The sequence below is a fragment of the Castanea sativa genome, chromosome 6 (assembly GCF_040712315.1).
Source record: "Castanea sativa cultivar Marrone di Chiusa Pesio chromosome 6, ASM4071231v1".
Classification (NCBI taxonomy): Eukaryota; Viridiplantae; Streptophyta; class Magnoliopsida; order Fagales; family Fagaceae; genus Castanea; species Castanea sativa.
In genome coordinates this window covers 35,362,037-35,427,556 of record NC_134018.1, presented here as the reverse complement: position 1 = coordinate 35,427,556, position 65,520 = coordinate 35,362,037, and the positions used below count along the sequence as shown (strand labels likewise).

Genomic DNA, 65,520 nt, shown 5'->3' with positions numbered 1-65,520 from the left:
TACTGCCTTTTGTCAGGAATGACAGACGTGAATTTTAAGTTTTAAAACAAAAATATGGAGGGTGATACAATTGGTGGTTTACATACCTTGGGGCACGGTAAGGAATGTGCTCTAATACTAAACAGAATTTCCCAGGGATATGAGATGAGTGATATCCACCAGTTCATGTTCAAAATATATCCCGACTCCCAATTGGTATGTCCCTAGTCAATAAGCATATGGCATAATTCTGATTTGTTAGTTTAGTAAAAAAAGCTAGTGATTGCATTTTGAGTTACAAAAATCCAAAATAAAGCATTCTTGGTTTATTCACATAAGAGACCATTTGCAATGCTGCCATGGCTTCAGTTAATTCAACCGAATGAGGAAGTAAAATATTTGATGGCTCAGGGCTGCTATAATATTTCCATCTGAGAGTCTCGGATCACCACTTCAAACCCAGCTAGTTAAGAATCCGAGCTGCATTCAAAGTTAGCAGCCAAATAGAAACCAATTCTGGCCGGGGAGGAGACCAACGTGAGGGAGCTTTGATATCTATGGGTAGCCTTAGTAACTTGCTTGTTAGTTGTGAATCTCAAGAAATTCCACCAACAGTGATATGACAGAGAAGAGGGCTACAAAGTAGTAGGCTGAACCATGATTAAGCTCAGACAGTAAGAATCAAAGCTCTTGTGGTTGTGGTAGAGCAGATGGGAATTAAGTTGGTTCGGACTCCCACACAAATTGGGCATAGGCCTGCGTGAATGCGGTCCAGCCCTTCGGATGAATAGAAATAGATAATTTAGCCACAATTTTACGACCATAAATGTCATAGAAAAACTTGGACCAAAGTACCTTTCAAAAAAAAACTTGGACCAAAGTACATGCTAGTAAAAATTTGTACTCAATGATTGACCTGCCAAAATTTATTTACTGTAATTGCTGTGTGCGTATATATACGTGAATTGATTTTGAATGATTTTTTCCAATTAGATTGTCTGACGATGGGACCGTTTTTTCAAAAAAGAAAAAGGAAAAAAAAAACATTATAGTACTTAATATTTGTGAGCTATACCTATACCAATCCTCTATATTATTTTTTCCTAAATCAATTGTGGTATGTCAAGTGTCTAGTCTAAATCTTCTAAAAAAAATGTTTAGTATAATTTCTTTTAATTTTTAATTTTAGTTAATTTATAAGAAAAGTAAAAAATAATACATGTCAAGTTACAATTGATAGAGTATAAAGTAAAATACAGAAAATGGTACAAAAAATTAATAGTCAAATTTAAACTTAGACATCTTTTATTGAAAATAGTAAGCGTAGAAGAAAGAGATTTGAACTTAGCTATATTTACTAAAAACACCAAAAATGTCATTTGAACTATAGGTTATCAACTAAAGGGAAATCTTTATTCGATAAACAAAAATACAATTGGGTTTGTCAAATAAAAGGGCATTAATAACTCTCCAGAGCTCCAGCATTCTAGGAGAGAGAGAGAGAGAGAGAGAGAGAACTGATGACCTGAGTAACCAACTTAAACAATAGAGAGTTTTTAGTGATTTTGTTTTACATTGCAAATGGAAGAGAAAGATTTCAACATAAACGTCTTTACTATAAATACAAAAAAAAAAAAAAAAAAATGGCATTTGCATTATAGATTATTGACTAAAGGAAAATATTTATTTGATAAATAGAAATACAATTGGGCGTGTCAAATAAAAGGGAATTAATGACCCTCCAAAGAAGTCTAAGGCCAAGTTTCCATTCAACCCCATACAAAAAACCCATTTAGCAAGAATATGTTACAATTCTGAGGGGCCTAACCCAAGTAACCTAACTCTGTGTGAAGGGATTCAAACAAAAAAGATATTGACCATCGGAGACCATCTCAAAGTTGTGGTCATAGAACAACTACATTCATAATGCATAGACCAATGCTCTTCTTTACTAATTTTTTTGCATCTCTCTCAATAATTCGATGATGATTCAAAAACAAACTCAATGATGATTTCTTTTCAACGCTTCTCTAACTGCTAAGTTAAGCGCAATAGCTTCTGCTGCCTCAGCTAAACTGCCATACTTGTATGCAGTTATATTTGCGTTTATTATTTTGCTTAAAAAGGTGAGTGAAAAATTTTCATACTTTGTGAGACATGACTAAACTAATTGACCCCAATGACTTGTTTCTTGGTTTATTAAGTTTGCCACTACAAAAGGGATGTTTTTGGTATTTAGCATGATTTTGCTAACAATTTCGTTAGTTGACAAGTTTTGCACACTATTTTGTTAAGTAGCATCTCAAATCTTAAAGCCTTGAATTCAAAGTGGTGGCAAAGCTGAGGTGATACAAGAAAAGATGATTCACGTGGTTGGGATGTTGTTTCAGATCAGAGGGTTGGGATGGGGGAACAAGAAAGCTGAAGCAGGAAGCAGTTTAAACCTCCAGCTATTGATTTGTTGTTGCTTTGGTGAATTTGTTTTGACAGGACATCAAATTTAATAGTGGGACACGTGAATGGGAGGTATGGACTTTTCTTCTTTTCTTAGCCTTTGAGAATTTTTTTCCTTTGTGGAACTCAAATCTTAGAGACTCAAGTTCTATATGCATTTTTAATCCACGTTAGCTTTGCCACCTCTTGGTAGAGACTTGAGTTCCTACATGGAACCCGATTTTCAAAGCTCAATATGCCATTTTACAAAATAGTTTCAAAAACCTGCCAACTAACAAAATTGTTAAGAAAATCACGTTGAATGGCAAAAAATCCCACTACTAAAGGATATTGCCTTTATTTCCTCTATTCTTGGTTTGGGTATAACTATAAACTACAAAGCCCTCTTAAGTCTAACAATGGCACCCATGGATGATGTATCCCTCCAAGAACAAATATTTTGCTCATCATTTCCCACGACAAAACATTTAACCCTTATGTAAGCGTTTTTCGTTTCTCTCTCTCCCTCTTATGTGTTTTGTTATTTGGCCGTAAGAACTTGGACAGAGAACTTCTTTGGTCTGAAACCTGCATCCATCCAATCTTTGCTATTAGTACAGTGTTAATCTCCTGGAACTTCCTAAGTCCAACCCCCCTACACTTCTTAGGGGTTGGCAAAAAGAGATCAAATCCTTTAACGCCAATTTTTTCCTTTTTTTTATTCTCACATTTTGGAAGACACCAAAATCTCCTCACTATTCATCTAATTCATTACATTACTATATTGGCAACTTAAAGGCGGACATGGTATAAGAGTGCTTGAGCCATTTATTTTAATATCTTATCAACGTTGCCCTACCAGCCCAAAGATAGACATTTGCTCCTCCACCCATAATTAGATGTTATCTTCTATTTTCTTGTGATAATTTGATATTTACATTGGGGGGAGGGTGGATGAACAATGATTGTTTTCCTTTGGAAGCACTAAGAGGTGCCAATTGATTACAAAGCTCTTGGCTCTGTCTTCTATTTTAAAAGGCTAAAATCTTTAGTTTTTCCTCTTGATAAAAACAAAGGAGATTCCAAGTATTTCGACTCTAGATTAGTCCTACAAATCAGATGCCAAAATTTGGAAAGCAAATTTACTGATCACTTTAGTAAGAAGCTGCTTGGAAATTTGATTAATTGAACTCTCATGAAACAAACCAAATTATGCTAGATTTACCATGACCCAGCCAGACCCTGCTATGCAAATGTGCAATGCTAATTGGACAAATTTAGTCGAGTTACCTGTCATACTGGTTCCACAGTGAAGCATCTTTGTATTTCCAAGGTCTATTCTATGAATTGTTAATGCTCTCTATTAAGTACAGATGATGTTCCGCTGTACCACAGTAACAGTAAATTCATTGAGACACTGGAATTTGCCAGGAAAAAAAATACTTCCAGGCTACAACCATTTGACATATCAAGGTTTTTTTTAACTTCTCCGAAAGCAAAAAGTTGAAATGTTCCCTAACGTCATGAGCAATAGGAAAAATTGTGAATGCTTGAATGATACGAATAATAATACACTGGTTTAACATATTTAGAACACATTGAGATTTATACAGAAGAAAAAGTTGATCCATATGACCACGTGCTCTTCTTTTTTTCCACCAAGGAAGTTGATCTATTTTGGTACAAACAAGATATTAGCTCTCTCTTCAAACACCGCTGGCATATTCATTTGAAAATAGTAACCTCTATCTCTAGATTTAGTTGTAGCAGCCTAAGTGAGATGCATGACCTTAAACTATTAAACAAGCTTAAGAGCGAGTGGTACATTCTGATTTTTGATGACAAAGGACCAAACTTTAAGCATTCAAGAAAGTATGACACAAGTATTAGATAGTCAATAATATTATGATTTTCCATGATAGGAGACTTCTGTTAAAAGGGTTTCAGCAGCACCAGAATGTCAAAGACTAGTATATGACAGATCATGCAGGTTTCAGGCATCTGGGATGAATAGTAAAGATATGTTTTTGTCCAGGATAAAGATAACGGCATTTGATGATCCCTTTCTCAAACTGAAAAATCTTTATGTCCTTGACTACTATGGTAAAGAAAGTAAACCTTCTTTGAATGGAGGAATCTTCTCTCACACTAGAATGGTGGTTACCAGGCACACATTGGTGTGGTGGTCAAGAGCAGATGGGAAGTCTGCTGCAGGTATATCTAATCATATTCCTTGCCTTGCCAAATTGACTATCAAAGACTGACCCTGATCCTTGCCATTGCGTCAACTCTTGGACAAGTAGGTTTTAATGGGTCAGTGATACTGGGGTTGGCTGCCAAAAAGCCTTCAGAATAAGCAATGATTCTCTTCTTTGTTAAACAATTCAAAAAATTTGACTGCTGTCCATTTTCGTTTTTATAATTTGTTGTCAAATACTGACAACCTAATAACATCACAGAAGCTTTTCAAATTTTCAATGGAAAATCTGAGTTTCTCAAAATCAATATTTCACTTTTCTGCATTGAGATACTGCAAAAGAATGCAGTGTAATCTGCTCAAAATCCAATTTTCATTAATCCTATCATTGAGAGAGTAAGATATACGCCAGCATGATCATCTGCATTTTTGTGCAAATTGGTAATCCTTAATACTGTTCCAATATTAATAAAAACTACTCAGATTTCATTCATTTGGAAATCCTTAATCCTGTTCCAAGTATCTGGACCAACATTTGCCTTCAAATGCATACCGAACCTTACAGATTGCCATCACTGTTTCATTTCCCTTCCTTGTCCATGGCTTGAAGGTCTCATCTTCTAGTCCCTAAGCCAACTGTCCTTCTCCTCTCCATATACATAAATCACAAATGAAAAGACTATATAATACACGAGCGCCAGCAAGCATTAGATGAATGTGTTGACTCTGTATTCTTTCAAACTCAATGGCTATCACCAACACATATTAACACCAAAAGAAGGTAACTTTCCCACATTCTTAACCATCATGCAATGTTTAGCAATCATGAGAAAATTACAATATTACAAACATTTGTAAGTACTGAGGTTCAAGTCACCAAGTATAATCTAATTGTTAACCAAATTCATGATGCAAATTATGTAAAGGAAACTCCCCCTAGATTGGTGGGATGCTCACAAGGACAATAACATCTAGCATTTGGGAAGAAGAACTACTTTGCCTATATAATAAGTATGCTGCTAGAGATAAGTTCAAATACATCCCTCTGAATCTAGGTATAAGTGCATAAATTCTAACAATAATGATCAATTAAAATATGATGGTCCTATCCAGATTCCAATTACTAGATTGCTTTGAATTGCTAAGGTACTTTTAGCTTGATTTTGGTATGCATTAACAGTAACACAGAAATTTCTGCCAGAAGATTGTTGCTATATGGCTTTGTCCTAATAGTCAATAGATCTTGAAGAACAAGACTAAAGTAAAAGACTAAAGTAAAAAACTAAAGTCATAACCCAGTAAGCACTAAGCAGTAACCACCACTTAACTTCTTTCTACAGTCCCGACAGTGTAAGAAGAAATATGGCAAGTACCAGATATCAGAATCAAACAACAAAATATTTTTTTGAGTTCCACAGTACATTCATCTTCACCTTCTCATTGCACATATCTTCATCTTCCAGAAGGCTTTCATGCAATTTATATTTCATCAAAACAACTTGACCAAAGAGGCATGTGACTCATGACAGTAAACTGTATTTTACCATAAAAACCATCCTGAATGAAGTTCAAGACCTTAGGAAATATAGAGACATATGATACATTCAGGTAAGCTAGTTTTCAGAATGAAACCTTGGGAACTCTCCCTAAATGCAGGTATTATTGTTTGGAAAATTTTAGTCAACCAGTAAAAGATGATAACAGATTCAAAAGGGAGAATAGAAATAAGTTCCAATGTCAACTTATTTGAAAGTTGAACTTTCAGAACAAGTATCATTCAAATGGTTCTGAGTCCTAACAAAAAGAGTATCAAATAACATGCTATTCATTTTCATTGACTTCAAAACATGTACCACCATTATCAAGCAAGAGAAAAGCTTAGCCCATTATTGCATAATAGATGAAGCAATACAACCCATTCACAGAAAAACAAAAGCTTGCTAAACCCATAACAAGAGTTATGGCTCACAACAATGAAGCTAAAATTTTCAGTACTAACAATCCACTCGGTCCTTACTTGCTTATTATTCAATTCATTCTTCCTCTGCATCTCCTTCTGCAAAACTCAAAGCCTGACAAACTGAAGGCTCCACCTCCTCATTATTGCAAAAGTACGACCTCCTTCCAATCAATTCAACCACTCTTTTCGCCGGCCCTGAGTCCCTTGGAGTCTCATTCACACACCGGAGTGTCCTAATCTTTGGAAGCACGCCACCCACCTTAGAAATTGACACTGCATTACCATCCTCCTCACCCTTGTACACCATTACCTCACTGGGAATCTCCCACCGCTTCTTCACCCGGCTCTCAGTCCCTTGATTCCCACGCGATTTTCCCACTGATGAAGCTCGCCTTTTGTCACACCTCTTCCCATCATCCTTATCATTCTCCGGTAGAGACCGCTTCCTACCATCACTCAATCTCAAATTCCCATTACTCTGATTAGCAATCTGATTATACCTGCTCGCCACAACCCGGCCTGGCTTCACTGGCTTCTTCACCGACTTTTCTCCATCTTTAAACAACTTCTTTGGCTGAATTGATGCAATAACCCCATCTTCTTTCTTCACAGCCCTTTTAGATGTCATTGTCGTGGCGGCTTGCTTAGGAGCCTGAATCTTTGACACAGTTTTGCGCGATTTCGGGCTAAGACTCAGACTTTTACCCCTTTCTTTTGTCACCTTCAACTCATCTATATTTTGAAGCTTCCAAAAGCACGATTTCCGGCGATTCTGTATCGACTGGACCGGCGTGATCTCCGGCTTCTGCCTGGCTCTGGCTCCGGCGAGTATTTCGGAAGGCCCTAAACTCATACCCCTTCTGATAATCTTCGATTTCATGCTTGAGGGTAAAGGTTCTTCAATCTTTTTCATCAAATCCAAATTCTTCACACTCTGTTTTGGCTCCATAAACTTCGCCTGCACAATCTTTCCACGCCTTTCAACCGTCTTCATCGCATTTCTCTCAGCCTTTTCCAGTCGAAGCGCTTCAAGTCTCAAAGATAACCGAGAAATCTCCTTCTGAATTTCCTCAATTTCCAAATCAATCTTTCTTTCATCGGAGACCCTATCATCTTTTTCTTCTCTTTTTTGATGCTCCTTCTTTGGTACCACTGGGGTTTCAAGAAGGCCCTCCTTCACAAGAACCTTGAATGGCTTCCCTTGTGAGTTTATGACAAGGCTATTCTGGCAAAGAGGCCTAATGGGTACCGAAGATTTCACAGGGGCAGGGGTTTTAACCACAAGAGGGCTAAGATTTTCTTTGCTGCAATCGGATTCAAACGATTCGGACAGATTGACAGAGTGAAGATTAGACCAAGAAGCTTTAAAGGCAGCAGAGCCTTCGGATTCTTCGTTGTCAAAGGCGGCATTGTTCCAAACCTGGAGATCTGGGGCGTTAATGGCATCTGGGTATTGAAGAATACTCATCGTTGAGTAAATGGTTTAAGCAATTCTTGAAGATCAGAGAAAATTGTTTGTTTGATTTTGTTTGTGAGGGTTTTTGGTTAGTGGATTTCTTGTATGATTCTTGTTGATGATCAGAGAGAGAGAGAGAGTTGTGAATCTGAAATGGGGAATTTTTTTTTGTATTTTGAGATTTTTGACCGTTGGGAGGAGAAATTAGACGTTGTTGGAAGTGGGATATTGGCCATTGGATGCTAAACGGCTCCTATAGACGCTCCGATTTGATTTTAAAAAAAAGGTTAATTTGCCAACATTTGTATTTGTTCGCATTTAATAAGTACAGTTTTTTTTTTTGGGTTGGGATAAATGGGGTCCATACGGAGCGCCTTAGATACGGTGCGTTTCATTCAAAAGACAAGTTCACAAGACGACATAGGTGTTGGATTCCTGGAGGTAGGTATCTACCTCTATACCTTTACCTTAAAAGGACAGAAAAGTATCTACCGCTACCAGTGTTGTTTATGCTTGGGATCCATGTCCACGTGCACACGATGAATTTATGATCCAATATTATTATTAATTTTTTTTAATAATTTGGTAGTTAAGGGCTTGATATTTGAAGAATATTAGAAAATGTCAAATACAATATTCTTAACCCTTATAATCCCATATTAATTAGGGCAATAATTGAAAATCTGGGAGATAAAGTGTTATTTCTTGAAATTTTGGTATAACAGGAATTTAAAAAAAAAAGGATTATAACAAGGTTTTTTTTTTTTTTAAAGAATCATTATGACAAGTTTAATTTCACTATACCTCAACTTTAAGGATAACAGTATAATTTATCCTAATAGTTAAATAAGATATCATGCTCATTCTGCTTTCATGACACTTGATATTTACACAAATAGTGATGTTGCCCTCACAAAGGTGCTAAGGTCACTTAATATAAACAATGACAATTTATATTTTAAATCATATAATTTATTAGTGATTTTGGAAAATTTTAAATTTAATCACACTATGTTCTAAATGCTCTTTACCATTTAAAAAAAAAATTATTGTTACCACTACATGTGCTCTCAGCATATATTAAATCCAAAAAAAATGTCATTTTACAAGAATGAAACAAAGTTTAATTTGTTATTATTATTTTTTTTTTGGTAGGAGTTTAATTTGTTAAGTTTGAGAACAACACAGCTAATTCATCCTTATGCATTTCAGGTACAATACCTGTTTAGATGATTTACTATGAAGAACAGAATACCATCATATAGTTTTTAGTGATGTAACAAGTTAGAAAAAACTTTCAAAATGTTTCTCTTAATTCATTAATTATATGAATGTAGAAAACACAATTTAGAAATTTATTTTAGCTAATAGGACATGATGAGGTGCAAGTTTCTGCTGCACTAGATGTATCAGCAAGTGATGCACAAAAAGATTATAGGACATGATTAATTGTTACAACGATAGTAGATACTCAATGGCAAAACTTTTTGTATATTGTAGTTTTAATATCTTAGACGTCTTTGTTTGACTTTTGGGACAGATATAATTTAATGGCTAAAAATAGCATAAAAATTGTCTAGAAGAGTGGAATAGAATCATACTTGAGTTAGATGGTGCTTTAACTAGTGACAAACTTGTTGAATTTTGACGTATGGTATTTTGGGTAGAGTATTCAAAGAATTAGAAAGAACTCAAGAACCGGCGAAAGAAAATGATTGTTAATCTGATCTACAGTTATAACATTGGAAATTATTTAATGTGAATCAAATATCCGATCATAACTTACGAAATTTAAATTAGACATTTCACATCATCATCCAAATTTGTTAACTTCAATCACAGAAAGTAGTTGAAAATCAGTAAAAGAGTTCACTCGATTCTCTTCTTAACCACTCTCCACAATCTTTATGGGAAACCCACCTTCCACTAGTCAAAGATTGAATCCAAAAACCAGAGAGTGAAAATCAACAATATATCAAACCCACACACCCACAAACACAAACAAACCCACAAGCTACCAACCATTCATCCATATACGGTAGACATACCCACACTCAACTGGGCATCATACTTATCATCAAACATATTGGGAAAAAATTTATCAAAATTCAAATCAATAAAATTTGGAGAAAATACAAATCAATATTGAGACTAATGCGTGAGTTTTTTTTGAGCTTTTAGCTATATATTTGTTGAAATATTAAAATAGATACTGTAGGGTCAATGGACCTAGGAATACGTGTGAGATTAGCCCAAGAGAATTTTTTGGGCTAAAGGCCAAATTCAAAGACACTGAAAATGTCAACTCACAAAACAATACTAATAAGTAAAGAGGTGATACCTGAACAAATATGTCCAAGAAGATAGTCCGAGGAAAATTATGTCATCGGCTATATAAAGCCGAGGTAGGAGAAGGGCTGGTTAACATCCACAGGCAATATTCTAGAATATCCTGTAGGTGAGGGTAAACATGGTAGATATAGAAGATAAGAAGAAGGGTGGTGGAAAATATTTAAGATAAAGCTGCTACCACCGCCATCGCATTGAATACTCTGCAACTGTTTCTCTGGCCGCGTTAATAGGGAAGTGATACCTGAGCATCAAAGTTTGGCCTGGTGTCTCCAAAGACTTCAAGGGAGGTGAATGAGACAAGTATCTAAATGAATAATCTAACCCTTACGTGGAAGAAAAAAGAGAGGGAAAAGGATGATATAAAAGGAAGAAGAGACCTTCGGGAGAGGGGATCGGGAGAAAGAGAGAGAAAACACTGTACACATTCATCATCTATAATTATAATCTACTTTTGGGAAAGATAATATAAATCGTCATCGGCTTGTGTCCGAGGATAAATTCTGCCATATAAATTGCTCTTTGTGTGTGACGTAGTGATTGAGCCCATCATCTTTGTTCTCTAAACATCACTAAAACCTAGATTTCAAGCCCACTCTCTACAAATTTCATTGTTTTAGGCTTTTTGGGCCTATTCCCTTCTCACTATTGGGTTTGGGCTTAAATTGTGAACTTACTGATACACTCTAATGTGAATGCTCTTACACCCCCTAAATTATAAGATTTAAAATGAAAAATTTCCTTTTGTTTTTGGTGTTTTAATCCTTCTTTGAGTTTTGTTAATTCCCAAAAGGTAAGGTTAATGGTTTATCATCAAACTCTTTATTTGTATAGTTTGAGTATTATTATTATTCTTTAATAAAAAAATTTCTTATTTTTAAATTATAATATTAATATGTTTAGTTACATTTTGTTAATTTTATTTTCTTAATATAAGGAGTGCAAAACTCACTTTAAAATTGTATTCTTTAATGCTTAAACATCTTTTTTGTTAAATACATTAGTCATAAACTTATTATATATTTATGTTATTTATTTGAATAATTATAAAATTATTTATGATGTCATTGGTTTGACCAGACGCCGATTACAACAAAGAATGATGAACCAATTTGTTTCTCAGTTATCTATCTGGTCCGATTTTCAAAACCTTATAAAAGAGAGAACTGAGGAAGGAAAAAAGAGCTAATGTTTGAAATAAAAAAGGAGAGTCTGAGCCCACCAAACCACATTTACTGAATCGCATTGTTTGTGCTGCATTTGTGTTCAAACTTCAAACTGCATTATCGAGAACAAGAAAAAGAAAATCCTAAACTTCCATCAACTACTAATATAGTTGATTAGAAAACAAAAAAACAAACCCGTTGAGAAGGATTCTACAACAGGAAACAAATTATAACTGTAACAAATCAATCATTGGGGAAATTACATTACTACAAAAGGCAAATTCTGCGCTTAAGAAGGCAGGAATCGACCCAACTACCTCAGGGCTCCGTAAAAAATAATACATTGAGGGGCATTGATCATGACCAAATTGACATTAGGACAATACAGCTGCGAAAAAGGAAAAAAGGAAAAAAAAAAAAAAAAATAGAAACAAAATAGCAAATCACCATAGATAATAACACTTATGGAGAAAAGAGGCACTGAATACACAGACAGACAACATGATCATAAAGGTAAAGAAAGAGTCCTTTGGCTTCCAAGACTACTTGGTTTTATCTCCCATGAAGTAACCTGAAGTGCTTCCTCCGGGCGAATAAAATTTAAAGATATCTCACGGATCATCAGGTCACCGCAAAATGGGCATTCACTGGCTATGGCATCATCCAACTGTGATCGGAGCTGGCCATCATTTGGACATAAATTAGTCAGTTTAGCTTAACTTTTGAGAAGCAATAGGCTTGTGTTCGAACACTAATATGAAGATGAGATTTTTAGCATTTTCTTGAAGAAACTAAAGTATTAAATTGCATCAGAATCAAAAGCAAAAAAAAAAAGTGAAAACAAACATTACTAAAAATTTGATTGGTAGATAGTGGTCAACAATAAAATGCTTGTTACTACGGAAGGAAACTACAAGTAAATTTAAATCAGATGCAATTCAGAGCAATGCATTCTCAAATGGTATCAAACTCCGTATGAACCAATAAAGTACAGGTCAAAAGGAATAGCACCATGGCCTCTGATTTCCATAAAAAGATACATGCTGCTAAAATGCAAATGAGGAACCACATGAAAGTACAGACCTTATCTACAGGGGTCACGCTGGTTATGGATTCCTCAGTTAGGCTACCATTTGAATCCTTCCTTGCTTCACCCCCAATTAAAGTAAGTTGCTTGTGCAGATCCAGTATATACTCTGCCTGCAAGGTTCAATCATTCAGGAGGGAAAAAAAGAAGAAAATAAGTTTGACTGGGCCAGAAGGATCTTGTTAATGGAACGTATCTTAAACCAAAAAAACATCCATTCGAAATGTATCAGCATAATCAAGCAGTCAAAGCATGTGCTTCCTTCAGTCTCAGAGTACCAAGCACATTAAGTTTCAATTATATACAATTTTGTGAGAAGCCAACAATGACAGAAGCTAGTGATGAAACAGAATTTAAGTAATTGAACATTTTTCTACCCATGATATTCTGTAACACTCAGAGTCAGACCCCAAATTATTGATTAAGCTTCCAAATTTTTTTTTCCTTTCCACCAATTTAAGGAAAACAGACAAATGAAGTGGTACAACCACATTCACATTCAGAGGGGCCATATGTCTCAACTATGTGCTTGTCAATGCAATCAAAATCTTTTTTTTTCCTCCCCCATAGTTTTAACAAAGCTTTTAATTATTATTATTATTATTATTTTGATAAGTAATAAAGCTTTTGATTATTATTCCTTCAGATGATTTTTGCAGTAGAACATGTTAAAAATCTGATCCCTCTAGTTAAAAATCTGAACATTACTAGTGATCTAAGAAATATATCATAGTTTTAGTCTAAACTTATCTCTGATACATCTCACAAATCTTTTGACACAGCCAGTGATAAACTAACCAGAAACAATGATAGCCATAAACTTATGCTAACGCTGAAATCCAATAAAGTAGTAGGATAGAAAGAAAACACCACAACTTACCTGAGCTTCATTGGTACAACGTGTCACGTGAGAAATCAGGCATTGTGCATGGAAGGCATGTCCACATGGAAAGACATAGAAAGGGGCCATTGGTCCGATGGATGTGTAACCCCGAGCCATCTGGTACTCTCTACCCACAGTTAAGATTTTACGCCTACAAACCTGATAATTCACAGATGCAGAAGTCACATTTCAGATATAGGCACAAAACTAACTAAAAACTCAAACAGTTCACAATGGCAGAGAGATGTGTCTTTCAACTTCAAAGCAAAAAAAAAAAGTAAATAAAAAAGTAATAAAGAAATGAAAGCATCAGAAAGATTGCAACAGAGTCACTCTCAACGCCTAGATCAGTATTCAATTGATGGGGGGAAAAGAAAAAGGGTTTTCTTTTGGGAGATGGTGGGGGAGGGGTGGCGGGGTCAAAGAGATTGCTCCATTATAGGTATTTAAATCAGAGATACCAGTTTTGGAACTCTAAGAAATTAGACAGAGCACTATCAAAGAAAACCATATGAAGCATGATAATTTGCTTCCACTCCAATCTAAGCGGTGCATATGTGAATTCACATTATCTTCAAACATGTACAAACTAACAACTGTAACATTATTCAATTAATTTTTGGCTTGTCCATGGCAACTAAAAATCAGGATGATTTATACCCCACATTCCTCTTCACGCTCAATAACAGCATATCTTTGAGCAAGTGCACTGATATCATTTCTGATGTTGTCTGCACCATGTGTTGCATCATTCATCTCCTGTTTCAGTAGTTCAATTTGCTTGTTGTAATCCTCTAGTGATGAGCAAATTGCCTCCTACATACATATAAAAGAAATTAAAGAACTAATGGCATCCAAAGACAAATTTAAAAGCAAGTAGAGTGATTAAAAAAAAGCGAGTAAGAGTATTCCAAAAGTTGGTTATATTAGACCTAGGATCATTTCGGCACCTGCTGTCTTCAACTTTTTATTAAAAAAATCTACTACTTTCAGAAAGAACATGTATCACAAAATATATTTTTTTTTCTTTTAAAGATAACAGAATCATATTGCACCCTTGAAATTTTGACATGAGGTTATAAAAATGAGATTTTAAAGGTATAAGGCACATAAGGAAAAACTTCTTTTCTGTTTTTGGCACATTGAAGAAATGCTACATAAGTTTCAAACTCCAGAAAGCTTACAGAAGTTTGGGTTTTCTGCAAAACCTTTAGGACCGAAGCGTTTGTTATAAAAATAAAAAATAAATAAGAGTGCCAGAGAACAGAAGTTATGTGGCAACAGAGGGATGCAGCTCAACTACCGTATGCAAGGCACAAGAAAGTCTTAAACCCATTAACCCTTAGGGAAATAGCAAGCTTATGGGTTTTTATACATTCATTATGTGGCATAAGATAAAATCCAGATGCAGAAGACCAATGGAAGGGAAAACTCTAAAATATTAGATATGGGGGTACGGCAAGCTCTTCCACATTGGAAACACCAGCAAATGGCCACCAAACTTGATCAGGCAATAAAGAAGAAAGAATCCATTATCAAAAGGAGGGAATTAGCCTGGGCTAATGTTAAACATCATCTGAGATTTGAGGATATAACTAAAAAGATTCTTCTAAAGGCAAATGAATTGTATTTAATCAGTATTTGAGGAGAAGAGAATTATTTGAAATGGAGTTGCTTTGTACAAAGAACAGTTGAATATTACTAACATGGAACTTAAGAATAATTAGTGAATATAGATTTAAATCAATTATGAAGCAAGAAAAGGAAAAAAAAAAAAAAAAAGAGTAGTCAATTTTTCAAAAGAAGAATTGTAGCCCAAGGTATAAATGGAATTGTTGTGATCACTGAAACTAGAACAAAATTGAAGGTGATAAATTCTCACTTTGAAGTCATCAATCAGAGCAAAGTCTGGAAAGAATGGTAATATATCCTCAATCTTTAGAAGGCCATCAGTTTCCTTCAGAAATGCTATAGCCTTCCGTATGTTCTCCCGTTTAGCCCCCTTTTCCTGTTCAATAACATGCTTGGCAACCATAAGCCAAAGCTTCTTCCTTAAGTCTTCATCATCTTCAACCTTGTCAGCTTCAGCCATTGCAAGCTCAGGATCAACCTAATGCACCAAAAGGAGAATTACATAAGATAAAATGCTGTCTAAAGTGAAAGCAAAGATAACCATTAGAAAGTTTAAAAACAAGTATGTTGCCTAAGAATCTGCATACGTTCCACACATAAGAAGACAGCACATGGTGGGGTATGGTTAGTTTCTAGACTTCTAGCCTCCAAATATGTGAGATTTCTAATTATTAGGATGCAACAACCACAACTTACCACCAAGGGCATGGAATAGTTGAACATTCAATTCAAGGGCATGAAATCATTGACCTTAAGTCTAGTTTATTGCATCTTTTGTTCGATGTTGCACTATGGGGTATCTTGTACTTCTTTAAGAAGCTCTACCATTTGAGCTTTTCTTCCATTAATAGAATTTTATTACTTATTAAAAAAAAGTTCAACACGTTTTGATGACAAAATTACCCAAAACCCCACAAGTAAAATGCCATACTTCCAATGGGGGTTTCCCCCCCCCCCCCCCCCCCAAATAGATAGACAATGCACCACAAAGGATGCCATTATCACTGAGTTATCACTTAAACCCCAATGGGGGGAAAACTATTGAAACAGATATGGAAAAACTAAACTACAAAGTATTCAAATTGAACAAGGCAGAATAACAAAATTGTTAGCATTAAGTTGCTACCTGTAGGGCAAGAGCAACTGCTTCTTCATGCATAGACATCATGCTGTATATATGAACACAGGCACGCATTCGCTTTTCCTTGAGGCATAGGCGCAAGGCATACTTGGGATCATAGAAGAAATCAGGGCCATTTTCCCTTCCTTTCCCAAACTTGCATTGTAGGAAACGCAAAAGTGCACTATCATCTTCCTGATAGGATATGAAAGAAAAAACAAAATTCAATTTCTATATGCAGTGTAATTTATACTGTACACAAATGCCAGAGTAAGTTAATAATAATAATAATAATAATAATAACAATAATAATTATAACTGCACAAATAATAATAATAATAACTGCATGAATTTTACCCAAAAGAAATTCAATTAGATCCCCAATATCTTAAACTAACAGAAGGACATACATGTGTTTCAGAAGCGACAAAAGAGTCAGCTTTAATTCACTGTAAAAACTGACCAACTTCCACTTTATTATATGATCGAAACAATTTACGAATGATAAAAAAAATCAAATATATTTCAGATACTATTTTGACATTGTGTTCATAAAAAAAGGGAGACATAGGAAGTTTTGATAAAAATGCTTGGACATATTGATAGATTTATAGCATGCATTGGCCAAACCATATTCCACCGACACCATGACACCATTAATTCAATACAGAGTGCATTAATTATAATATATGATAGAGCATGAAAAAAAGAATTACAGAGCAATTAACTTAAAAGCATATGGTACAAAAATTATTTCAAAACTCTAAAGTAAGGAAATCAACCTGCTTGGCATACAAGGAGAGAAGCAAGTTGTGAACTCCAGGATCCTCATTATGCAAACGATGAACACAGTATTCCAAATATTTGATGACTTCATGTGTTTCATTCCTGCGTGTGATATATAGTAGCGATAAAACATTAATACAAAGTTTATACTTAGATACAAAAAATAAAAATAAAAAATCTAGATGCATAACTAACCCCTAAACAGAAACAGAACTTTGAAAGGTCTTAGTAACTTCTAATGTTGGTTTTATCAATTTAAGTGTTGTATCTGACAATGACAAGATGTAATTTTCTCCATAATATGAATTTGTCGAGGCATAAGCGAAGTACTTTAACTACTCAAATCCAAATGTACTTGTAATTTCAAAGAAAAGGCACAAATATAACAGAAGATAACTGAGTATATCCTCGATCTCAGTTGGTGATCAGAGAATGCTCCACATCCAAAATTCATGAATCAAATAACCAAACAAAAGAATAAATTTTTATTTTATTTTATTTTATTTTGTTCCTGGAACATCATATAGGTGCCTTTAAGGCTTCAGAAGTAAATACCTTGTCCGAGCTCCATAGACATATATATAAATTTGGCAATTTTTTCTTTATTATTATTAATAATATCCTTACGTTATTTATAAAAGAAAAAGACATATATATAAATTCTACACCCCCCCCCAACCAAAGTATTCATGCCATGTCATCAGTACATTAATTTCAGTGCTAAATCAAACCAAAAAGTTTTTTTTTTTTTTTTAGGATAAAGACATAAGTTGCTTTTTATGAGCAAAACCTAAAAGCATGGTCTAGTTTTCAGTGCCTTCTTGTGTCGAACATACACTACTTGGAGAGTAAGCAGGCTACTTTGCTTGCATTTATACTTAGATCCATAATAAATGGTGAGTAGAAATATGTACAAATATAATCACATAGACCATCAGAGAGGCCTATCAAAACAATAGAAAGCTAAGGGGCTTGACATTGCAAGAATTATTAAATCCATTGGATTCAAGGGGGTGAAGCGTTGAAAATCTCGGCATTTAAAAAATGACCAATAGTACCATTTTTTACCACAAAAAAAAATGTACAAAATTTTCTAATCTATCAACTGATGATTTCTTCCATTGGCAAGTTACATATTCACCCAGTGGGTATTGAATCCATGACCTCACCTTAGGAGTGATCACAGATAGGTCAGGCTTGGGATAAGTGTCAACTTGCCAACCAACTTGATCACATCAGGTTTGAAGATAGCTCAACTGCTGCCAACTAGGAAGATGCGGGTTATAGACAGGTCAGGAAGGTTATGTTGACAACCATATTGGGGTTTTGCTGGTTCACCTTGTCAATGCCAGCAATTTTAGGTGGTGTCAAGGCCAACAAGCAATCTCTGTTGGATTTGGCAAAGACCTCAAATCTCTGTTGAACCTCATTATAGATCATATTGTGAGTGACACAGGCCTGGAAAGGTTGATCGCAAGGTGGGCAAAGGACAGAAAGGAGGCAAAGTGGGGACAAGAAAGAGAAACAGTGATGATCGGTGAGGTTTAATGGGTGAAGGTCATAGGGGTGTCGGTTTGGTTGGGTGCATCAGGTTCATAGGATGAGGCCCCAATGTCTAACAAAAAATGATCAGGTTTTGCATTCTAAAATCCAGTCTCTCTCAACTAATTGAGTCGGCAAAACTCTCTGATCTGGATTGGGTTAGTTTTCTCGGGTGTTTGATTAACCTTACCCTTCAGCCATTCTTATTGAAGAAGGAATTACCATTTGGCCAGAGCATTTAATGTATCAACTAATGAATCAAGTTAAGAGCCTCTACATAGATTTTATTTCACTTTCTCTTCCACCAGATGATGTTAAGTCTTTGATGTCTGTTAACTTGTACACTATTCGCACTGCTTCTTAGGTCTTTTCAACGCATTTCCTTTCTACCAAATTAAAAATTGAAAAAGGTGAAGAGCCAAATGAAATAAAAATTCATTACCACAACAAGCAATCATGCCAGATACAGGTGTCAGCTGCAACTGCTTTGAATCAATAATCTTGACCAAATTCAGAACTACGACGATTTCCAGGATTGCATGCAAGTTTAACCATGAACATTACAACATAATGCTACTATCACGAAAAAATTGTGATGAATATGAAAGGAATATATGGTTGATCAAAGATACAAGTAGGTGCACATTACTTTGCATGAGGTTCACTTGAATAACGCATCATTGCTGGAATCAGTTTCCGCGGGTTCAGGTTGTTTGTGGCCATCCATGACTCCACAGTTTCATATGCATCAAGCATGATGAGGTCTGGGGCGAACTTATACTGCAAAAAAGAGTTCAATGATTATGGAGGGCCCAGAGTGGGGAAAAAATCACACAACATGTAGATTTCAGTGTTGAAATTTTCTTATCCTACCTGAAGGTCTATGGGAACAGCAGGTTTTTGAAGTACTTCAAGTGCTTTCTTTGCTTCTCCTTGCTGAATACAAAACCAAGAGAGAGAGGAAAAAATGAAAACTATAAGTAGTGATGGAGACATAATTTTTCTTCAGTGGATGCAACTTTAAAAATCAATCCCAATTTTTTGGATATAATTTGAAATTTTAGTCCATAGTCCAGGATTTGCAAGAAGATAATTAAACTTAATTTCAACAAGATTTACTTGGCCATGGGAGCCCCGTGGGCACGCTGCCAGGGCCATAGCTATGTTCAAATGAGTTCTGGTTCAAATGACACCTCCTCCCCCTATAAGAAAGAGTGGAGGGTAAATTTATGGGTTTAACACCCACCGGATAATCAAATAACTATATCAGCTTTTAATTTTAGCCTCTACTCAACCATGGCCCTAGTTCCAACAGTACCTCCTATCCCATAAGAAAGCATGGGGGTAAGGTCATGGACTCAACACCCACTGGTTGAGTGTGAAAACTTACCAATTGAAAAAAAAAAAAAAAAAAAAAATCCACCACTCTTTATTCATTTTCTTTTGAGCCAAAGAGAAACTGCACAACTCACAAGTGCCTGGATTTTTAAAGCAAAAGCTAATATATGTGGGACCCTATAGCAGAGGCAACAAGCACAGGTATGGTATATTGAGTTTTATCTGTATCAATGCCCTCTCCTGATATGTCATGTTGAGAGTTGTCTGTCAGCCTCCTCAATATAATGGGGCTTCCTTACTAGAAATCAAAGAGTTGAGAAAGATCTTATTGGTTTGAGGAGAGTGCTAGTGTTTGTTCTCTACTAAAAACACCTTTTAAATCCCATTGGATAAAACACCAAGCTCAAAACATCTAATTTTATTCCATCTTTGGACTGATGCAGTAGAAGGCAAAGGAATCCTCTCTAAGAATCTTTAGAATTTGGTATGCAGTCCAGGGCTTATCTGCCAAAGGAGGATAAGTATTAGGTAATTCTTGGACTTGTACTACATATCCTCTCAATGCTGGTAGAATATCGCTGCTTATTAGTAGGGCTTCTGTGTAGAAAATTTCTCAGGGTTATGACCTTTTGCTATTAATAAAATTAGGGAGGGCAGAACAAACCTAAAAACCACATGGAGCTACAAAGGCTGGACTAAGTTTCCCAGAAAAAATCTCCAAGACCACCTAGCGTTTGCATTAGACAACTACGTGAGACCCAAAAAGATTTCAATGCTGAACCTTAGATAAAGTAAAGAATTACAAGGAATTGAAAGTACATCGACAAGGAAAAACATAGCATGACTATGAACGAGAAAATTAAAATCAGAAGCTACACTTAAGAAAGTGTGAGTCTAAATGTAACAATAACTATTTTACTTTTAAAAAAAGGGGATATAAGAGTTAATCTATAAGTAGTAGCAACAGGTGACAACAACATTCCACAAGAAACTCAAGGCTTCGAGAAAGCACCTGAATATAGTGGTGAACAACAATTTCATACTGCTCCTTTAGACTAGCAAAATATACTAGTTCTTCAACCCGACCATAACTGTAGCACATTCCAAAAGAAAAACAAAGCTTTTAGCATTCTTTAACTTGACTAGAAATTAATGAGAGATTTACATGCCTAAGAAATGAGTTTTGCCTTTTCAATATAAAGCATGGTGCTGCATCAATAGTCACAATAACAAAGAAATGAGATAAGTAAACTACAATAACACTTTTTGGGGTTAACAGTTAATACCATGCATTATAATAAGAAGCTAATTACAAACTACAAATTTCAAGCTAGCTAGGTAAGAACTTGGTCTCCATGATTATTAATCAACCAGATGTTGGGGCAATTGAGCAACTTCCCACCTTATACTTCACTAATTAATTTTGGGACTAATCAACCAAACATGAAATTTGACCTTGAGCCACCCCCCCCCCCCCCCCGCGGCTCCTGCCCAAAGAAAAAACCATTGGTTTTCCAGAATAGTTAAGGTATGGGGAAAAGGGTGTTGAGTTTATTTTACTCTGTAAAATATGATTCTAGGAAAGGGCATAAAAGGGCAGTAGATCAAGAAGGAGAAGGGTCATGTTTGTTGAATCATCATGTAGCTGAATATAATTTCTTGGAATGAGCAGGGATTAAATGAAGGAGAGAAGTGATTAAGGATCAGAGATTTACTGAGGAAATGGACAGAGAGGAGTATGCTTACAAGACACCAAAATCAAGTCAATTTCTAGAGAGCGTGTCCGAAGCAGACATGTTATGCTTACTGAGGGAATGGAAAGCAGATGTGGTATTCAGAATTGATGAAGCAGTGGGTGATTTTCTGTCTTGTAGATTTAAACATGTACGTGACAACTATTCTTGGATTTTCTACAGAATATATGTCCCCAACAAAGACTCAGACAGAATCATTTTTGGGAGGAACTAGCGGGTTGTATGATTGGTGGGGGGACCCATGGTGCATTAGAGGTGATTTCAACATAAACAAATTCCAGAGTAAAAGTATGGGAGCTATAAGGGGCCATTCTCCAACATGGGAGTTCTCTAATTTTATTTTAGACCAAGGGTTTGTAGATATTCCTCTAGAAGGGTGTGCTTTCATGTATTCTAATAACAATGATCCTCCATCCATGTCGAAAATTGGCAGATTTTTTTAATCACCAGAGTGGGAAGTGCGCTTTAGCAATTGAATCAAAGGCTACCATTCCCTTAGCTCTTGTAGGACCATTTCCCTATTCTTCTTATTAGCAATGGGATAAATAGTGGAGGAGGATCTTTTAAGTTCAAGAATATGTGGATGAAAGTTAAAGGTCTTGTAGCGAAAGTTCAAAATTGGTGGTGCAGCTACTAGTTTTCAGGATCACCAAGTTCTGTCTTGGCAAAAAATCTAAAGCCTTTGAAGAATGATTTGAGGATATGGAATAAGGTGAAGTTCAGTGCTGTAGGCAGAAAAGGAAGAATTAGTAGAGGAAGTTTGGATAATGGACAGCTTAGAGAAAGAGTGGATTCTGTCAGAAAATGAATTGAGTAAAAGGGAGATTTCAAAGGTAGAACTATGGAAGGTGATTCTTATGGAATAGATGAGTTGGCATAAAAAATCTTGAGCATTATAGCTTAAGGAGGGAGATCAAATTACTCAGTTTTTGCATAGATTGGCCAGTTCACACAGGCAACAATTTTATAGGATAACTTGGACAACTAAGGGATGTTGAATCTGTCACATAGAACCAAGACGAAATCCAGAACAAAATACTGCAATTTTATAGTAATCTATCTATACAGTAAGCCAGAAGACTGAAGCCCCAATTTGGATGGACTGTCTTTTAATTTAATTGATGCTAATACAACAGCCAAGTTAGAGAGATCATTTGAGGATGAAAAGGATTTTCAAGCATTGAAGAGTTTAAAGGCACCTGGACCATATGACTTCTCTGTAACCTTCTTTCAAACTTGATGGATTATAGTGAAGGACAACGTTATGGAGTTATTTCAAAACGTCCATGAGAAAGATATGTTTGAAAAAAGCTTAAAAGCAACATCCATTGCTCTGATTTAAATAATAATAATAATAAAATAAAACTTCTGTAAATGCCGAGAATTTTAGCCCTATTAGCCTTGTAGGTAGTGTATGCATAAATTCATTGCTAAGGTGCTCTCATACAGATTGGAAATTGTGAGGGGATTTTCTCTCTAATACTCAAATTGCATTTTTCAAGGAAGGCGGATTTAAGATTGTCTTAATTGTGAATGAATGTCTGGACAGTAAAATAAAGGAAGGGTTCCCAAGGGTGTAATGTAAATTAGACCTGGAAAAGGCCTATGACCATGTATATTTAGAATAATTTTTGCATAAGTTGCAAAGATATGGATTTGGGGAAAAGTAAAGAAGCTGGATAGCCTTTTGTATTTCCGTAGTTCGCTTCTCAATTCTGGTGAATGGTAGTCCTAGAGAATTTTTTGAAAGTAATAGAGGCCAATGGCAAGGGGATCTCCTATTGCCTATTGTTTTTTTGGTTTTGCTGTGGAAAATTTTAAACGGGCTGATTTCTAAGGCTGTATAACAGGGTTATCTATCAGGTTTTCCTGCAGATACGGCTAGCGATGCTCTTATGAAGATCTCTCAATTATTTATCAAGGATGATTATCTTATTTTCTGTGATGCAGCTTCAGTATTTAAGGCACACCCTTAGCTGTCTCAGGCTTAAGGTTAATATGAGCAAATCTGAGATAGCTCCTGCAGGTAAGGTAACGAATTTGGAAGAGCTAGCTGAAAATTCTTATGTGTAATGCATGCCATTTGCCATTGAAATTTTGGGTTTACCCTTGGGTGCTCACTTTAAATCCAAGGCTGTTTGAGATGGTATTTTAGTGTGAATGGAATGCAGATTGGCAAGCTGGAAGAATTTTTTTTTTTTTTTAAGATATATATAAAGGATGATTTATTTTAATAAAGTGTACGCTCTCTAGGCTCCCACTTATTTTGTCTTTGTTCCCTATGCCTGCAGGCCTAGCCAACAGAATGGGAAAAAAAATTCCAACAAGACTTTTTTATTGGGTGGTTGGGGCAGGAATTTTAGTTCTATTTAGTTTATAACTTTATTGGAACATAAGTTGCAAAGATATGGATATGGGGGAGGAGTAAGCCTATGGAAGAACATCAAAAATGGTTGGGCTACTTTTGTTAGGCTTATTCAAGGAGGTAGGGAACAACACTAAATTCTATTTTAGAATGATCTTTGGTCCTTGAAAAAAAATTAATCTTAAAACACTTTTTAATAGCAAGGGATAGGGGTGCTATGGTGGTAGATTTTTTGGATTGTTCTATAGGAGACATTCATTGGAAATCTCCTTTTTTGAGATTGGTCCAAGATTGGGAGCTTGAATCCATGATGTTATTTTTAGATGGGTTGTTTACTGCTATAACCTTCATGATGTTGGAAATAAACCGCTATGGTCTCTTTCAAAAGGTCACGGTTTCCATATCATGGACTACTGTAATGGGGATGACAGAGTTCTCTTGGTGAGGTATGTGGTGAGTCGCAGTTCATCCTTGTATGGCCTATTTGGGTGGACAGCTACTACGAATCAAATCTTAACATTAAACCTCCAAAGTCAAGGTATCATAATCACTAATTGGTGTTGTGTAAATCAGATGGAGTCCATAGATCGCCTATTCCTTCATTACTAGAACGCACAAGACTTATGTTTGTTTGGGGTGATGCCAAGATCTGAGATTAGCTTATTGGCTTGTTGGACTAGCCATTTTCGTAAGTATGGTAGGGTTGAAAGTTGGTAGGCTATTCCATTATGTTTGATGTGGACTATTTGGAGGCTAATGAATAAATAATATTTCTTACTTATCAAACAAAAAAAACTATTTGGGGGGAAGGGGGGGGGGGTGTTCGACCCATAATTTGCCATTTGACCTCAAGGTCAATGGTCTTACAGTGTAAATGAGTGGGGATAGGCTAATAACAACTTTTTTATTTTATAAGAAAGCACAGTCCCATTACCTTTTTGCCCTGCTTAGGTTACAAGCTCGCACTAACACTTCAACTTCTTCGACTAATTTTCTGGATTTTTATATCAGCTGAATTTTAAATGTTAATTGATTTTTTTCCCCTCTTGTTTCAGTTTTTCCTTCGTATGCTTCCCCTGTACTAGGGTTTGCGTCCCTTTTTGCACTTTTCTAATAGATTTATTTACAATACACCATCATAGAACATATGAGATTTAAGATACTGAAAACAAATGCAAATGTGACACCCTCACCTCCCCACCTCCCCCTTGGTGGTGGGCGCAGGGAGCAGAGAATAAGATTAGAAAGAATAGTTCAGACACATGTATTCAAGGGAGAAGCAATTTATAGCAGATTTACCTTTCCAGAAGATTCATTGTAGTTGCTTCATCTAATACATCCTTGCAATCACCAAGAAAAGCACGGAACTCTTTAATAACTGATTGGTACTCTGAACCATGATTAACCACAGCAGTGTCATCTTCCAAGAGCAGCCGATTTATCTACAAATAATTGATGAAATATAAATTTAATTTTAAAAATGGCAACATTATAATCCATGCTTTGCAATCACTGTAGTCAAGGGATGGATAATATATTTTCAAATGATACAATACATGTGATGTTGAAGATAACTAAAACTCCTAATCTTCTTTCACATGTCTCAAAAATGGTTTTCATGCATTTTTTTTAGTACGTGATGGTGATTTATTAAGGGAATATGCCCACATAATGGTGCAGTACAAACAAAGAAAGAAACCCTCTTAGGAGCCTTAACATACCAAATACTCTAATAAGGTAAAGAGATTGCATTGGTACAATTCAGTATAGAAAGAAGCAAAACCTTGTCCAAGTACAATTCAGTAGCCCAAGTGGAGATCATTGTTATTTGGCATTTATCATCCTTTGCAAGATTATCAAGCTTCCGGAGTAAGAAAGTTCTCAAGGCATCCTGCAAGTAAGCAAAGCAAAATATAAAATTGTAAATGTATGCTTCGCTATTCCAGTTAAAGGAAGTCTAGCTACACTCATGCATTCTCATATATATATATATATATATATATATATAAAACCAAAGCTTCTGAAACTCTCACAATTTTCCATGTCAGCACGATATTTAAATAAAATTATCATTTTATTTAAATAATTTTTTTTTTTTAGTTCATACTTAACCAAGAGTGAAACTCTATCTCTCTAATAAGTATAACTTAAACTCAAACTCGTCATTATTTTTGTTTAATCAAAACTTAATAAGGAATGAAACTCTATCTCTCTAACAAGTCCAACTTAAATTCAAACTCAAACACTAATAATCTATATAAAAACAAAAATTATGATAGGACTAAAAAAAAAAAGACTTAACATTGGAAAAAAGAGACTCACGTTATCAACGTGGGTTTGGTTTTTGGGTTAAAATTTCTACTAATTATTTTTTTATATTGTGCATGGCAGATAAATCATCTCTATTTTTTTGGAGAAAAATCAAAGATGCAATCTATGTTTTCCAACCTAGGGAACGATAAATTTTTATTTGGTATGTTATATATAAATTTGTTGAATTTGGTTTGGTTCTGAAGTAAAATTTGGGGATTCTATAAATTTTGAAGTTTTAAGTCTTGGAGTTTTTGGTATTTGCGTCTTAGTAAATTGATCTTAATTCTTCACCTTAAATGCTTTTTATTTAGATTCATGTGATTTTTTTGTTTTCTTATTAAAATATACATTTTTGGTTGATTAATTATTTGTTTGGATTTTTTTTTTTTTTTTTTTTCAGAATGTCTATTTATTCATTGTTGGATTTTTTTTTCAAAGTCATTAATTTTTCCGTGCAAGGCACGGGTTAGTGACTAGTAATTATAATTTTGAAAGGCTCATAGAAAAAAGTCATAAATTATATATCAGAAATTATAGTAATATACATCTACCATAATATTTTTTACAGCTTACATCTACATGGAAGTTAGGAGAATATCACATACCTAGCAGCAGTTATAAATCAAAAATTAAAATCTGCATTTTTCATGAGTTTTCACATATGTTCATAATGATTTGTCTTGCGGTAAAAAGAAATGTGCACTGGGTCAAGGATATTTGACCAACTGGAATTAACATGAAAGGCAACATAAAATCTATATTCCCTACTTCAACCCTAGTTCCAGCATTACATCTGCTAAAGCACAAACATAAAAACTCAAAAAAAAAAAAAAAAAAAAAGAAGGAACATATAAACTTGACATACAAGAACTACCAAAATTGTGTTACACTTGCGTCCAACATGATACATTGCATGCAGCAGAAAAAGCAGTTATACTGATTTTCCCTACATATTTATTGAGTCAAGAATGAAATAGTATTCCAACTACCTGTTCGCCTATGGTAATAAACTTTAGAGTGATCTCCTCAAATGACAACATATAGTTAATCTGCAAAACATTTCCTGTCAGTAAAAAGAGATAAAAAAAATAACACACAAGAAGAAAACACACACACATACACACATATACATAAACTAGAATAATGCTCTCAAGTTAAAAGAAAAAAGCATCATTAGTTAAATATTATTCATGATTTATGTGATTTCACCAACAAAGAATTGTCTGTAGATTCTCAGGTCTGTTAAAAGTTTCAATATAGTCACATTAACTGATCAGAGTTATATGAACTGCATCTAGTATGCTACCTCAGAAGACAGATAACTAGTGAGTCAGAGCCAGTTTGATAATGATACAAGTCAGTAACATAATTGCAATAAAGGCTCCAGAAGATACAAAGGACTATTGAAAGAGAAAGTGAAGAAAGATAGAGTGAACAATAGAGGTGTCTTCTTCTCCAACATAAGCTAGAAATAGTAATCAACAACAAAACCATGGAAACCTGGTTGGAAGGGGAGGACAGTGTTATGAATTAAGAATTAGAATGAGTTGCATGTATGTTAGACACCTTCAAATTCAGAAGACTCGCAACTGAAAATCAATATCTTTGAGAAAATAAATAAATCAATCAAAATTTACAATCCTTCAAAATGGGTGATGAGACCATACACAATTGAGGGAGGAATCAATTAACAAAAGCATGGAAAACTGGTAGGAAGGGGATGACAGTGTCAAGAATTAAGAATTAGAATGAGTTGCATGTGTGTTAGACATTTTCAAATTCAGAAGAATCACAACTGAAATCGATATCTTCGTGAAAAAATTTAAATAAATCAATTAGTATCCTTCAAATAGGGGATGAAGCTATGCACAATTGAGGGAGGAGTCACTTATGCATCTGCAGATCAGGTGGCTTTGCCTGGATGAGGCACAACGGCTTGCATTTTACTCAAGTATAATAGCAAAATGTTGTTGACAGAGGAAAAAAAAAACACTTTTGCATTATATAACTTATCCAAAAAAGAAATTTGATGTCTGAGAAATCAGGCAGTAGTAAGTCTTTAGGGTTTATAGACATAATTAAAATCTTTCTGAGCTCAAAAGGTGAAAGATGTTTGGTATGTTTCACTATTTCCTTTTTTTTCTTTTTTGGTTTTTTGTTTTTTTTTTTTTTTTTGTTTGGTAAGTAACAAATTTTGTTAAGACAAATGCTCCAAGCACACAGGAAGTACAGAGTAAAAACACTAAGTTCATTCATAAGGAATCAAGTAAAAATAACAAAATTTGAAACTTAAATAAAATGACAGAATAAGATCAAGTGATGGATAATTCACTTTTGCAAAGAAAGATGCTGCTCTGTGATAATCTTTGGAGGCAAATGCAGCTTCAGCCTGCACCACAAATCACTCTATTATACACTACTCAGATAACAAGATTTAGTTGATACGTATATGCTGTCCTTGAAAGATTAAAAAAAAATTGTGAGTAGAAATTACAAAAGAGGCATATAATCAGAACAATTAAGAGCTCAACTGCAATAAAATCAATTAGTCTGACCTGTACTAAGTATACTTGGTCTCTCTGGAGTGGGTCACGACAATTTGCCAAAGCTGCAGCATACTCATTCATGTCCAGATAAACCTTCCACATATCTCGGCCTTCATCATTGACAGACACCTGGCATGGTATTCTTAAATTAAGCAGTATGGGAGAAAGGTATTTTCTACTGTGACATGGACCAAAAATAGAATAGATGAAGTCATCAGAAGATACAAACTTGATAAACAGAGTTTTGGTCATATGCATAGAACAATCCAGCAGTGGCATCACTACATAATCCAATGATACCCCTGGAAACTGATTCTGATGTTAGGTCAAACTGAAGTTCCTCAATGATGTTCTCGCTAATTCTATTCACAACCTATAAAAAAAACATTCAAAGGACTTAGAAAAGAAGTTATAGGGCTGAAAAACGGAATAAATGTATTATATTATATGTAGGAAACTTCAGGTAGAAGACTGACGAAACCTAATTATAAAGATAATGCAAGATTACTGTACCTCATATTAATTAATAGCAGTAGTCCAAAACATAATACTTATTACCAGCATTGATATTGGAGCATTCATAAGGTTGACAAGAAAAGGGCACATTCATAAGTATAGGTTACGAGTGTCAACTAGTTAAGTGAATACACACCTTGACCTTATTCCCAATAAGAAGCAAGAAATGAAATTCAGACACTGCCATAGAACTCGGTTTAACTGCTTCAGCACCTTCGGACAATTTTGAATAGTCCAATAAAGCCTTGTTCTCCACAAAATTTTCATCTCCACTTGGAGAGCTGCCCAAGAGTTTTCCAAACAAAAACTAATAAATACATAATTAAACAAAGCAAATTGCATAGTTGAACTACAGCTGATACAAATCAATAAACAATCCACTCCTTATATCAGGGAAGTGCAATGAGCACATTCCAAAAGGCAAACCACATAGTACCCGCTAAAGTAAGAAATCCAATAGTGTAAATGAATGGTTCCAATTTGACATGAAAGCAAGAAAATCAATAAAATTAAACTTTACCCATGATGTGCTCCAAAATTTAGGCCACCATGATAGATACCAGCTCCTGAAAGCCAGGCAAAATGTACAGCTCTTCGTTGCTTGATGTAGAAATGCAGTTCACTGATAGTAAACCAAAATCACAGGGAAACCTCATATTCAGAAAGCTAAAAAAGAATTGGCAGGAAATAAAATTTCAGCCAAGTACCATAAATAATCGATTTTATAGAAGAGAAGCAAACTTCCAATGTAAGTATAAAAGAATATTCCAGCCTCTACAGTTTTAGTGTCTGATTTTGTAAATAAGTTATTCTAAAAAATGCATTTACCTGTTCGGTATTTCACCAGGAAGTTCCATGAAATGCACAGCACGGTCTAAATAACTTGCAAAAACAGTCTAAATATTTAAAATGATCAATAAGCATAAAATTCAAATTATACAATAAGAAGACAGAAGCTATAAGTAGATAACAAATTGTCCCACCATAGAATCAGACATGTTCATTGTAAAAAATGGGTCTTAGTTAATCTTACCTCCAAGGATCCAATCCCAGTAAAAGAGTAAAGTCGTGTAGGAGTAACAGCCATTACATAGTATCTAGTTCCATTCATTATGCTAGCTGTTTCCATCTGTAATAAAAATAAAAAAAAAGAAACCAAAACAGAATGCCTTAGAATTGTACACAGATAAATTCCTTTTGCAAATAAGCTGTAGTGTCAATTTCTGAAAATCAAGACAGCTTTGATTTAATCTATCTAGCTCCCATTCCAATACCTAGCAACCCAATTGCCCCCACCCAATTACCCCCCTCCCTCCCAAAAAAAAAAAGATGGCATTCCAGTGTTTTGACCCCCTACAGGTACTTCACAAGTTCCATCTATCAGAACAAGCAAACGAATCCTTTAATCCTCAAGACATACAAGGTTTGAAGTGCTTGAGCAAATCCAAAGTAGTTGATTAGGCATTGTCTGACAGAAAATTCATGGCCAACAAGCCAAATCAACTGGATACATAGCAAATGCACGCAACTCGACACACCAAAGCATTAAAATTGTTACTATCCAAAGAAAAACTTTCTTAGTTGCTCCTTGTGTAACGGAACACACAAGTTAGTCAGAAATATAAAGTACCTAGCAAACAAAAATCCTTTTTTTTTTTTCGGAAGAAAAACACAGAAAAAGAGAGACCTGTAAATCCATGAAAGCTTCGGGAAGTTCCTCCAGTTGGAACAGAAACTTAATATACTTCTCCCTCTTGTCCTTCTCATCGACCGCAATCTCATGAAGTTGGCCATTATCCGTACCAAGAATAACTTCCTTTGTCGAAGCTGTGTTTTAAAACAACAAAATCAAATTGCATGTACGCTTGGCTATCTATATCCACATGTATGAATCAAACAAACAAGGCATGGATAAAACCTTACCTTCAGTAATGAGTTGTCTATTCCAGGCAACAGCATTGACAACAAGACCTTTCAATTTGGTTAAAACTCGAGGCTTAATCCACTTGGCATGAGTATAAAAAGTATCAACACCTCCACTTCCAACTACAGTGGCAATGCAATGACTCCCTCCTGGATCTACAAACACCCTGTGGATCGATTGCTCGCCGGGACGACCCGTAGAGAGATCAATCTCTATAGCATACCTCAAATAAAGCCAATAACACAAAAATCAGAAGAATAAAATAAAAATCACTTTATTATTGACAATTTTTTAAAGGTGGGAGGCTTGTGTATTAAGTAGGACATTTATAATGAAATTGACAATATGAAAGAAAGAAAGTGTTTGAATTTCAGAAATTGGAGGAAATGGGAAGTAGGAACGAACCGGTGGAGTCGCCGATGCCGAAATCGTGGCGGATGACCCAGCCTTTACTGGTGCCCAATAAAATGACGTCGTTGCCGGCGGCCATGCAAGTTATAACTCCGCGTCCCTTCGCGGCGTATCTTTCTAGAAGGTCCACCGTGAATACCTGTCTTCCTGCTGGATCCATCTTTCAATTCTCTAAATTCTCGATTTCAATTCTCACCCGTGTTGCTTAAGTCTATTAGTGTACTCCAGTTGATTATCCAAAAAAAGAGTGTACTCCAATTTTGATTTACCGGAGATCAATTATCATCGATCACCTCTCAAGGAAAGGAAATGTCACCGGGAGAAAACCATAAAAAAAAGATTTTAAAAAAATAAACGTCGTCGTTTCGGTTTATGAAATTATTCAATAGTAGTGACCTGGCACTGCTCGGTGCTAGCCAATAGAAATAGGAAGTCTTTATTTATTTTATTTTTTAAGATTTCTTTTCACTTCAAAGTTTAGTGGAAGTCTTTCAAACTCATCATATATATTTTTATTATTATATGTGAATTTTAAAATTTTAATCATTAAATTATATTGTTTTTTATATTCTTAACATGCACGTTAAATTTTATATAAATCAAATGTTATTTACTATTTAATCGACAAACTTATTTTTATGCATAATTCTAGAGCACAAAAATTTGAAATTTATACATTTTGATTGATGACATAGTTATTAATTTTTTATCTTCTCAAAATTTTGCAATCATAAAAAATAAAATAAGAACATATAATCATGGTTTTAAAAACCGAACCGTAAATAAAACCGTTTTTTTTCAAAATTTACGGTTTTTCCCGATTTTTGACCGGTTTTGAGACATATAACCGGACCGGACTGCACCGGTTTTCCCGGTTGAACCGGTGGGATCGGCCGGTCCGGTCCGGTTTTTAAAATAGTGCATATAATTTAACGGTTAGATTTTCAAAATTAACATTCAATAAAAAAAAATATGAGAAACTTTGAGGGTTTCTTTCCTATGATGAAAGTATATATTTCCATTTTGATGAAAGAAACTTGCCTGGTATGGAACTATCTTATTAACCATGATTTATATTCTAAGGAGGGATTATTGTTTTATTGGTTATAAAGATTTTTCAAAAAATGCAAATCGTACATTCTAACTTTAACTAAAATTCATTTAAGTCTTATAACTTTGCTTCCATTCAATTTCCTTTAAATTTCAAGTTCATTCAATTAAAGCATCTTTATCAAATTTCGTTAAATATTGCGGTTAAGTGTCCAAATTTTATTTATTTTTATTCAAATTTTTTAATTTAAAAAAATCCAATTAATTATTTAAAAATATTTCCTAGATTATATATATATTTTAAGATATTAACGAAAACTGACGAAAATACCTTAATTAAATAAACTTGAAACTTAAAGGACTCAATAGAACGAAAGCAAAGTTAAAAAACTGAAATAAATTTTGGTCATATTTAGAAAGTGTACATTGCAATTTTTCTTTAAGAATTTATTATCAAACTAGTCATTAGATTTCTTTGCCTAAGTAAGGGTCAAAATCATGACTCAAAACTATAAACATGAATGCATAAGTTCAGTTATAAGTGGGAAAAGTCTTATAATGGTATCTCATTTTAATGAATTATTGGTGAATACCCAATGGAAAATAGATTGAAAGATTTTCTTAAGTTTATAAAGTCCAATACCCAAATGTTCCATAATAATTTTATAATATATATCAAGAATTATGTAAATTAGTCGTAGCTGGCCTGTGCATTGTGCGTTGCATGGTTTTTCTTTATAAATTTATAATACTCATCAAGAATTATAAATTAGCTGTAGCACGTGCGTTGCAAAGTTTTTCTTTTAAATTAACTGTATTTTTTCTGTTGTTAGAAAAAAAAAGTCTTGTTATTTAAAAATATCGAGTAGAAACACCAAATTGTAAATAACTAAAATAATTTCTTTTAAATTATTTGTATTTTTTCTGTTGTTAGAAAAACAAAGGTCTTGTTATCTAAAAATATCGAGTAGAAACACCAAAGTGTAAGTAACTAAAATAAATTCTAATAAAGAAAGCAAAATGATTGTTTCTGCTTTCAACAATTACAAAATTAATAAGTAGAAATTAACTTTGGAATATCTCCGAAATCTCTCTATTTATTATATAAATTTTTGGATAAGACCTTTCAATCGGTTAAAATTCAAATCTAGTCTTTTATAGAACTTTCGAAAAAAACTTAGTAATATCTCATAAAAAATAATAACATTGTGTAAAGTTTTAGACGGCTTAAGACAATAAGTTTAACCTAATATTAAGCCAAGTTGATTAACAAGTTTGTTGATTAAAACTAAATTAAACAAATATGTGTAAACAAATATAATGCGGAAAGTAAATAACACAAAGATCTATGACCCAAGAAAATCAAACTAGTAAAAAACCTGAGGAAGATTTAACCTATCTATCTTCAAGGTAAAACAGATCCATTATGAAAGAATTAAAATTTGTACAATAGAATTTAGACCACTAACATCCTATTGCTACCTTGACTAGAAAACTTACTACTACAACCACGTGACAGCTCCGAGTCCACGGACTATTTCTTTTTTTGATCCATTGCAACCACAAGTTCTCCTATTTGTGACATTGAGACTCCACTCAAAGATTTCAAATCTTCTTTAATTTTTGTATGCATTAATTGATGCGAGCACTAAGTTCTTGACATGAATCTTGATCTTAATAACCCTAAGTGTGTACGAAGGTAAACACCTCTAAATCTCACAAGAGATTCAACACACAACACATCAAAGACCTCTAAAACGTAGCTAAGATATTTTTTTTTATATGTGAAGTAAAACATAAAACTTTACATGTCAAACGAGCTTGGGTTGAATTGAAAATTTTGCAGGAAATTAATTCTTCACGATTCTCGATCGATCGAATCTAATTTTTGATCGATCAAACCTTGCAGAATTTATCCAATAATTTCTGCAATCACTCGATTCCAATTTTACAATTAAACATACTTTGAGCAAGCTTAACTTAAACTCTATGTTTTGATCATGGTTTGCTAGCACATTACACATTGAAATTCTAATACATTAATTCCTAAGGTCTTAGAACTTAACAATATCTCCATTTGGTAATTCGTGACAAAACACATTATTACAAACATGAAATGCTCAAAGTTACAAACAACCCATTTAAATTTAAAATGTCCTAAACTTGGAAAGATTTGAAACACAAAAACAATCTTTCTTATAAGTCTAATGAAATCTGAACAATAAAAGCAAAGAATCGCATTTTGTTGGAGGTAGGGAGGAGGACAAAAGGTTGTGGAGGCGGAGCGTATCAACTGTGGAGAAAGACCCATATGGCACCCGATCTCCATGAGTGTCTTCCTCACCATCTTCATCGCCTAGTCTTACCCCTCTCTCATTTTAGAAAAATTTTAAAAATGGGCTAATGACAAATTAATGAATAATAATAAATAAATAAAAACTAAGAACTCACTATATTGTTATCTCAAGTGCTTCAAGAGATCCACTGAAAAAAAAGACCACCTACAATTTTAATATTTTGACCCTTTGAGAGATTTAGAAAATATAGTTGGGAATGTATAGAGAAAGATTAAAAAAAGAATAAAGAAATAATGCATAAATAATATTTAAATGAGATAGAAAATTGATAGAAACGGTTAGAAAGGTTATCTAATTTTTTTTTGAAAGAATTTATAAAAACAAATTGAAAATGAATAAAGAATGATTAAAAAAAAGAGAGTATAAAGGATGAATAAAGAAAGAATGTAAGCCAACGGGGGCTAGGTTAAGTGGGTAAGGCTCGGACGCTTCGTGCACCACACCTAGGTTTGGCTAAGTGGGTAAGGTTCGGGCGCTTCGTGCAACACACTAAAGTACGAATCCTGCTACCCGCATGAGTCAATTGGTGGGTACACTTAGGCTGCGTTTGTTTCGACGGTAAACGTTTTTAGGAAATTATTTTACGCATTTGCGGGTGTTTGGCAACACCTGAAATTTTGGTCAAACGGAAAATTAGTAACATTTGATCGTAAAATACTGCCTCCCACCCGGAAAATATTTTCCATTTGTATTTTACCTTCAATTGGTTTCAATCCTCATTTTACCTCTCGGCTTCTCGCATTGTTAGTCACTTCAGTCAAGCTCCACGCCTTGCCTCAAGCCAGTCCGAGCTTCACCCACCGTCCGAGCTTCACCCCCAGCACCGGTCGCCCCCGATCGTCGCACCAAAGACCAGCCCACCAACGGCGCGAGATCGCGCCATGACCCACCGCGAGATCGCGTCATAACCCAGATCGCGCCGTTGCACCCTGGCACTGCGATCTTGCGCAGTCGCACCCCAGCACCGATTGCGATAGCGCACCCCAGCATCGCGATCGCGCCAACGCACCCCAGCCTTCGCGATCACGCCGTCGCACCCCAGCCTTCGCGATCGCGCTGCCTTCGTGATCTTGATCGTGCCTCCTCCTTTGCGATCGCGCCGCTTCTCTCTCGGATTTTATGATATTTTTATTTTGGGTTTTGTTTCTTTTGTGATTCTACTGAGAAATGATGTTATATATTTGTTTGGAAGCGGAGAAAATGTGAGCATCAAGTAAAAAAATGTATTTTTTATAATATTTTTAAGATCACAATCAAACACCTGAAAATATTTTTCAAAGTATTTTTTAAAATGCCACAAAACATCTAAAAATATTTTCCTTTCTCGAAAATATTTTTCTTTCCTAAAAACATTTTCCAAAATTACTTTACTGTTGAAACAAACGCACCCTTAGCAGCGGAATGTACTCACAATGACTTTCACACAGGGCCTTCCCACTAAACGGAAGGTTAAAATTCCAGCTTGGCTCCCTGCCCGAGGTTATAAAACCATACCCCCTTTTCTCTTAACAAAAAAAAAAAGAAAAAAGAAAAGAAAAAGAAAATAAGAAAGAAAGAAAGAACGTACAAATATTTAAATAAGATGGAGAATCCATTGACCGTGAGAGTGAATTTGTACTGTCCACTCTCGTTACAAAAGTTTGAAGTAGCTGATGTTGTTAAGTCTTATCTCGTCGTCTGACTCTTCCTCTCTCTTATAACATGGGTGGTGGTGGTGCTAGTTTTGTCGCGATCTGGCGGTGCCGGTAGATGTGGCGGATTGGGCTCCTGAAAGTTGATTTTTGAGGGTTTATGTTGATATTTTCGCTGTGAGTGCGGTGGTTGTTGGGTTTGTGTTAATTTTCGGCTTGATTTGTGGGGGTGGGTGCGGATGTTTCTAGGCTTTTATCTTCATTTTTAGTTTGATTTGTGTGGTGGATGCGGTCCGGTTTGACGGTGCTGGGATTTATGATTTTTCTGATCTAACTGGGTTTTGTGAATAGCATGGTTTGTTGAAGAATGGTACTAGGTAGTGAGAAGTCCACCTGGGAAAGAAAATGGTGATATTGACAATGACTAGTAGTTTTATTATGCAAAGGCCAAGTCTTCTTGTTCACACCAAGCCCATTTCACTTCTCCCATTCAAATTCCAATTCGGCCATTCTCTCTCTCATTCTCACACTGAAAGCAAAAACAAAAGCAAAAGGACCCTATTAAATCTCCACCACCGAAACCCTAATAGTAATAGCAAGAAGATGGTGGTTCAGTGCGCTTTATCATCATCAGTATCAGAGGCAGTTAAAAAGGCGCTGATCCAATCGTCTTCTCTCACGTGGGAGTCGGCAATCCTGAGCAACATGTTGATCTTTGTATTGGGTTTACCAATTCTGCTTTCTGGCCTCTCTCTCTCGGGGATTGCCTCTGCTTTCCTTTTGGGCACTCTCACATGGCGAGCTTTTGGTCCCCCTGCTTTCCTTCTCGTTGCCACTTACTTCATCATTGTAAGCAAACCCCATTTCAATTCTTGTTTTTTTTTCTTCTCTAAATTTTGTGAAAACTACACCCAAAAAAAAAAAAAAAGTTAATTTATGAGCATGTTGTGAAATTGGATGTGTGTGTAGTAGTATTGTTGACTTAGATTGGTAAATAGGCTCATTCTCTAGCGACCATAAAATCCAAACACATGATTGCGTAAGTTTTATCCTAATGTATTGCTGCTTCTTCTTATAATGGAATTATGTGTTATATATGTTGTAGGGGACAGCGGTAACGAAAGTGAAAATGGCACAAAAGGAGGCACAGGGGGTTGCTGAGAAGAGAAAGGGAAGAAGAGGACCAGGCAGTGTTATTGGTTCCAGTGCTGCTGGTTGCATCTGTGCATTTCTTTCAATTTTTCAAGTTGGGGGACCTGCTTTTTCTCAGCTTTGGAAACTTGGCTTTGTTGCCAGTTTTTGTACTAAGTTGAGTGATACTGTCTCAAGTGAGATAGGGAAGGCATACGGTAAAACAACGTAAGTACGAAGTAATAATGCATCTTTAGTTTAATTTTATTATTAAACTTTCCAATTCACTGACTAATGAATGAAATGTTAGGTAATGGTGGAAATCTAAAGCCTATTTATCTTTCCTCTATGCAATTTAGGGCCAGTATTGTTGCTCAATGCTAAGAATACTTTCATTAAGTTCTTAAATTTAATTTTCAATCAATCAAATGGCAATTCAGCCAAAAAAAAAGAAAAAGAAAAAAGAATCAAATGGCAGAAGCAAAATTGTGAAGTATGATATATGAAATGCTATCTGCAGAATCACCAATTTGTTTTCCTTTTCTTCACTCTATCATTGGTACTGTTTGCACAACCTCTGAACAGATTCTCTCTCTTTTTTCCTTCTTCCTTACAACTCTAAATTAAGCGCTTTTGCTTACCTATCAAAACATTAAAATCAAACATATTTCTCTACCAAATCAACATATAATAACTCATCAAATCACCCTTTAATTCCTAAATGCAACCACTTTCCAAAATTTTTTAGGGTTAAAAAGTTTTGTATTTGGGTTTTTATTTTATTAGTTATGTTCAATTTTATAGACAGCGGCAAATCTGTAATTTCTGCCATTCCTGTGAATTATGGGTAACTTGAACTTTAGTTGAGTCTAGAATTATCTAGAAAATTCAAAATTCTAAGTATCTTAGGTTTATTATCTTTGGGTCCAAGTTAGTATTTTATTAGGTTTTAGATTACTAGTTATAGTAGCCCTATTACTACTACCAAGAGTCCTAATACTGCTAGGATAAGGAAGTCTTTAGATATATTTATGCTTATCAAAGGAGAAGTGTTGATTAATAAAATTATTGAGTGTTTTACTTATCCAAAAAATAAAATTATTGAGTGTTTTGAGCATTGGGGTGTGTTGACCTTTGTGTGATGTTTTCTCTCTTTCTCTTCTCTCTGTTCCTCTCCTTCTTTTCTTTCTCTATCGTACTGTTCACTCAGGATACAGCCCATGAACACCAAAAAAATCTCTCATTTTCTTCTTCCTTACAATCCTTTTTTTTTTTTTTTTTGATAGGTAATCAGAGAACTATTATTAATGAGTAAAAACGGAATAGTACAAGTTGTTCATGATGATGAACAAGAAGAAAAAGATGAAACAAACAGCAAAACAAAAAAGAGGGGCAATCCTAAATCAAGCCCTTTCTTTTACCTATCAAAGCCCTAAATCCTCACATACTTTCTACTACCAAATAGTCATCAAATAAGTCATCAAACTGCCTTTTAATTCCTAATACAACCCTGTGTTTCTTCAACAACTTTAAATTTAAAATCCAAAAATCTTCTTAAACCTAAACCCACCACAATCACATGAAGACAAATTCCCTAATTTGTTCTACACCAACTTTCCTTCATTATTACATTTACCAGTGTAGTTTGCTATAATGGACAAGCAGAGTTGAGGCTTTTGCATTGATAGCAATGATCTAAAATGTTTCTCAAACCTCAGTGGACATGAATTATGTCATAGAAAGTTAGAAAGTTGAGGCATTAGTAGCCTTGATAAGCCAGTGGGCTAGAGCTGAAATGGTGCTTCCATAAGAATGGCTGAAGGGTGAGGTCATGGGTCCTACATGATGACATTTCTGGTTCTTATTGGTTTTTATGACACCCTTATTACTATGTGTAGCCCCAAGGCTAAGGGCATGTTTGGTACATTGAATGACGATTACGACAGGAATGATAATCTTTATTACTAGGAATAAAATGTGTTGTAATAGAATAACTAAACCTATTCATAAGTTTTTTTATGTGTTGTATCTTACTTATACAATTATATTTTCTTGAAAATAATTTCTTTTAAATTTGACAGATAGAGTTATTTTTTTAATGATTTTTTATTTTTAAAATTGTTGTGTGTATATGGAAAGTTTGTTTATTTGGAAATATATTAATTTTAGAAACTACTACTCTTACCAAGAAATAGCTATTGCAACCCTTTTAGAGAGGAATAATTATTCCTCATTTTAAAGAATAGCTATTCATAAGGAATGACTATTCCCTATAACAAAAACATAACAAAACAAAAGGATAGTTAAATCATAGTAATGACTATTACATTATAGTGCCTATTATAATCTATCAAACATGTCCTAATATGATTGCCTAAGAATACTTGATATTGAAGAGAGAATCAGAGCTCATAGTAGTATAGGATAGAGAAACTGCTATCCCAAGCAATTGTACTTTTTCTTGAGATTGCAATGAATTTAGGAACCACTATGCATTCTAACACTGGAGCGAAGTGGCAGATTATGCAGAAGCCACAAGCATGGTGGCATGAGGAGTGTCCAAAGAAGCCTTAATCCAATCCAATTAGATTCATAAGCCCAACCAAGTTGATTTTCAAGCTCTATGAATAATGCCATTATTTTGAACGAATTTCCTAACAATTCAAAAGATATTTGAAGAATAATAATAAGTCATTTTCTCCAAGAGAGCATTTATTTTGGGTTTCCTAGGAAATATTAAGCCTTTAGCAGACAAGTTGTTTATTTTGTTTCTAGTTTCTATTAGTCAAACCTGAATATGATCTTGAAAATGTAATGTTTTTGTTGATATTTTTGTTCTCCCATGCTTAGAGGGCTGTTCTAAGCATTGTATAAAGTCATTTGGCTAAAATGAATAAATTAGATTAGAGAGTGTTTTCCGAAAATCCGCCTTTGTGCTTTCAGGAGATGAATTTCTTCTAAATTAACTCTTACCCCTGGGGTGGATTCCTTTGGGTGATGAATTAGGTTTCTCTATCTCTTTGGGTGGTGATATTTTGTATCCCATTGAGTGGTGAGCCTATTCAGTTTTGCATTCTTAGCTAAATTCCTATGGGTGATGATATTTGTTTTCCCTTTGGGTTTGCTTTGGGAGTGAGCTTATCTATCCTTTTAATACCTGAGTGTTTACTTATCCCATATAAACAAAAAAAATGTAAAAAATATACATCTAGTCATCCCTCATTCATCATATCGGATAAGTTTGATTTACCTCAAACCCTTACGGTATCACATTCTATTGGCAGCAAGTCCGACAGTATTCACTGGCATCAGGAGACTGTAAAATGATCATTAATGATGTATAGAACTTTAGATGATCATCAATAATGTATAGAAATGAGGAAGTAGGAACCATTGGGCACACTATTGGAAATGATTAAAGAAAAAGTCCTCGTATGTTTGTCATTTCAAATAAGATATAATAATCCCATGATAATGTTAGAAGCGCAACTCTGAACTGTAATTGTGAATTTATACTTATGAAAGTAGGATTTTTTTCTACTTATCAAAAAAAAGAAAGTAGGAATCTTTTCAGATGAAATTGTTTTGGTCTAATAGAGGGCAACATGAATGGAAGAAAGAGGAATACCCAAATCTGAAGTTCACTTCCATATAAGCAAGTTAGCTCATTCACTTATGACTTGAAGTCATTTGTTTTATCTGCGTTTGGGGTTCATTCATTGAGTGATGTCTTTGTTTGGGAATTGGAATGCGACTATATAGAGAGAGGAATAATTGTACATTTAATTGTGTGGAGCCATATGTTATTTAAGATAAAATCAACGTATTTGAAATTGTTGTTTGAGTAGTCATGCACCATTGGAACAAATGACATGCATTCGATCATAGATTTTATTGATTTCCTCTTTTTGTATATAATTATTTGATTATAAATGACAAATTACCCCATATATGGTCAACCCCTCTAGCAATTTAGTCCACATTTTTGAACGCTACATTTGACCCTGAACCCCTCAGCTTTGGACAAAAATGAAAATTTCAGGACTCTGTACAAATTAATAGATTTTGCATAATGTGGACTAAACCTGAGGGAGGAAGAGTGTGGGGACACGAAGGAAGAGTCTCAGCGCAAGCCTTTTCTGGAAACATTTTCTGTTTTTTAAAAGACACTTTCTGTTCAAAAGGCTCTTTTTTTTTTTTTTTTTGGATGACCAAACCTTACTTTTCTGCTGGCTTTTGTTTTCTGATGTATCTAACACCATAAAGTGCAGAAAATATTTTCCAAAAAAATGTTTACCACTGAAACTAACGGGGAATATAATTGTTATAGGTTTTAGCCATAGGAAGTAATTTGTAATTTTTCCTTTAACTTTGGAGGATCTTGTGTACATATGCTCTGTGCTGATGAGGTATCTCCTTTGTGTGTGTTTGTTTGTGATCAATCCCTATTATATTTGCCTATTTTGGTAACTATTATGTTAAAAGTGTACTTTATGTTCACATGTCTAGCTTTAGTCTACCAATTTCATTGCATTTTCCTCAATGCATTCTTGTTTCTTAATCACATCTACTGTCAATAATAAGAATAATAATAATGAATTCTATTAGAGAGGGAGATTCTCTTTTTTAGTTTCCTCTATTGCATACCCTAGATAACCCTAGAGAACATTATCTATTTAGCAGAATATGAGAGATGTACAACTAAGATGAAAAACAATCAAAGAAATTTCAAGAATACTTAAAACATTGGCTTAATAAAAAAAAGAAATAAGGGGTTCGTGGTTAATGATTATAAGGGGTTCATGATCTATTTAGCATAACCCTAGTTTTCTCCTCTCTCTCTCTCTCTCTCAATAACTTCCCACATCTATTTACTTTACGTTTATTTTTGAGAAGTACTACATCCACAACATTTTCACAACAAATCATAGGTGATTAGTTGTTATTAGTTCTAATTTGAACCTACTACTTAAATTACTTTTTTTCCTCGTCAATAACAACTCGTAACAACTTGCTACTTAGAGTTTGTTGTAAAAGTGTTATGAAAATGTTGTGGACATAGCATTTCTATTTATTTTTAAATAGGTTTTTTTTTGGATATCCACATGCGTCATGTGTTGACATCTGATAGTTATATTGATAATAACAATAATAATGATGATAATAATCTACTGTTGGCACCTTTGGATTATTAATGCTAATTTTTTCCAAGATAGTATTAATGAACTAAGATTTGAGGTTTATTGACTACTAGTGTGCTTATATCACATGAAGTTTGTAGCTTCATGCAGTGTGAATGTGGAACTTAATACCAAATCAACATTGTTTGAATTGGTTTTTGGTAATTTTGTGTTTAGTATATGGGGCCTTGCTTAAAGCATGACATGCATTTTCCAAAATCAACATTTATTTTTGGGATGTTTTGCCCCTTGCATGTATTTTAATATTTACATCTCAATATTTTTTTTTAATCGTTTAAATCGGTGCTTCTGAGCAGGTATCTAGTTACGACATTTAAGATAGTCCCAAGGGGAACTGAAGGGGCTGTGAGTGTCGAGGGAACCATTGCTGGACTTTTAGCATCAATTCTTCTTTCCTTTGTTGGTTGTGTCATGGGTGAGGTACTCTACACCGTCTTCCCACTATCATTGAATACTTGTTCCTTTTTTTTTTTGGTCAAAATTAGTTCTGGATCTGTTTCTTATTTATATTAAAAACTCCTTTTCATTTTTATGTCCCCCCCCCCCCCCCCAAAAAAAAGAAATCAGAAGATTGCAGTCGTGGTCCTTTCGACAGAAATTTCTGCCCCTCATAAGTTCGCTGATATTCCACCTACTAATATATGCATAAAAAAAATGGAAAGAAAGGTTGATTCATTGAAAACTTGCTTCTATAAATGTGACTGCTAAGAAATAAGAATCAGCAAATGCATTAAGCTTTTGGATATCCATGATAAGATAATGTTGGAATTTATTGGATAGGTTCATTATTTGATTTTGGCATGTCCTGGACATGGATAATGTATGATCTTTGTATTTGGCACCCTTTTAAGTTTTAATTACTGTTGTTGAAATTACTATGTAATATGAATTAAACAGATTATATCTCAACTTATTAATTAAATTTATAAATAGTTTGAGATATTTTAATTTATTTTCTTTTTTGTGTATTTTTCTGGTGAAACAGATAAGTGCACCTGAAGCAATTATATGCATAATAGCTTCCCAGGTTGCTAATGTTGGTGAGAGCATAATAGGTGCTGCACTTCAAGAGAAGGAAGGATTTCAATGGGTATGCAATTCATATCCCAATAATTCTGCAAAACTTTTGAGACCTATTACTTGAATATAGTCTGATCAGTCTGTAGTCGAAATTTTTTGGGTTTTATTGGATTACAATTGTTAGGTTATGGCATGGTAAATAGATCATTAGTCATCTTGAACTTTGAATTATTTTGATCATGTAGGCAACTTCTTGTCCCAGTCTTGGAGTTGTGGATTCTGCTGGGTTCTGGTGGGGCAGGGGCAAGGTCAGGGACAGACCCACGTTGGGCACCCCCCCTCTCCTCTCCAAAATCTTGGCCCCCCTCCCTCCAATCTTGGCCCTTAACCAAAATTTAACACAAATAATATCACAAATCAAACCAAAAAAACCATGTATAAGCCCAAACAGCCCACAAATTTAATAAAAACTTTACAAAAAGTAATAAAAAAAAAAATTTGATACCCACAGATCAGCCCATTGACAAAAAAAAAAGAACAAGAAAAAAGAGGAGACCAATATAGTTGTATAGACTAGAAAAAGAAGAGTCCGAGAGTCAAACTAGATCTGTTACCAGATCTGCCCCAACAGTTCTAAGTCAGATTTTTGTTGTTCCCCCTTGTCCTACGTCAGAGAGAGAGAGAGAGAGAGAGAGGGAGGGAGACGGGGATCTGTGATGCCGACAAACCACAATTGTGCTGCCACCAGCCACTCCTCAGTCCTCGCCTCACGAGATCTTTGATTCTATCTCACAAGTATTTCTCTCTCTTCGAAGCCTATTCCTAATTTTCTATGACTGTGATATGATTTTCTGTTGAGCGTATTTGTGTGTTTTGCTGAGCTGAGATGTGAGAAGTAAGATGTGGCAATAGTAAAGTGTGGCAGACTATTTCTATGACTTTTGTGTTTTGGAGACAATGAGTTCTAGAATAAAGTAGTTAAAAAGAGTTATGTAGTAGAGACTTTAAGAGAGGACAAACTCAGGCGTGGGGATGTGGCTAAATGGGCTACAGTGTGGTGGAAAAGGTGCAGAATCCCGTGAATCATCGAATTTTTGAACGCAAGTTGTGCCTGAAGCCATTTGGCCGAGGGCACATCTGCCTGAGTGTCAAGCATTGTTGCCCCAAAAAAGGAACCTATCAAAAAAAAAAAACAAAGATGCAGTGTGTTATAAATTATTAGTGTTGGTAGTGGGGTAACAGTGTGTGTTGTGGGGACAGTGGGTGAGTGATAGAGTGAGTGAGTGTAGACCATGTGCTTGAATAATTTATATAGTGTATTCTAACTATTTCTAATTAATACAGTATTCTAACTATTTTTGAGATAGAAACAAAGACATAATAAATTATAAAAATGTCTCACAAATTTAACCAAATAAAATTGTTGCACGTCACATTGCCAAATACTAACTCATAATGCTATAACAGTGTAAATATATCTATAAATTGAGAACTATTAAATTAATTAATAATTAATGCATCATGCATATCACCTACAATTTATTTTTATTTTTTGATAACGGCGTCGTTAAGTGAGATACATGGGATATGGGGGAGTCGGGAAGGAAAAAAGTACTAGTTTTGGGGCAAAACCTCTGCTTGTCAATCATGAGGTAGATTTGAATGGTATCACTGCTGGGGTAGTTTTAAATGTCCACGTGAAAATAGCACGTGGTCCTCAATGGCAATGGGAGGTGCAATGAGCCAACATTAATGAAGAGGGCCAATCTGCTTTTATTTGGCCCAAACCAAACTTTTATGGAAGCCTCGTAGGTCCCATTTTAAGACTAAACAACAAAACTCAATCCTCCTTTCCAACCAAAAACTACAACCTAACTCCCCACATCTACCTCACTTTACCCCGAAGCCCATCGCACAAAAGCCTAATCTTTCCCTACCTGGAACCTCCTCTTCTTCACAGCCATCAACTTCAAATCCACAATCCCAACCCATCAAGCCCAATCACCTCCCACACACCAATACTACCAAACTCAAGTCAATATCAACATCAAACACAAAACCACAAGCCCAAACCCATCATTAGCAACCAGCCACCATCAATCAACCTATCAAACATTTTATTAATGAGTCTGAATTTGGTAAAGACGGGGTGTAAAACCCTTGTTTTACACATCTGATAATAGATTGCCACGTCAACCTTTTACTTAATGAGAAATATATCCTACCACACCTAATAACATCTCAATTAACTCCCACTTTCATCAACTTCTTTAGTTCCAGAACAAACTTAAACCTAAATCTCATCCTTTCCTATTCAAAAAAAAAAAAAAAAAATCTGAAATCTCATCGTTTCAGCAGGTTCCCTCAAGTTTTAATTTTTCTTGATTTCTTCCCAAAATGGATTTCAAGATTTCTCAATCATTTCGGCGACTATCAATAAAAGACAAGATTCTATGTTTCTATGTTAACTATGGAACAAAAAACAAAATACTATGTTACTGTGCAAAACCCATACCGTTAAGATATTCAAACATAGCAAATCACCTCATAAAACCCAATAACAAAATATTGCAAAATAAACCTTGAAGTCACGTATTTCACTATCAAGGTTTCAATAGCGACTCTGATCAATTGATGTGGTGTGGTGGAGGTTTGGCTAGGTTTGTGGCGGGAGAAAGAGGAGCTGAGGAGGGAGATGAGATTTAAGGGACTCTTTTTCACATATGGTTTGAAAACGTGAAATAGGGTTTTTAATTTTTTTTTTTTTAAAGATGTTATTAGGTGTATTAGGATGTATTGATTTTACAATGAGTCTTAAGTAAAAGGCTGATGTGGCATCACCTTATTGGCTGGTGTATGGTTTACATCCCGTCCTCATTGAATCTATTCTTTTTATTAATACCCTCAAAACCAACGACATACTGATATAGACCAGTTAACACTTCTGCAATCTCCCCAAATCCAATCAATGATCCTTTCTTCTCCTCCACTTCTTAGATGGGCTAAAGGAGATCGTCCCACTAGCACGATGATGTGATGGGGGCTGTCTCTCATCTTTTTGCGGTCGAGAGTTACTACCATCTCGAGTTGAGACCCAGATAGTGGTGAGTGAGGAAGCTTCATCTCTTTGTGTTGCTGTTGCGGATTCAGGGACTACTCTTTTCGAAGCTTGGTCTGACAATCTTGAGCTCGTTCCTCTTGCCCAAACCAACAAGGAGCTTCAGCCCTCATTTAGGCAGTTTTTTTTTTTTTTGATGGCTTGGATAGGTGGTCTTGGGGCAACTCTAGAGATTGGGTTTTTGAATTGAGAGATGGAAGACTAGTGGTGATTCCACTTTCCCTTTATCGATCTCTAGAGAGTCTCACATAGTTTTTGGGCTCAGATGATGAGTTAGATAGCGTAAGCAGGCAAGGAAAGGAGCTTTTGCTCAGGGAGGAGGGGCATCCTTTGAATTGGGCTGATGATTGTGAGTGCGATGTAGCCTGGGATGCTTTATCTACTGATGTGGGTTCAGAGGTGGATCTTGTATGCTGGGAAAGGGATGAGGAGCCCATGTTTGTAGCGCCTTTAGCAACAGCAAGCCCAACAGCAGCAATGACATCTCCAGTGACGAATGTTGAAGATGAGGCAAAAAAAGACAGTACTCAGTTGTTGCTTTGGGTTACCAGAAAAATCAAGCTGTTAAGAAATCGGTGGGCACTTCCTTGGAGAATCTTAAGGAATAGGTTGGATTATTTCTATCTCTAGAGGCTAGGAAAAAATAGCAACTGGTTGAAGAAAGTGCCCGGAAGAAATTCACAAAGATGGGCATGAAAGGGAAGCGGGAGTTGAAGAATTTGTGAATTCTTGGAATCATGAGAATGGATCAACCAAGACAAAGAGTGTCAGTAGGGATAGGGACCTAGTGGTGCATCAATTAATCTTAGAATTATTTCATGTAATGTTAGGGGACTGAGTGGTAATGAGAAGCAGCTTCAGGTCAAGAACATCATCAAGACATGGAAGAAAGATATTGTTTGTTTGCAGGAAACAAAAATGGATTTAATCACAAGAGGGGTGATACGTAGTATTTGGGGTTGCCAACATTTTGATTGGGTTTTCTTAGGGTTGATTGGTTCCTTTGGAGGTATTTTGGTGTTGTGGGATAGAAGAGTAGTGGAAAAATGGAGGAGGCAGTAGGTCGCTTCTCTGTTTCTTGTCGGTTCAAGAATGTTGCTGACAACTTTAAGAGGGCTTTTTTTTGGGGCCTATGGCCCTAATGTTGATAGAAATTGACAACTTTTGTGGGAGGAGTTGGCTGGGATTAGAATTTGGTGGAATGTGCCTTGGTGTGTGGGAGGTGATTTTAATGTAGTGAGGTTCCCATTAGAGCGCCTTGGTGCCGAATCCTTTACCCCTGCTATTCATAAGTTTTCTGATTTCATAGCAGATCATGGTTTACTAGATCTTCCTTTGGAAGGGGATGCTTTCACATGGTCTAATTCTTGTGTTGAGGCATCGAGATCTAGGATTGACAGATTCCTCTTGTTGCCTGATTGGGAGAATAAGTTCCATTTTGTTCGTCAGCATAGGATGGCTAAACTGGTCTCGGATCATTTTCCAATTCTGTTAGGAGGGAATTTTTAGAGGCGTAAAAGACCATTCAGATTTGAGAACATGTGGTTACAGGCAGAGGTTTTTGTCGAGAAAGTGCATTCTTGGTGGGACTCCTATAATTTTAGGGATCTCCCAGTTATAGAATTGCTAATAAACTGAGAGCTTTGAAGGTTGATTTGGTCATATGTAAGAGAAGAAAAAAAAGGTTATGGCTGAGTCTTATTAGTGATTTGGACTCTCTCTGGAGGAAACTCGTCCCTTGTCTGATGTTGAGAATTTGGAAAAGGAATGTCTCACAAGTGAGTTGGAAAAGACAACTCTTTTGGAGGAAATCTATTGGAGGAAAAATCTCAAATTCTCTATCTTAAAGAGGGTGATAGAAATACAACATTCTTCCAGTGTTGAATGACTTAGAATTCTATAGATTATCTGAGGAGGATGTAGCCTGGTTGGATAGACCTTTTAATGAGGATGAGGTGCTTGGAGTGATTCAAGGATTTAATGGTGATAAGGCTCTAGGTCCTGATGGTTTCTCTATGGCCTTCTTTCAGTCCTGTTGGCATATTCTAAAGCCGTAAATTATGGAGCTGTTTCAGAATTTCCTTGACCAAGCAATTTTCAAGAAGAGTGTTTTTATTTATTTATTTTTATACAAGATAAAGATTCTACTCTAACTTAATCTAAGTGTATATGTGTGTTAAACTCTCTCTTGGAGACTTGAACTCTGGCCCTTGCTTCTCCCACACTCCACATGCACTTATACGGTGGTAATTTTTGAGAAGAGTCTTAATGCTTCTTTCCTTGCTCTTATTCCAAAAAAAGTGGATGCTACTGAGGTAAGGGATTTTCGTCGTTATTAGTTTAGTGGGTGGAATTTTTGAAGTCATTTATAAGGTCTTGGCTAACTGGCTTAGAAACGTGATGCATGGTATTATTTCATAGTTTCAAAATGCCTTTATAGTTTGCAGATTCTGGATTCAGTATTAATTGCAAATGAATGTTTAGATAGTAGATTGAAAGTAGGGATTCCAGGAGTTTTAAATAAGTTGGATGTGGAAAAAGCTTTTGATCACATAGCTTGGGATTTTCTAATGTACATGCTTCAAAGGTGTGGGTTTTAAAAAAGATGGAGGAAGTGGATTTGGTTTTGTATTTGTATGGTATGTTTTTCCATTCTAATAAATGGCTGCCTCAATGATTTTTTTTTTTTTTGAGTTCTAGTGGTCTTTGTCAAGGTGACTCTTTTCTCCAATGTTACTTGTCATTGTGACGGAGGCATTGAGTCATTTGTTGGTTGTAGCAGTAAATAAAGGGCTTCTTATTAACTATAACAGCTGATAGGCCTTTAATGGTGTCTCATCTTTTATTTGCGGATGATACCTTAATTTATTGTGATGCCGACTTGTGTTAGGTAGAAAAATTGAGGGGTATTCTCTTGCAATATGAGTCAGTTTCAGGCCTGAAGATTAATTTGGGGAAATTTGAGTTAGTACCTGTGGGGAAAGTGAGCAGCATGGGGGATTTAGTGACTGTGTTGGGATGTAGATAGTCTATGCTTCTTCCACAGAAATATTTGGGTCTTCTCTTGGGTGCTAAATCAAAGGAAAGGACGATTTGGAACCCTAATTCTTGAGAAGTTGGAAAGTAGATTAGCGGGTTGGAAATGCCTTTATTTATCCAAGGGAGGGAAGCTCACTCTCATTAAAAGCACACTCAAGTTTGCTGACTTATTTTCTCTCTCTTTTGGCAAGCATAGAAATATTGCTTTTTGGAAGGCTCTGCCACACTGCATTATGTGGTATCTTTGGCAAGATTGGAATTCCGTAAGTTTTGAGGAATGTGAACGGAATATCCTAAAAATTAGAGTTTTCTTCCTCCATACTTTGTTGGATTGGAGTGCTGCTCTCCCCCTTGTTTTTCTCTCTTACACTTATTTGATCATTGTATTTTGAATTGATTACTTCTCTCTTAGTACGCTGCTGTGTACTGGGTTTGTTTTTCTCTAATAAACTTTTCGTTACTTATCAAAAAAAAAAAGTCTGCTCAAAAACCACTGCATGCATCGCCATGCTCCACAGCCACCACCCCTCCCACCTTTCCACATGTGGCCACCACCCTGTACTACACAAATTCTGATGAGCATTGATTGATGGCCACTGGCTGGGAAGCTGTACGGCTCCAGTTAACTATTGTCATTGCACTGAGATGGGTCTCCCGCTAGACACCTTTGCTACTCACTTTTGGGTCGAGTCAGATCATGATCCAGATCAAGTTCAAGTTCTCCTCCACATGCTTGAGCTCATGGTCTTAATCTCCTGGACTCAACAGCAGAGATCAGCTCCAGTGGGAGAGATGAATAGTCAGGGTTCTTCACTGGAGAGTTTTGATTGAGAACTAGAAATGAGTTTAAGAAAGAGTGGTGGCTGGCAGAGAATGAGATGACACAGATCAGTTTAGTCTCATGGACTCGATGGCTGAGATTGGATCTCTAGTTTTTTGTTTTGCAACTTAAATGCCCTGAATATTTAGTCCCGATCCCCTCCCTGGATTCAATAACCCTACAGTCATTGAACTATATTGGTTGCTTTGGATTCATGTGACCAGAGGCTAAAATGTCCAAATACGGGATTTATATCTTCAGATTCATACATCCAAAGGCAGAAACGCCCTAACATGGGACTATTACTATTTAGTCCTATCCTAATCCCAGTCATGTGCGCCAAACAGAACTTTTTTAATTTTTTTTTGCACTGGTAAAATTAGATTGTGGAATTATTTGAGAATCCATTATATAGTTGATTTTGTTTTATTTTTGGCGAGAGGATGCATATTGTCTCTCTATAGTGCAGCCCATCTGTTCCTCTCCCTCTTACCTGACTAGCTGTAATGAATCTGTCTCATAAGGTGTCTGGTTCTGTTTTGCAGCTCAACAACGATGTTGTCAATATTATCAATATATCAATGGGCAGCATTATAGCGGTGCTGATGCAGCAACTTCTGCTCCAAAATTGGCTCATGTGAATTTGCTGTCACCTCTCCCTAGATATCAGGCATCTTAACCTGATGCTCTAATGGGGGTTGGAAGGGGTGGGAAATCATGGCAATATGAGGACATCAATGTATAGTTGTAATAGCTAATTTATTTTATTATATTTTATTTCTTTTTCTCTGTATCTTCATCAATCAAAATCTTTATCGTACGCTCATTTGAAATTAAAGATCAAAAAGTGTGTTGTTGGAACATAAAAACAAATGAAGGGCTTACACCTTCAGTGGAACAATTATTTATTTTTGTTCTAGTATCTTTTTTTCATTAATCGGCGTATTTGTATGTTATTATTGCTGATCATGGAAAGTCCATTGCTATGGATCAAGTACTTTAATATATCGTACAGAAGCTTGTGCTCATTGCTCAAACAGGGGATTCACGTAAGATCCTAACAGTTTGCATTTCAAACCATAACCAGGATTTTATATTCGTTATGCTTTCATTCAAAGACTGGGTGATCTTGAATTAACCCCTTTATATATATATATATATATATATATATATATATATATATATATATATATATTTGCGGCCAATCTGAAAAGAAGGAAATAAAGAAGAAATTATTATTATTATTATTATTATTATTATTATTGGACCTTGAAACTTGCTCATCTGAATAGGATTAACTAGATGTTTTCTAAGGGAAGGTAAATTTAAGGTCATCTGAATAGGATGAACCCAACAAAGGAATAACTTGGAATCAAAGAAAATTAATCGAAGTTACTTGGAATCTCTAAAGACAATTCTAGACTCAACTAAACTAACAAAAATATCTTTAATTGATAGCAGTAACAAAAACTGCAATTCTAACCCTGAATAATACAAAACTGGCCATAACTTATAATATAAAAATTCAAATAATTAACTGTCTTAACCCTAGAATGGTTATAACTGGACCATAGGCCACTTGCTTCAATAACAATTTGACTTCACGCATTGACCCAATAAACTAAAGCTTGAATGGACAAAATTTTGAAATAGCAACAAATCAATCTTCCATGATTGCAACACCAGCAGATGCTGAAATTAAGTACATGGGAAGAGTTAAATCAGTCCTTGAATATTTAGGTGCTGGTTTAATCTATAATTCTCAAGGGCCAAAGCCAATGATTCAACTCTAGGTTCAGCTCACTGTCACTGCTCAAGCCCTGAGGGCTGCACTGCCAACCGACGAGCATGCCTTGGCCTTGGTTTGCATGACCTGGCCATGGTAGCATGTCCATGGGGGTTGCCTTGGCCTTGGCTGCTGCATGCCCTGGCCTTGGCTTCTTGCATGCCCCGAAGGTCACGGAATGACTTTAAGATTCGAGAAGCTGATGATCACATACTCTTATTTGTATTTGATTTTGAGAACGATGCTGAAAGAATTTTAGCGACGGAGCCATGGCTCTTTGACAAACACTTAGTTCTCTTTCAACGATATGATTTCACTATCCCAACGAGAAATCTGAGGTTTACTACTACAAAGTTTTGGGTCCAAATGCATGGACTCCCTTTGACCATGCTCGATTTAGAAACAACTATTGAAATTGGTGAAACAATAGGTTCTGTATCACAAGTAGAACACGATAAGGAAATGGTGGGGGGAACTTTCCTACGAGTTAAAGTCGAAGTGGATGTTTCAAAACCACTCTGCAGAGGTTGGAAAGTAGCTCTCAATAATGATACCGAAATTTGGGTCTCTTTCAAATAGGAAAAACTCTTGAATTTCTGCTACTGGTGTGGTATGGTCTCTCATGTCGATGGAGAATGTGATGTCTAGCTTAGTAGCAAAGGAAGTCTCAGTTTGGACCAACAGGGCTATGGAAACTGGCTTAGAGCACTCCCTTTCAATCGAGGGAAAACTACTGTCACCACTGTCTCAAGAGTGGGCGATGGCTTTGGTCACCCACACCCTCACCCCAAGGAACCAGTAGCTACTCCCAAATCTAGAAAACATCATCAACCAAGCTCCGATGACAATTCAGCTACCACTCACGGTGGTAAGGTGAGCATTGACAGTGAACATGTGTCTAATCCAGGCTGTCCTAATTCGAGAGAGGAGTTACCAAGCCCCACGGGAAAATTATTAGGTACTCTCAAAGTACCATAAATATGTACTCTTTCTTCTCACATGAATGATGAGTCCCACCATAAATTTAATTAGTGAGAATCACTATTCATGTGAGAGTAGGGAGTACATATTTATAGTACTCTAGGAGTACACAATAATTTTTCAGCCTCACGCTACCTGGAGTAAATGCATTAAATAAGGAGATCAATTCCATCCCAAAATTGCCAACTACCCATAACTATCCCACGGATTATGACATGCAATTAAATAATATTGATTTGGATATCCTCAACGTTGAAATTAGAGGCAATGTATCTGATGCAATCACTCCAAATTTGATTACACCTACCCACATAGAGTTGAATGGAGAGATAATTGGAGGCATTACGCAATCAGTTCCACCAAGTCACACAGAATTAAAGGGAGAATATTTAGGAACCATTAATGCTAATCAAGTCTCATCTTCCAGTGATCCTCACGTACCGAGAAAGTGGAAAAGGCTTGAGCGTGGGCCACATGCACTAGATGCTAGCCCTAATACGAAGATAACAAAAAAAAAAAAAAAAAAAACGAAACAGAGATGACGGAGACACAGACTAGCTTGAGTTACCTAGCAAAAAATTGTAACTTTCAATGGCGGAAAGTTAAAAAATTACAATGGTGGAGGCTAGGAGATAGCCCCACCAAGGCCAATGAGTATTATTATGTGGAACTGTCGTGAGCTTGGGAACCTACGTACATAGAAGGAGCTTGAAATATTGATTCGGGCAAAAGATCCCCCCGTTGTGTTTTTAGCCGAAAAACTTGGGCAGATGAAGTAAGGCTAAAAGAAATCAAACGCAATTTAAATTTTGAAAATCTATTTTTTATTGACAGGAATAATAGAGGTGGAGGTTTGGCAATGTACTAAATAAATTCAATCGATGTAAATGTTGAATCCTTCAAAAAAAATCACATTGATGCTATCGTGAACAAGGGTACAAAGGATGCATGGAGATTCATAGGATTTTATGGCAAGCCAGTGACACACAAATGTTTTGAATCATGGGATATGCTTCAACAACTTAACGACAGGTTTCATTTACCTTGGCTCTATGCTAGAGACTTCAATAAAATAGTTGATAGCTCTGAAAAATTAGGGGGGATTAGCAGAAGTTACAGTCAAATGCAGTTATTCAGAGATGTTATTGATGAGTGCAGGTTAATTGATTTGGGCTTTGTTGGCTCACAATTCACTTGGCAGAAGCACTTTGCTGATGGTCATTCCATTTGGGAAAGACTTGATCGTGGTTTGGCTAATAATGAATGGTTCTTGAAGTTTGCTAGAACAAAAATTCATCACCTCTCTTCACATAATTTGGATCACAGCCCATTATGGATCATTCTTGACGGTCTCGAATTACCACATGTGACAAAACCTTTTAGATTTGAAGAAATGTGGCTATCCGACAAAGGCTGCATAGATGTTGTTAAAGCTGTTTGGGCATCCCATGAAGTGACCGACCTACTATCAAAGTGGTTAGAAAAATAAAAAAAAATGTGGGAAGGAATTACATGCATGGAACCAAACCCATTTTGGTGTACGAAGGGAATTAGAGAAGAAAAGGAAAATGTTGGTTGAAGCCGAAAAGGAAGCCATGAGATTGGGAATAAACTTCCGGGTTAGGGAGCTCAAAAAGGAGATAATTGATCTAATGGATAAGGAGAATAGAATGTGGTTCCAAAGATCAAAAGTTCTATGGGAAGAAAATGGTGATAAAAATTCAAAAAATTTTCATTGCCGAGACACACAAAGGATGAGAAAAAATTCAATCCTAAAAATCAAGAATGCTTCTGGAAATTGGAGTTCAATCAATGAAGATGTAGCGGAGACCTTAACAACTTATTTCCAAGAGTTGTTCACCTTGGCAAATTTGCCTCATTAATAGTAGGGGTGTCCATAGGTCGGGTTGGTTCGGGTTTGGGCTTAACCTGGAACTGACCCGATCTTGTCGGGTGGTTGGACGGCGGACCCCCCGCCAACCGTGAAAAATCACGAGTCGAGTCGGATTGGGCTCGGGTGGACAGCAATCAGATCCAACTCCGACCGAAAGACAAAAATCAAAGAACAAACTTGAAACAAATTCCACAAATCTGAAACAGCGATAAGAGGACTGAATAGCCCACAAATCCGAAGAACACAAACACCAGATCGCCGATCTGAAATAAGTCATGGAAGAACAAATCAACAAACCCAAATACTAGTAGCCCACAAATCAGAAGAGCACCAACAAAGATAAGAGAATTGATAGCAGATCTGAACATGCAAGAGACTAAATCAAAGAAATAAAGAGACAAAATGATTGAAAATCAAACCCGAGAGAGATTATTTCAGATTGGTGATGGTGCAATGGAGGAGAATCACAGATCGTGGAGAATCGCAGATCGGTAGAGGTTTGAAGATCTAATGTTCTGATCTAAAGTTCGATGGTTTTGAAGATCTAAAGTTCTAAAGATTGGTGGAGTGAGTTGGCCGTTGAGAGATTGAGAGAGTGAAAGACTGAGAGAGACCGAGTGAACTCAGAGAACTAACGGTGAACTAAGTGTTGGGTTATATATCATGGTTGGGTCGGGTGGATCAGATTTTGGAAGGGAAGACCCACCACTCGACCCGCGGGATTTAATTTGAGATGGCAGGGACTCGCTGCCGACCACCAAGTCGTTGGGTCGAACGGCGGTCGGTTTGGATCTGGTCGGTTTAGCCGGGTGGGTTGGGTCTGCGGTTTTGTTGGACACCCCTAATTAACAGGGTGATAATTGATGAAATGAATGATCAACTCTCCTTGGAGTTTCAGAATTGGGAAGTTCAACAAGCTATAAAGCAAATGGCCCCCCTTAAAGCACCAGGTCGGATGGTATGCCTCCTTTATTCTATCAACACTATTGAAATTTAATTGGTGAGGATGTCTCACAATCTGTCCTTACTTTTCTGAATTCAGCTTCATTACCTGAGCATCTTAACCATACTTTTATTACTTTCATTCCAAAGAAAAAAAAAAACGGGAAGCATGCTTCTGAATTTAGGCTTATTAGTCTTTGTAATGTATTATACAAGATTTTTTTCGAAAGTTTTAGCTAATAGGCTTAAGAGAATTTTACCATAAATTATCACTGAACACGAAAGTGCTTTCACAAAAAGCCGTCTCATATTTGATAATATTTTGGTAGCTTTTAAATCTCTAAACAGCATGCAGAAACATACAGGGAAAGATGGATTCATGGCAATCAAGCTTGATGAGTAAGGCACAAGCTTGACATGAGTAAGGCCTATGATAGAGTGGAATGGCCTTATCTTGAAGTAGTGATAAGAAAAATGGGGTTCAATGACCAATGGATCAAACTCATGCTTTGTGTAACCACCATTTCCTATTCCATTCTTGTCAATGGAGAACCAAAAGGCTTAATCCACCCATCTAGAGGCATCAAACAGGGTGATCCTATCTCACCATTCTTGTTCCTATTGTGCACAGAAGGATTGCATGGCCTAATCAGCAAGGCAGCAGCTCAAGGTGATATTAGTGGCTATTCCTTATGTAGAAATAGTCCTCGGTTGACTCGCCTTCTTTTTATAGATGATAGCATGTTGTTTTGTAGGTCAAAAAATCAAGAATGCTAAAGGATTCTAGATATACTAGATACCTATGGAAGATGCTCAGGTCAGCAAATCAATAAAAGCAAAACCACCATCTTTTTCAGCAAATCCACTTCTGAGGAAATGAGGGGTCACATCAAGCTTGCCTTAGGAGTTCCCGAAATAAAGCAGTATGAGAAGTACCTCGGTTTGCCATCACTAGTACGAAGACACAAGAAAGCCAACTTCAACTACATTAAAGAAAGGGTATGGAGGAAAATTCATGGTTGGAAATAGAAGCTCTTGTCACAAGTAAGAGGAGAAGTTTTAATCAAGGTAGTAGTTCAAACTATGCCAACCTACATGATGAGTTGTTTCAAAATTCCTTTGGGATTTTGTTAAGAAATTGAAAGTCTCACGAGGAAGTTTTTGTGGGGACAAAAAGGAGATAAGAGGAAGATTCATTCGGTTAAATGGGATACTTTATGTCGCCCAAAATTTGATGGTGGTATGGGCTTCAAGGACTTAGCCCTTTTTAACGATGCACTACTTGCAAAGTAAGCATGGAGGCTCTTGCACCATAAGAATTCACTCTTCTACCTGGTGTTCAAATCAAAATTCTTCCCTGATTGCTCAATTATGGAAGCTACTAATTCTACTTCAGCCTCATATGCTTGGCGTAGTATTTTAAAAGGTCAAGATGTCCTTTTGAAAGGAGCTAAATGGAGAGTGGGTTGTGGGAAATCCATTAGTGTGTGGCTTGATGCTTGGCTGCCACCTTTAGACCATCCACAGATCTTATCACCAATGGTTACAAGTTTTGAAGATACAAAGGCTTTTGAACTCATAGACCCGGTTTCAAAGAGCTGGGATGACAGTTTGCTACATGATCTGTTCAACCCCGAGGAGGTAAGTTTGATAAAGAGCATTCCCTTGTGTACTACCTCGATTGAAGACAAGCTTGTATGGCCATTCACAGCATCGGGTGAGTATACAGTCAAGTCTAGTTACAATTTCCTAGCAAAGGAAAACTTGAACACTCAGGCTTCAGGACACTCTATGCAAGACAGTGGGATTTGGAAATTAGTTTGGGGTCTTCGGGTCCCAAATAAAGTCAAGAATTTCACATGGAGATCATGTAGAGATTCTGTTCCAATGAAGAAGAACCTAAAAAAGAGACAAATCCTCCAAGATGAAACCTGCAACCACTACCAGTAGGTAGCTGAAACGGTTCTCCATGTAATTTGGGAATGCCTGACTCTTTCACCAATCTGGACTCTATTCAGGAATTTTCTTTCCGTAAAAACCGCTCATTCCATGACACTAAGGTGCTACTACTCTATGCCAACGGTGAGAAGAAAAATTTGGAGTTGATGGTAGTCATAATGTGGATTGTTTGGTTCTACAAGAATCAAATTAGAGTGAGTAATAAAAGATTATCCCGTAGCATAGGTAATCCCAAACTCTCAGCAATCTCTTTCAAAATTCCATTATGCAAACATGGTTCAACAATCCCAGATTCAGTGTCTAGCATAAGTTGGGTTTCACGGATCCCTCCACCTGAAAATTCACTCAAGATTGAATTTGATGCGGCAACTTTCAAAGATATAAATAAAGCTGGTTTGGGTGCGATTATTCGCAACAATCTTGGACAGGTGCTTGCATCCCTCTCGGAACAAATTCAACTGCCATTTTCTACTAATCTTGTGGAAGCATTAGCAGTAGCAAGGGCCATTTCATTTGCTCAAGAACTCAACTTCTCCAACTTCATCTTGGAAGGTGACTTTGAATTGGTAATAAAAGCTCTCAATAACAATGACGAGCCTCTATCTCATTTGGCCACATTCTTGCTTTGGCCAAAGTCATTACAGATGTCAATTGTATTTCTTTTTCCCACACTCGTAGACTTGGCAATGCTGTTGCTCATAACCTAACAAAACATGCAAGACATGTCATAGGTTTTAGGGTGTAGATGGAGGATGTTCTTCCACACCTCTATTCTGTATTATTAGCTTATCATGGCTGACCTTTTTTTTAATGATATTCAAAGTCTTCATTCTAAAAAAAAAAAAAGTTGAAACCCCAAGTGCCGGTTTCCTTTGGGTTTGATGCCATAGCTACCCAACCTAAATCAAATTAAACATTCACATACCTACAACCATAAAAATTGGAAAACGCATTAGAGGATAAATGATTCCTTCACAAATCTAATTAGTAGCTAACTTCACACTATTTAACATTTACTAGAGCTATTTTAGTTTTTTAGTTTTTATTTTTATAGGTAATAGAAGTTTTATCGATTAAAAAAGTACAATGTGTTTATGATAGTAAACTCATGGCAATTGAGATGAATACAAAAAAATCAAATAGAAGAGCTAACAGAAATTATGAAATTAGACATGGTAGTAATACAATTCATAAAACTCCAAATATGAGACAACTCAAATAAAGTCCTAGCTAGAAAAGACTTCAAAAGATCTATAGGTCTCTCAATGTCTTCAAACGTAGGAGAATTTCGTTTATGCAAAATAAGCTGCATAAGACAAGCTAATTCCATATTCCAAACATTTGAAGAAAAATTCCCTAGTCAATTCCTCCATGCAACAAGCAAAGAAGCAACTGTATTCAGCATCACCTATTGAACCCCAAACATCAGAAAAACTTCACTCCACAACACATGAGCAAAATTACAATGAAGTAGAAGGTGATCTACAGTTTCCTCATCACAACGACACGAACAACACCAATTAACAATGGGCAAGTTCCTCTTAACAAGGTTATCAATTGTGAAAATCCCACCCCTAATTGTTGTCCACAAAAAAAGAAATAGAAAAAGACACCCTTTTAAGTACCTTTGCACACCAAATACTCTTCCAAGGGAAAGAAATACAAGGGGCATCCAAAAGAGAATTATAAAAAGAGTGTACATCAAAACACCATTCCTAGTCAACTGCCAATTTAGGATATTATCACCTTCCCCCTTGGACATTTTGGAAACAAGATATGTTTATTTTTCTCAATTTTTATGTAGAATATTAAATGTAGATGTTTGTCATTTTTTATCTTTGATTCTTGAATGTTTTAAATTAATTGATGTAAGGAACTAAGGATGTGGTATATAGATTTATTACATCCTAAGAAATCGATTAAGGACTAAGTGGGGTAGGCCCCTAATATGTTTTCATCCAAAACCTTAGACTTCGAATTTAGATTGAGGAAAAAGGTTACTTATCATAACGTTGTAATATTGTGGATTCCAATTAGCTCAACTGGATTGTTAACTAATGCCCTAAGGGTACTTGTTAGCACGATCCAAAAATTAATTTAAGAATTTTTTTTTTTAGAAAATGAATATAAGTTTTAATTAATTAGGTTAGTTGACATGATCAATAATAAAAGATAATTGATGACATGGATAGTAATGTTTTTTTAACCATTAGATTTAGATGTCATAGAACTCAAAAGTCTAAAATGGATGTAACTCTTGCAGAATTATGCCAAATATAAACTCTTCTTATGTAATGAATAAGAGAGGCCAAAAGTCTTGTATCATTGTAACTATTAAATTATAAATAAATTTTTAAAGAAATTGTAAGGAATAAGAGAGATAAAGAAAAACATGTTATTACCTAGATGTAAACAAAGGTGGAAAACAATTTTTTTTTAGAGAAAAGAAAGCAATAAATATTTGATTGTGGTATTTATTTCAACGGTAAAATCTTTTTGAAATTTACAGTGTAAAAAACCTGTAACTGCCAAAGTTACTATATGTTTAACTTTGACATGAAGATGAGTTAAGAATGATAAGAATTTTCCATTTTTTGTTGTAGGACAAGTGAGTAGGTCATACAAAAACATTTTTGGTTAAATGATATGCAAATATCAATTGTATGTTAAGAATTTTCCATTTTTAGCAAGACAAGTGGGTAGGTCCTACAAATGCGCTTAGGGTTTTTCTTTTCTGCCGAATAGCTTTAGTTTAAATATTTATGCAAATAAATACTCCCTGTTCTATTCACAAAAGTCGGGCAAAGATGTCATTGTACCCTATGCTTTTGCCAAAATTTTTTTTCTTCAAAATAACATAATTTTGAAAACAATTTTGTTAGTTAGCAACATTTTCAAATTATTTAGCAAACTAACATCTCGAGTCTCTCAAGTCTAAGAGACTCGAGTTCGCAGTAGCAAATCGAGTTTGAGAGACTCAAGTTTCATGTGCTGGCAAGGTTGAGGTGAAAAATTATCCACGTAGAATTCTAGTCTTAAAGACTCAAATTGCCTAATCCACAGCATTCTTCAGCAAACCCAAAGACATACCCACAGAGACAAATTCAAACAGAAAAAATGAAATCACCCCAGAGACCCACAACGAACAACAAACCCATTTTAACTTCAAGCAAACCCAAAGACCCAGGAAACCTAGAGACCCACAACAAACAACAAATCCATTTCAACTTCAACAACAGAGTAAATACACAGAGAGCTGCGATGCACCTGATCAATGCCATGATTGCGGCTCAAATGCTAATCGGAACCAATGGCGTGGTGGTTCATCTACGCTGGGATCTCTTGCTTCCTTGTCCTCTTTGTCAGAATGTATTTTTTGATTTTTGGGTTTAGGTTTCCGATTCGATTAGTTTTTGTTTTGGATTTTGTTTTTGGGTTTTTTGGGGCTTTGGAAATTTGAGAAAGGAGAGTAGGAGAAGAAGAGGAAGATGGGGAAATAATATCTTTTGTTTGTTTTGTGGAAGAATTCTGGGTCTTGGTACCACTTTGACCAAAAGCAGAAGGAAAATGGGAAAGAAAATAAAGAACGAAGGAACAAGGAAAGCACATGGAACTCGAGTCTCTCAAACTCGATTTGCTACTAAGAACTCGACCTATAAGACTTGAGATGTTAGTTTGCTAAATAGTTTGAAAATGTTGCTAACTAATAAAATTGTTTTGAAAATGGTGTTATTTTGAAGAAAAAAAATCCTGCTTTTGCTTATAAATATTAACAAAGTCTAGCATGCAACTCATTTCATACAAACATTTAGCAAAAACACATTTCATACAAACGAAAACTATGTCTATTGGCAAGACTTTCCTAAAGATTTTCCTTTTATGTCTCATGCTGATGGCTACTACTGCAGCAAATGGAGGGGTACCAGAATCCGAATGCGGCAAGATGAGAAAAACTTGTTGCTTGGAGCCTCCAAAGAAGGTTATCAGCCCATGAGTTGTGTCCTTGCCCCTTTCCACCAACTAAAAACCATCCTATAATTAGGAACGTTAATTACTGACTTGGATGTAAATAAGGTTTTCTTACTGCTGTTAAGTTCTATATTTATGGATGAAAATATGTGCTTTTAAACAACTAACTCCATTAGAAGAAAAAATGTCTATTCCAACAAAAAAATTTGTTGCAATAAACTTGAAATTGTTACAATAAACCTTTATTACAACAAATATGTCATTGCAATAGCGTTTTGTTGCATAAATTTATTACAATAAAATATTATTATTATTATTAAAATACTTTATTACAACAAAAAATATTGTTGCTATAATTTATTGTAACAACATTTTTGTTGCGATAAATTATTGCAACAATCATCATTAGTTGCTGGATCTTCAGCATCAAAAACTACAGGGTGCAGGGTGAGTGGCAGTTTTGGTTTTTTGAAACTTGATGGAAATCAAATTGAAATCATCTAAGCTCATCAGAAACTACCATCCCTTTAACCCCTATCCTCCCTCTCTCTCAATGACAAATCTGTTGAGTTTTGGCAAGATCTCATTAAAATTCATCAAAATTAGCAGAAAACTCATTGATATCCAATAACACACCCATCATTGCTACTTTGTTTATTTTGTCTGAAACCGACTCAACCCATGGTTTGTGGCAGTTGGACATAGATTTTCTCTAAAGTTGCCCAAACAAACAAATACAAATAAGCTCAAAAGCCCAAATAAAATGTTTAATTGTGTTTTCAAAAGGCATTTTTTAGATTGAAATATATATATATATATATATATATATATATATATATATATATATATTTCTCTCTAAAAGACGCACCTTTTCAAATATTTAGTTTGTTAGTGCTTGTTTTAGTCTTTAACTGAATTTTTTGAATTTATGTGATACATTTTGTACATGCAGATGCACATACTTTGTTAAACATAATTAATATAACAGTTAAATGCCTAAGTTGAAAATATTGAATTAACTTATAGTTTACCCTTTACTCTTTTACTCTTCTACTAGCACTATGAACAAATTTTTTATAAGAAAATTGATTGCATTGCAAGATTCATCTTCTACGAAAATTCCTATTAACTTGAATAAAAAATTAGTAGAGCATTGAGTCGATTTAATTCTAATTATTTTAAAAATATATAAAAATTGTTTGACATATCATAAAAAATGATGATTACATTTATTGTTTGTTCGTTACTTATTTAAGCAAGGTGTTAGTAATTGAATGAAATATCAATAGTTTAATAATTGTTTGGTTGTGTACATTGAAAAAGATGTAGTTGATATCATTGATAATAAAACTATTATACAACAATTTTCAAAATATAAAAACTCATAAAATTATATATATATATATATTTGCATATATATTCAAGTTTTAATTTATGGATTTTGCTAATGTGTACTCTAATAATTTATCATTTTTGAAATTTTTTTTCTTAGGAATTAAAAAAGTTTTGACAACTTTTTCAATTTTCGAAATTATTTTTTCAAAAATAAATAGGTTAATGTGTGTTTTTAGGGCACACATAAACCGGACTCTTATTTTATTTCATAATATCAATATATTTAAGTTTTATTTTTAAATGCTACTACTGTCGCTGGTTTCGTAGATTCTTCCTCTAAAAACGTCACATCGCATTAGAAAGGTCCTGTTGCTTTTCTTAGAAAGATGAATGGCAAAGGATGCGTAGACGCTTTTTTGCCTACTATAGTTCTCCAACATCTTTAGTAATGAACTAAGTCACTATGCAGGGTGCATCTTAATGGGACTTTGTCCTGAATCATTGGAAATGTAACCTTATAGGTTGAGATTAAGATCAAAAGACAGTAAATTGCAATTTTGGCTCGATTAATCCACCATAGTACCATCAAGAAGAGATTCCAAAGATGTGGAGTGATAGTGGACATCACTTCCTTCTTGAAAAAAGGAAAAGGAAAAAAAGAAATTCTAATACCACTTGCATGTTGCATAATAATTAACAAATAAGAGTTCTAATAGCGAAAATTTACTGATTTATTACAACTGTTACTCTGTTTTTATACAATTCAAGGGATTAATAGTTGACTACATCCATTTTTTCCAATCATCTCTTCAACTCGCCCGATCCTCCAAGCTCATTTTTTTTTTTACCCGAGTGCCGAGTCAACTACCACGTCCCGAGTTTTGGGTTCAATTTCGGCCGAAAAATTCATCTCCGGCGACCTCTCAGCCTTGGCCCCAGCAGTTCAAGTACATGATTCGCCTGAGAGACTCGTCGGACCTTTCGAGATTTCCGTCACGATTCCCCACAACTCCGGGGAAGTCCGATCCGATCATCCCTGAAAGCGGCCGGAGATCCGATACGTCGCTACCGGTGCCGTAGAAGAATTTTCGTTTCCCGTGTTGAAGGGATTTGAGGCCGGTTTTCCACTTCTGCCCCTGGTCTGTGTGGCCTTGCACCACTGCCACGCTCGCCGCCATCCAAAACCGGTTCAAATAGCTCATATTTGATTTGATTTTTTTTTTTCTCCTTCGAGAAATCGATTAGCTTGGTCCGATATTTCGGTGTTGGCTAGGATTTGTTTTGTGAAAGAGGATTTGGGATAAGAGAGTGTATTTATAAAAGGAGAGGGGAGAGACAAAAAGTGCAAGTGGTTTTGGGAAAGCAAGAGTGGTTTTGGGATGTGCGGATGTTGGTTGTTTGTTTTTTTTTTTTGGTCGTTGGAGTTTTGTGATTTTTGGGAGTATTGGTAGGGTCCAATAGAGATAATAACGTACAATTTCTAGAGAATTTTTTTTCCTGATAACAATTAATCGAGAAAGTGATTTTTCG

General features: G+C 35.5%; 3 protein-coding genes across 4 annotated transcripts; 1 reads left to right on the top strand and 2 right to left on the bottom strand.

Moving 5' to 3' along the window:
- Nucleotides 1–6,437: 6,437 nt before the first annotated feature.
- On the bottom strand, nt 6,438–8,206 carry LOC142638895 (uncharacterized). The gene has a single exon (XM_075812964.1). It carries the CDS (start codon nt 8,035–8,037, stop codon nt 6,643–6,645), a length of 1,395 nt encoding a protein of 464 aa, XP_075669079.1. The 5' UTR covers nt 8,038–8,206; the 3' UTR covers nt 6,438–6,642.
- A 3,508-nt stretch (nt 8,207–11,714) lies between these two features.
- On the bottom strand, nt 11,715–32,055 carry LOC142641303 (vacuolar sorting protein 18). Its single transcript, XM_075815706.1, has 23 exons — nt 31,752–32,055; nt 31,346–31,558; nt 31,110–31,249; nt 30,456–30,551; nt 30,251–30,318; nt 29,943–30,044; nt 29,559–29,703; nt 29,136–29,279; nt 28,916–29,035; nt 28,693–28,749; nt 27,350–27,409; nt 25,831–25,938; nt 25,347–25,489; nt 20,941–21,019; nt 19,464–19,526; nt 19,240–19,370; nt 17,045–17,150; nt 16,269–16,457; nt 15,393–15,620; nt 14,171–14,326; nt 13,508–13,669; nt 12,624–12,740; nt 11,715–12,219 (listed from the first exon to the last, which is right to left on the bottom strand). The coding sequence occupies exons 1-23, from the start codon at nt 31,915–31,917 to the stop codon at nt 12,046–12,048; spliced, it is 2,967 nt and encodes a 988-aa protein (XP_075671821.1). The 5' UTR covers nt 31,918–32,055; the 3' UTR covers nt 11,715–12,045.
- A 4,684-nt stretch (nt 32,056–36,739) lies between these two features.
- Nucleotides 36,740–52,057, top strand: LOC142640411 (protein VTE6, chloroplastic). Of its 2 annotated transcripts, none has more exons than XR_012845192.1 (5): nt 36,740–37,644; nt 37,901–38,154; nt 43,424–43,542; nt 44,113–44,217; nt 51,670–52,057. XR_012845192.1 is itself a non-coding variant. In XM_075814486.1 (5 exons), the coding sequence occupies exons 1-5, from the start codon at nt 37,201–37,203 to the stop codon at nt 51,763–51,765; spliced, it is 1,023 nt and encodes a 340-aa protein (XP_075670601.1). In that variant the 5' UTR covers nt 36,740–37,200; the 3' UTR covers nt 51,766–52,057. The 2 variants fall into 2 exon arrangements, 1 of the variants encoding a protein (XP_075670601.1); XM_075814486.1 differs by having other exon boundaries at nt 43,424–43,547.
- Nucleotides 52,058–65,520: the final 13,463 nt, after the last annotated feature.

Coding starts and splice junctions, on each gene's coding strand:
- LOC142638895 (XM_075812964.1), bottom strand. CDS start 8,037: ATGAGTATTCTTCAATACCCAGATGCCATTAACGCCCCAGATCTCCAG.
- LOC142641303 (XM_075815706.1), bottom strand. CDS start 31,917: ATGGATCCAGCAGGAAGACAGGTATTCACGGTGGACCTTCTAGAAAGA. Junction 16,458..17,044: donor TCTCCTTGTATGCCAAGCAG/GTTGATTTCCTT, acceptor ATATCCTATCAG/GAAGATGATAGTGCACTTTT. Junction 14,327..15,392: donor CTCTGATTGATGACTTCAAA/GTGAGAATTTAT, acceptor ATATGTATGTAG/GAGGCAATTTGCTCATCACT.
- LOC142640411 (XM_075814486.1), top strand. CDS start 37,201: ATGGTGATATTGACAATGACTAGTAGTTTTATTATGCAAAGGCCAAGT. Junction 43,548..44,112: donor TTGGTTGTGTCATGGGTGAG/GTACTCTACACC, acceptor CTGGTGAAACAG/ATAAGTGCACCTGAAGCAAT. Junction 44,218..51,669: donor AGAAGGAAGGATTTCAATGG/GTATGCAATTCA, acceptor TCTGTTTTGCAG/CTCAACAACGATGTTGTCAA.